This window comes from Stegostoma tigrinum, chromosome 31 (assembly GCF_030684315.1).
Source record: "Stegostoma tigrinum isolate sSteTig4 chromosome 31, sSteTig4.hap1, whole genome shotgun sequence".
Taxonomy (NCBI): Eukaryota; Metazoa; Chordata; class Chondrichthyes; order Orectolobiformes; family Stegostomatidae; genus Stegostoma; species Stegostoma tigrinum.
This window is the reverse complement of record NC_081384.1, coordinates 25,527,891-25,599,979: the sequence shown is the minus strand read 5'-3', so window position 1 is coordinate 25,599,979 and position 72,089 is coordinate 25,527,891. Positions and strand designations below refer to the sequence as shown.

The following is a 72,089-nucleotide window of genomic DNA, read 5'->3' as shown; positions in this document are numbered from 1 at the left end:
TCTGAGGAAAAAGGTTTCAAAGATTCTTGACCTTCTCAGAGAAATAAAAACTTCTCCTTGCCTTTATCTTATATGGGAGACAGCTTATTTTTAAACTGCGTCCCCTGTAATAGTCACGTCTCTGATCATTAGTACAGGCCCCTCATTCAGTAACATGGAAGGAGGTGCCATTTCATCTATGCGCTCATTGTACAACTTCCAACTTAAATTTATTTTAAAAAATCTGAAATAAGAACACTTGACAAAGACAATTCACCTTCAAAAGTTAAATTTTTGTCAGTTGCCCAAAGTTGGGTACATTGCAATTCACTAAATTAGGGTACATAAGGAACAGCGATTAGGACAGTGACTAAAACAATGTGGAGAATAACAGCATTGGACCGTCTCATTTGTGACAGCATTACCAATCACTGATCACAGTACAGTTCAAGATAATAAAATGTGAGGCTGGATGAACACAGCAGGCCCAGCAGCATCTCAGGAGCACAAAAGCTGACGTTTCGGGCCTAGACCCTTCATCAGAGAGGGGGATGGGGTGAGGGTTCTGGAATAAATAGGGAGAGAGGGGAAGGCGGACCGAAGATGGAGAGAAAAGAAGATAGGTGGAGAGAGTATAGGTGGGGAGGTAGGGAGGGGATAGGTCAGTCCAGGGAAGACGGACAGGTCAAGGAGGTGGGATGAGGTTAGTAGGTAGGAGATGGGGGTGCGGCTTGGGGTGGGAGGAAGGGATGGGTGAGAGGAAGAACAGGTTAGGGAGGCAGAGACAGGTTGGACTGGTTTTGGGATGCAGTGGGTGGAGGGGAAGAGCTGGGCTGGTTGTGTGGCGCAGTGGGGGGAGGGGGCGAACTGGGCTGGTTTAGGGATGCGGTGGGGGAAGGGGAGATTTTGAAACTGGTGAAGTCCACATTGATAACATTAGGCTGCAGGGTTCCCAGGCGGAATATGAGTTGCTGTTCCTGCAACCTTCAGGTGGCATCATTGTGGCACTGCAGGAGGCCCATGATGGACATGTCATCTAAAGAATGGGAGGGGGAGTGGAAATGGTTTGCGACTGGGAGGTGCAGTTGTTTGTTGCGAACTGAGCAGAGGTGTTCTGCAAAGCGGTCCCAAGCCTCCGCTTGGTTTCCCCAATGTAGAGGAAGCCACACCGGGTACAGTGGATGCAGTATACCACATTGGCAGATGTGCAGGTGAACCTCTGCTTAATGTGGAATGTCATCTTGGGGCCTGGGATAGGGGTGAGGGAGGAGGTGTGGGGGCAAGTGTAGCATTTCCTGCGGTTGCAGGGGAAGGTGCCGGGTGTGGTGGGGTTGGAGGGCGGTGTGGAGCGAACAAGTCACGGAGAGCGTGGTCTCTCCGGAAAGCAGACAGGGGTGGGGATGGAAAAATGTCTTGGCTGGTGGGGTCGGATTGTAGATGGCGTAAGTGTCCGAGGATGATGCGTTGTATCCGGAGGTTGGTGGGATGGTGTGTGAGAACGAGGGGGATCCTCTTTGGGCGGTTGTGGCGGGGGCGGGGTGTGAGGGATGTGTTGCGGGAAATGCGGGAGACGCGGTCAAGGGCGTTCTCGATCACTGTGGGGGGAAAGTTGCGGTCCTTGAAGTACTTGGACATCTGGGATGTGCGGGAGTGGAATGTCTTATCGTGGGAGCAGATGCGGCGGAGGCGGAGGAATTGGGAATAGGGGATGGAATTTTTGCAGGAGGGTGGGTGGGAGGAGGTGTATTCTAGGTAGCTGTGGGAGTCGGTGGGCTTGAAATGGACATCAGTTACAAGCATGATGCCACCCGAAGGTTGCAGGAACAGCAACTCATATTCCGCCTGGGAACCCTGCAGCCTAATGGTATCAATGTGGACTTCACCAGTTTCAAAATCTCCCCTTCCCCCACCGCATCCCTAAACCAGCCCAGTTCGTCCCCTCCCCCCACTGCACCACACAACCAGCCCAGCTCTTCCCCTCCACCCACTGCATCCCAAAACCAGTCCAACCTGTCTCTGCCTCCCTAACCTGTTCTTCCTCTCACCCATCCCTTCCTCCCACCCCAAGCCGCACCCCCATCTACCGACTAACCTCATCCCACCTCCTTGACCTGTCCGTCTTTCCTGGACTGACCTATCCCCTCCCTACCTCCCCACCTATACCCTCTCCACCTATCTTCTTTTCTCTCCATCTTCGGTCTGCCTCCCCCTCTCTCCCTATTTATCCCAGAACCCTCACCCCACCCCCCTCTCTGATGAAGGGTCTAGGCCCGAAACGTCAGCTTTTGTGCTCCCGAGATGCTGCTGGGCCTGCTGTGTTCATCCAGCCTCACATTTTATTATCTTGGATTCTCCAGCATCTGCAGTTCCCACTATCTCTGATACCACAGTACAGTTCAAGTTTATTCTACATCCAATCTGAACTCTATGCTCAAAGTAAGGTGAAAAATAAGCAGTTAAAGAGATACCAGTGTCAGCTTGACGTAGCAACAATATCCTTACTTCTGTGATACACAACTCCAGTCTGGCACTTGCGTGCAGCACTAAAGGATGATCTCATCATTGTAAATGCCATCTACTGAATGGGAGGCCTATGACTGCTCAGGTAGTGTATAAGTTCCTCTAGCACTTTTCAATGGAAAGGCAGGTAGTCCCTGCAGTGACACAACAAGGTTCCTCCTCAACCACCAAAAGAAAATTGATCATTTGTCTCATTTGCAAGACCTTGGTCAATGGAAATTTGTTCCATGTTTAAATACTAATCATCAGTGACTGTACTTTAACAATAATTCATTAGCTGCAAGGCATATTGGGATGTCCTGACAATACAATGCACTTCAACGAAACAGAACTATTGTTCTTGCTACCAGATTGACTTTATAGCCAGACATGAAATAATATGGAACAGCAATCTGGGTGATTTGCACATCTACATCTTCTTCCTCACTTTTCCAAGGAATATCTTCATTCTATCTTTCTTTGTACTCAAGCTGCTCTGGTTAAGATCAGGATATGGAGTATGAGGAAGCATTAGGAAAAGTGCACTCTACTATTTAATGACAACATTCGTGCAACAGTAGTGCACATTTTGATATATACAGGTTTATTTTAAAGATATAAACTTGGACTTACGTTTATATTCTCAATAAACATACAGTTAAAGGGTTAGTATCATCTCTCTTTCTTGGTTTCCTAATATTGGAATATATATATATATATAGATAGACACATAATGCTGTGCATTTCTCTAATGTCCTGAGTTCTAAATTTAAGCATAGAGAAAAAGAATACTTTGCACTCGAGATCAGCTTCAGCATAACTATGTGTAATCACAAAAGATACTTACAGAAAGGTCTGGGGACTGTTGCACAGGTGCAAAGGAGCATACCCTTCTTCAGAGATTGCATTGGGATTAGCACCAATATTGAGCAAAAGTTGGGAGCATTCAGTGTGTCCATTGGCACAGGCAGTATGCAAGGCAGTTGCTCCTCCAGGGGCAGCATTTACATCAGCACCATGTCCTAACAGGTGCTTCACACAAGCTGTGTGCCCTCGCTCTGCAGTGATATGAAGTGCAGACGTCTGCTTCTGTTTGGAGATGAGTGACCAAAGACCTGCAATACAAAAATAGATCATAGGTCAGTTAAAATGCTTTGCAAAACATATCTGGTGAGGTCTCAAAACAACCGTGGAACACAGCAACTTTATTTAATTGGCCATGAGTAAAAAATGTGTTTGACTAAGAGGTCTCCTGAATGTACACAGCAAACTTAAGTCTACATTAATTAGTAAAACTTCACAACATAAATTTATTCTAGGTTTAGTATGCTGACTACAAAGTGGAATTAAATTTGAAAAGGTCCTGCAAATGTAATTACAACAGGAATTCAATTTTAATGTTCTCAGGATTGTAAATATGGTAGAAATCATACAACTTATTGACTCTTTCTCTATTCTAGGGTGGCATTGGTCAAAAAATCCACTTTCCTGCACCTCAGAGTTTTTTTCTCTCAGTAATAAACTGAAACTTGATCTTCATTAGTAAGAACAGATGTTTTCTAAAAAAAACACCCACTCACTCAGCTTTTAACTCCAGTCAAATTCTGTGTGCAATCTAATCAGGTGAGAAAGAAGACTTATGTTAATAATGCACCTTCCACAACCATTGAACAACTTCTGAAATGTAGTCAGCTCTGTTAATGTAGGGAAACATGGCAACAAAAGTTGTTCATTCCAAGTTCCTGCATTGAGATAAATGACCAGTTAATCTGGTTTTTGTTTGGTTGAGGGACGTACGTTAGTGAATCTTAGAATAATCTAGCACAGAGGAATTTGTTGTTGCCCATCTTGTCTACACCAGCCCTTTCAAAGAGCAACATTTTTAAAACACCACTTTGTTATTCTTTCTCTGCAGTTTTCTCTTTCAGATATTTAACTAGCAATGAAAGTAGGAGAACTTCCTTTCTCTTCTTCAACTCATGAGAAGGCAGACAAAGCCAAAAAAGGCACAATCTCCAATACAATGCACTCAGGCAACAGTCTGTATTATTTGCACCAGTCCCCAAAGTAAGACATTATCTATGCCGTTGATTGTGGCATGGATGCTACAACTAAGCCAAGGTTGGCTATTATGGTTGCTGGCTTTGAAACTAAAACTCATTACATTATTAACTTTGTTATATTCCAGAAACCTAGCTTGGCAGGGACAGAACTCAAAACAATCTTCATAACCTCTTCAAAGCACTTATTTACAAAGTTCCACATTACAAACATCCACTTTCTATCTCAAACAATTGTAGTTTCAATTGGGTTATATCTACTGGGGTAAATGTGAATCCCCAATTAAAGCACCATTTGAGTGCAATTGAACACAATTAATATAAAACTAACATTTATCTCAATTACATGAAAGCCTAAAATAACATTTATCCTTGTTTCTTTTGTCCCAGACCTGTATCTATATGCATAATGCCCAATCATACAAAACTCCAGCAGTGGCATTCAACATTTGAACCCTTTAACTGCAGCAAAATGTGAAAAAAGTTTGAAATTATAAACCCAATCAAAGCCTCGATCTCGTCCTCCCGACATGACCATTCTTTTCTGCCAGCACATTGTCAAAAATAAGCATCCAGTACTTCCCATTTGAATATCTACTGTTCATTGATATGATTAATGTGAATGACACTATTGTCAGTAATAGCCAAGCAATTTTAATGAAAATTAGGAAGGTGCTCTTCATTACTTTCTAAAGTCTGTCTCCCTGCATTTACAATACACTCTTTCCCTTAACATGTTGAAAATTGTAAAAATATGGAAGAATAAATGTTTTTAAAAAAATACAATAAGGTAGGTAAGAAAAAGCTATTTCCCTCTGGCAGCGGGATTTCAGAAGAGTGGACATATCCTTAAATTAGACCCGTACCAATTAGCAGAGAAATTCTGAAGCCTTTGTTTGCACACAAAAACTATGGAAATCCAGAACTCATTTTCCTAATACCATATAGAACTATTCCCTTTCCAATAAGATAGATGCTGGGTCAATTAGAAATTTGAAAACTGATCATTTTTTAACAGGCATTTTTAGATGAGGATATTTCTTTTTGAACAAGCAAGGAGGATTTGATTCTGCGAACTGAAGTGGAAATGAAGTATCAGAGGGATAACATTTAGGAAACATTGATCATATTATCATAGGGGTTAGGTTAGGTATGAAAAAGAACAAGGAGGAATTCACAGTAAAAATAATTAGCAGAAAGCCAACTTCAAGTGGTCGGAGCAGATCCGGACCAGTTAATTTGGAATCAAATATTGGCAGGCAACTGAACAACAGGTTACCTTTAAGTTGGGTCCAGTCAACATACACTTCCATAGGGAGAAAGGTAGGGTAAACAAAGTGAAACTTATTTGGATAACAAAACAGAATGCAATTAAGCCAAAAAAATGCAAATGACCAATGAAAAGGAAGGAGGAAGAGCACATAGAGAAAATGAGAAGAGACTGGCATCAAATATAAAAAGGAATTCAAAAGTCTATCGTAGGCTTATGAATTGAAAAAGGGTGATAAAAGTAACAATAGATTCAATCAGGTTGTGAAAAGGGCTTTGTGCACAGAGGCAGTAAAGGTTCTAAGTAAGCATTTAAAGCTGCTTTTGCCAAGCAAGGAGATGTGAACAAAGTTGTAGTGAAAAGAACATAATTAAGTAACTGGAAGGGCCAAACAATGCTAAGAGGTGTTATCAGAAATATTTGATTGTGCCTAAAGCAGCAAAGACCTGCAAACTGGACTAGATTCATCCAAAGGTACCTCAGGAAGTAATGGTGGAAATTGCATTGTGACTGGCCACATTACACCAACCTCTTTGGAATTCAGAGGTAGTGACAGATAAATGACAATTGTAAATGTTACAACCCTGTTCAAGAATAATCTTAGCAATGATATAGCAGTCAATTTAATCTTTGATGGGAAGGGTATTTGAGGCAACAATCTAGAATAAAATTAATTTATCTACATTTGTCCGAATAATTTAAGGCAGAGCCGGCAAGGATTTGCAAAGGGAAAATTGTGTTTAAGTAATTTGGTTCAGGTTTTTGGTGTGGTAGCAGAGGATTTCTTAGGCTAATAAAGTTGATGTTACATAAAAGTGCTTCCAAAAGCCATTTGATAATTGCCACATCAGCAAAGATGAAGCCCATAAATAAAAGATAAGTGGATACAAAGTTAGTTCAGTGAAGGAAAACACAAGTGATGAATGGGTGTTTACCAGACTAGATGGTATACACTAGGATTCCTAGGGATCAGTATTGGAACCAATGCTTTTCTTGATCTATATTTATGAACATGACATGAGTGTGCAAGATAATAAAATGTGAGGCTGGATGAACACAGCAGGCCAAGCAGCATCCCAGGAGCACAAAAGCTGACGTTTCGGGCCTAGACCCTTCATCAGAGAGGACATTGATGACTGTATCGGCGCCGCCTCTTGCTCCCCAGAGGAGCTCGAACAGTTCATCCACTTCACCAACACCTTCCACCCCAACCTTCAGTTCACCTGGGCCATCTCCAGCACATCCCTCACCTTCCTGGACCTCTCAAAGCTCTCTGATGAAGGGTCTAGGCCCGAAACGTCAGCTTTTGTGCTCCTGGGATGCTGCTTGGCCTGCTGTGTTCATCCAGCTCCACACTTTGTTATCTTGGATTCTGCAGCATCTGCAGTTCCCATTATCACATGAGTGTGCAAGACAGGATTTCATAATTTGCAGGGGAAACAAAGCATGAAAGTTTTGTGAACAGTATTGAGGACAGTGATGGATTTCAAAACAAAAATTGTGCCTTTTTGTTTTTCTGTATTTTTGATTCTGGATAGAAGTGAGAAAAGAGATAACACGGTGTAGAGCTGGATGAACACAGCAGGAATTTCTGAAGAAGGGTCTAGACCAAAAATAATGAAATGTGAGGCTGGATGAACACAGCAGGCCCAGCAGCATCTCAGGAGCACAAAAGCTGACGTTTCGGGCCTAGACCCTTCATCAGAGAGGGGGATGGGGTGAGGGTTCTGGAATAAATAGGGAGAGAGGGGGAGGCGGACCGAAGATGGAAAGAAAAGAAGATAGGTGGAGAGGAGAGTATAGGTGGGGAGGTAGGGAGGGGATAGGTCAGTCCAGGGAAGACGGACAGATCAAGGAGGTAGGATGAGGTTAGTAGGTAGGAGATGGAGGTGCGGCTTGGGGTGGGAGGAAGGGATGGGTGAGAGGAAGAACAGGTTAGGGAGGTAGAGACAGGTTGGACTGGTTTTGGGATGCAGTGGCTGGAGGGGAAGAGCTGGGCTGCCTGTGTGGTGCAGTGGGGGGAGGGGACAAACTGGGCTGGTTTTGGGATGCAGTGGGAGAAGGGGAGATTTTGAAGCTGGTGAAGTCCACATTGATAACATTGGGCTGCAGGGTTCTCAAGCGGAATATGATTTGCTGTTCCTGCAACCTTCGGGTGGCATCATTGTGGCACTGCAGGAGGCCCATGATGGACATGTCATCTAAAGAATGGGAGGGGGAGTGGAAATGGTTCGCGACTGGGAGGTGCAGTTGTTTATTGCGAACCGAGCGGAGGTGTTCTGCAAAGCGGTCCCCAAGCCTCTGCTTGGTTTCCCCAATGTACAGGAAGCCACACGGGGTACAGTGGATACAGTATACCACATTGGCAGATGTGCAGGTGAACCTCTGCTTAATGTGGAAAGTCATCTTGGGGCCTGGGATAGGGGTGAGGGAGGAGGTGTGGGGGCAAGTGTAGCATTTCCTGCGGTTGCAGGGGAAGGTGCCGGGTGTGGTGGGGTTGGAGGGCGGTGTGGAGCAAACAAGGGAGTCACGGAGAGAGTGGTCACTCCAGAAAGCAGACAGGGGTGGGGATGGAAAAATGTCTTGGGTGGTGGGGTTGGATTGTAGATGGCGGAAGTGTCGGAGGATGATGCGTTGTATCCGGAGGTTGGTGGGGTGGTGTGTGAGAACGAGGAGGATCCTCTTTGGGCGGCTGTGGCGGGGACGGGGTGTGAGTGATGTGTTGCGGGAAATGCGGGAGACGCGGTCAAGGGCGTTCACGACCACTGTGGGGGGAAAGTTGCAGTCCTTGAAGAACTTGGACATCTGGGATGTGCGGGAGTGGAATGCCTCATCGTGGGAGCAGATGCAGCGGAGGTGGAGGAATTGGGAATAGGGGATGGAATTTTTGCAGGAGGGTGGGTGGGAGGAGGTGTATCCTAGGTAGCTGTGGGAGTCGGTGGGATTGAAATGGACATCAGTTACAAGCTGGTTGCCTGAGATGGAGACTGAGAGGTCCAGGAAGGTGCAGGATGTGCTGGAGATAGCCCAGGTGAACTGAAGGTTGGGGTGGAAGGTGTTGGTGAAGTGGATGAACTGTTCGAGCTCCTCTGGGGAGCAAGAGGCGGCGCCGATACAGTGATGAACTGTTGCAAGAATGTCAGCTTTACTGCTCCTCTGATGCTGCTTGGCCTGCTGTGTTCATCAAGCTTCACACCTCGTTATCTCAGATTCTCCAGCATCGGCAGTTCCTACAATCTCTGTAGAAATAGGATAAGGGCTATTTTATAAACCAAGGAATATTAAAGGAGAAAAAAAAGCAAGTAATCTGCCACTCATTGTAAATAATGTTTACATGGCTGCTTGTTAAGCTGTAGTGGAAGCCTCATCTGCAAACAAGTGAGAACCTAGGGTTGATTACAAATGGAGCTTTGGCTGGCAACAAGTAGCTGATTGTCCTGCAGATTAGTGACCAGTTATCGATAAAAGAGGCCTTATCTCTGCCACCAAGTATGTGACTGGCTGCCAGGTATTTGAACATCTTGAGGGTGTGAACAAATTAGTCAGAAACCATTGGATCTCTGGACAAGAATGAACTGGTTTTGCTCTGCAGTAAAAAGCATCTCAAGCCTGAAGATAGCCAGTTTATTTCCCTTTACCAGTTGCTATAAGCTGTAACTTCTAATTTATAAGTCAACAATCTTCATCACTGAGAACTAGTCATCTTGTGTGTTCTGCAAACAAGCAAAAATACCTACAGAAGGGCGGCTGGGAAGCAATCTTTTAAAATAAACTTTTAAAAATCTTTAACTTTTGTGATGACACCAGGAATAGTGGGGCTTGATTTTTAGACTTCTACACCAGTGAGCCTTAACAAGAAGTGTGAAGTGATACATTTTGTTCCGGATAAGAAAGTAAGAGAGTGGAAAATAAAAACATACAATTCTAAAGAGGTTCAGGACCAGAAGGATATGGGGTATATATGCAAAAATCACCAAAGGTTGTGAAAACAGTTAATATGATATAATTGATCATGGGCTTTATAAATAGAAGCATAATAGAGAGTGCAAAAACAAGGAAATTTTGTCAGACCTTTATAAACTCTGGTTTTGCCTTTGGAGCCTTGTGTCTAATTTTGGGCAACGCTCTTTGGGAAGAAAAGGAAATCATTAGAAATGGTGCAGAAAAGATCTAAAGGAGTGGGATAACAGACTTCAGACGTGACAATGGATTAGAAATGCTAGGCATTTCTCCTTAAAGAAGAAAGTGTGGGGACATTTGATTGCAATGTTCAGAATCATAAGGCATTTAGACAGTGTAGATTTGGAGAAACTGTTCCTATCAGTGGAAGAACCAAGAACCAAAGTCACTGCTTTTAAAGAAATAGGCAAAAGAACCAGAAGCAACAAGTGGAAAAGCTCATTTATGCAGCAAGTGGTTGAGATCTTTGAATGCATTTCCTGATGCTTGGGTGGAGAACAAGAGTTTCTTAAGTAGCAGATGATATTGTCACTTAAAAAAATGTGTAATGAGAGAGTAATGCAGTCAACTTTCATCAGTCATGCGCATAAATATTTTAGGGAGCTAATGAAATTGCAGTAGAAAGGGAAGCAAGAAAATTGACAAGAAGTGCAGGATCACCCAGAAGTCTGAAAGAAAATAAGCTAATTGACAAAAATGTTAACATCATCTTGCATATTAAAACCAACAGCTGAATTGTTTGCAGGCAGGTTAATTAGAGAAAGCAACATACTGCAGGGCAAGGCCTGTTTCTTAAACAAACAATAATAGAACTGGAGACAAAAAAATCTGCAGGTGCGAGAATCCAAGGTAGACAAACAAGAGCATGGAAGAACACAGCAGGCCAAGCATCTGGAAGAAAGGAGAAGTCAATGCTTTGGGTATTACTCTTCTTCAGGACTGATGTTGGAGTGGGGAGGGAGGCGGAGGGTAACAGAATGGTTGTGATAGGTGGACACCAGTAGTGGGTACAACCTGGTTAGTTGATGGGAGGAATGAATCTGATTGGTAGTTAGGAGGGAGCGTCATTTGGTAGAATGGGAAGGGGGAAGTGGGCCTGGAAAGTTGGCCTGGGGAATGGGTGGGAACATTATTTGAAATTAGAAAACTTAATGTTGAGTCCTCCAGACTACAGGGTGCCCAGGCGGAATATTTGAAATTAGAGAACTCAACATTGAGTCCTTCTGCACCTGTCAAGGCCTGTCCCTATCCTTTGAATGGACTCTATAATAAAAATAGTTCCAAAGAAACTTTTCTACAGTCCCAATATAGGAACAGGCTAACAGGAAACTAGAGATCTAATGAATACAATTTTCAATAATAGGCTATCTCAATATAATCTATTGTGGTAATAAATTAGTAAAAATGTAAACAGCAGTTGCTTGGTTATCTCTAGAGTAATTTATTTGTGCCTGGCACAACAATCATTCTAAGTGCCTGATGTCATTACCAGCACGGATTAACATTTCAAAGGTGTAAGAAACTAGATAGGAATAGTCTATCATTAAAGTATTAAAGTCAAATGATAGTCGGCTGCATTCTCAAGAAGCTAAAAAATTTCTTAGGAGCAGGAAAGCTGAAATGTCAGCCTTCCTACTGCTATGATGCTGCTTGGCCTGCTGTGTTCATCCAGCTCTACAGCTTGTTATCTCGGATTCTCCAGCATCTGCAGTTCCTATTATCTCTAAAAAATTTCTTGTGTTTTGTCTCCCTCTGTACCAATACCAAGACAAACGAACCTCATTTTTCTGCACCAGCTACTGGAAAATAAAACACTGAATTTAAAAGTTAGACTGAGAAATATAATGAACAGAAGTGCCTGCTGTTTGACACAGCTCTACTTCCATCCTATTCCTGCTTCATCAAAAGCAAATAATATTCCTGGTGGCAGAGTGAGAGGTTTTTTGATGTGGCATATATTAAGAGGGACCTGAGTTTGTACAAGTTCCTTTTTAACGAAGTGTTAGGTACAACTGCAACTTTTAGAACAAAATGCAAGTAGCGTATCCTTAATTCAATTACAATAATTGATAATTTAAAAAAATACAAATGGAGTGGTGAATAGTATATCCTCTGTCTATCTGAGTGGGAGGAACTTGGGAGCAAGGGAAAATAGCAGAAAAGGAAAAATAAACAGCTTCTGAAGCAACAAGAGGCACTGGACACAAGTACAGTGAAGAAAGATGGAGAGTGCGTTGTCCCAATCAGTGCAGAGTAGGGGCCAGAAAGTATAGGTTCAAGTCCTGATGAAGGATGTAAATCCGAAACGTCAACTTTCCAAGATAACAAGGTGTGGGGCTGGATGAACACGGCAGGCCAAGCAGCATCTTAGGAGCATGAAAGCTGACGGTTCAGGCTGAGACCCTTCATCAGAGATGGGGGAAGGGAAGAGGGTTCTGAAATAAATAGGGAGAGAGGGGGAGGCAGATCGAAGATGGATGGAGGAGAAAATAGGTAGACAGGAGACAGACAAGTTAAAGAGGTGGGGATGGAGCCAGTAGAGGTGAGTGTAAGTGGGGAGGTAGGGAGGAGATAGGTCAGTCCGGGGAGGGTGGAAACGTCAAGGTAATGGGATGAGGTTAGTAGTAGCAAATGGTAGTGCGGCTTGAGGTGGGAGGAAGGGATAGGTGAGAGGAAGAACAGGTTAGGGAGGCGGGAATGAGCTGGGCTGGTTTTGGGAATGCGGTGGGGGGAGGGGAGATTTTTGAAGCTTGTGAAATCCTGTTCCTCTGATGCTGCCCGATCTGCTGCGTTCCTCCACTTCCACACTATATTGACCTTGACTCTAGCATCTGCGGTCCTTGCTATCTCCAGATTCAAGTCCCACCTGCCCCACCTCAGAAATATGTCATAACATGTCTGAGTAATCAGTTAAAACTAATTTTTTAGAACATATCTCTCTTCTTAGTGGGAGGTTACGGGGAGGCAGCGGTTTATCACCAGACTATTAATCCAGCTAATATAACTATCCATAAACTAAAACTATTTTAATCCAGAAACTCAGCTAATGTTCTGGGTTCAAATCCTGCCATGGCAGTTGGTGGAATTTGATTTAAATAAAGAATCTGGAATTAAGGGTCTAACGCTGACCACGAATCCATTGCTGATTGTTGGCGAAAAACGCAGCTAGTTCACTGATACCCTTCGGGGAAGGAAATCTTACCCGGTCTGGTCTAGATGTGACTCCAGACCAACAGCAAGGTGGTTGACACAACTGCACTCTGGGCAATACACAGCCATAATCATTAATGGGAAAGAAGATTTTAATCCATCGCATAAAACTTTCCCACTGAGGTCAGGCTTGAACTATCTTACGCTGGCACCATCCAGGAATATTAGGGTAGAATCTGGATTCATACCTAGCTCAGCCGACCAGCTGAGCTCATGGCTGACTGTCTGTATAGTCGCGTTGGCCGCCTCTTTGCTCTTGAAGACGGCTCGGATCTTGTCCAGATCCCCATTGCACAAAGCGTCACGGACAGCAGAATCGCTGGAGAGCTGTGGCAACGTTCTCGATTCCCTGAATACACTTTGACTGAGAGCAGCAGTTTGCCTGTTTCTGGGAGACCTGTTCAAAGCTCTCCTTTCATTCTCCAACTCTCTCCGTAACCCTAACGAACGGAGTGTCGAAGGGGTGAAAGTAAATGTGTCCCTGAACATGGTGGACCATGCACTTGCCGTTAGAGTTTTTCTTTACTGAAGGTTGGAACAGATTCTGTGCAGCTGCTCCCGGGTTCGCTAAAACCGATATTGAGTCATGAGTTGAAATAATTTTCTAACAGGATCACAAGACCAAATATCCAGGGGCCGCTGAGGTGAGATATCTGGTAGTGTGTGCAGCTGGGATATAAACAGATCCAAGACCGAAGCTGTAAATATTAGAGCCAGTTCTTGCACTTAGCTTGGAATACAGTAATGTAGTTTGACTGAAATACAGGCATCAGGAAAGTAAGTGCTCCCATAGGAATGCCGACTTGTACACTACCAGCTAAAACGTTATTTACTCGAGGTTTAATGTGATAGTAATACCATTGAATGTCAGGGGTAATTTAATGGTAGATGTAAAAATATCCTTTGCTTTTAGCATTTCCAGCCATTTTCTGGCCTGAACCACACACACCACAAAAAGGAAACGTTTTGGTATTAATACAGTATGGTTTACAACCGCGAGTGTGAACTAAAAACAGAAGTACAAACCCCCTGATAATCTTCAGTCATATTCTCTAACAATCCCTCACTCGCAAATTCTCTGGGCAAAATGTTAGTAATGCTTGATTACATAGTGACTCACTGCAACACGATTTAATGTTAACAGTTATTTGGTGATGCTTACAACAGTATTGCCTTTTGCCAGACAAGAAAGCCCAATGTTAAAAAAATCATTTGGAGATATTGACTTTGCTGAACAGACCAGCATTCATTGTCCTCTTCAAGGTCTCTTTGGTTCATATACTGTTCATGAGCCAGAAAAATGCATGAAAAACCTTCACAAAGTACTGTCAGATTGCTAGTTGTTGAAAGGTAAATCCATCAATGGATTAGGATTTGTGTTACACATCATTACGCCAATGAAATGACAGCAGTGTTTTCTTTTCTTCACTCGTGGGAGGGGAACATGGTTAGCTGGCCAGCATTTATTACCTGTCGCTAGTTGTCCTTTGGAAAGTGGCAGTGAGCTGACTTCTTAAACCGCAGCAGGTTGACCCATAATGTCATTAGGACGGGAATTCCAGGATTTTGATTCAGCAACAGTGAAGGCTTGGAGGGAAATTTGCAGGTTGTAGTGTTCCTAATTATCTGCTACCCTTGTCCTTCCAGATGGAAGTGGTAGTGGGTTTGGAGGATGCTGTCTAAGGATCTTTGGTGAATTTCTACGAATTTCTGCAATCCTCATTGTCAATAGTAAAGACACCAGCGATTAGCATCAATGGTGGGGCGAGTGGACACTTGTTGATACAGTGCTAGTTAAGTGGGCAGAGTGGTGTCCAGCTTCTTGGGCTTGTTAGAGCTGCACTCAACCTGACAAGTGGGGAGTAATCCACCACACTCCTAAATTGTGCCTCGGAGATCGACAGGCTTTGGGGAGTCTAGTTGAGTCTCTGATCAATGGCAACGCCCAGGATGTTGGTAGTGGGGTTTTAGTGATAGTAATATCATTGAATGTCAGGGGTAGTCAGATTGTCTAGTATGTATGGCACAAATTTTACTGTAGGCATAAATAGCAATGCCCAGTACGAAAACAGCCAATTGTCAAGCGGAGCAATCACTTCTAAGTATTATTTCTGTGGTTTGATTACTGCGTTGTACTATTCTGGTGTTAATCTGGGGTTGATGATGTCAGCCTTCATGATCAAAAGATTATTAAACTCTTGAATCTGAAATTGATGACAGTGAAACAGCAACTGACTACTCCTTCAGGCCCTCCCAGTTCACACAGCAAAATGAAAAATCCAAGCATGAAACTAGGAATCTTTCGGATTCCTAGCCCAATAGATGGAACTTCTATCTTGAAAATAGGATGGGCCATAGGGGAAAAAAAAACAAAAATTCAGTGGTACTGGAAAAATCAATATCAAGAAGAACATTATTCAGATCTCTTTGAAATGACGTGCAATTCACCATTGTTTTTAAGATTCCCCAGTGTGATGACAGTCCAAACCCTTGGTATTACACTTGCTTCAGTTAGAGACAACACATCCCACTGTTATGAGAGCAAGTAATATTATATTTAGTTCTGACCTACTGCCTGCAGTAAACCTCCAAGCAATATCATTTAATAGGACAGAAACCTTAGAAACATTTCTCCCTCCCCCCCCACCCCACAGTTTAGAGGATGAACAAGGGTGCACATTTGTTTTTCTGGCATCATTGTTTACTAATCGTCACAGCTATAGGGCCTTACTGCAGTATCTATTCAGAGAAGCATCCCAAGCCTAGTCATCTTTACCTCCATTTCAGTAAAGGTTTTCCTTTATTGTAAGACCTGACAATACTCATCTCAATTCATAACTTCTCAGATAATAAGGAACTCAAATTACCAGGTAATAGCAGGATCCAGCCTTGTGTTAACAAATAAAGTGCAACATGTGTACTACAGAAGAGGGAGATAATGACAGTCCCCAACAAGAGGAAAACCAGTCATGCTTTCACTAATGCAACTACCATTTCTGAGTTCCTCATAGTCAACATACTGAGAGGCACCAGAAACCCAAACGGGACTAGTTATAATCAATACTATGGTTGTAATAATAGGGAAAATATTGCACAGGCTACTATCAGTGGTTCACAGTAGATCAGTGATCCTCATTGTTAGAGACTGAGATGACTAGATGTTAAGTCTCACTGTTATTCTGGCCAGGTGGTGATTATGGCAGTGCTCAATATAAACCCTTTCAGATCCAAATAGGACAAAGTTAATTATTTGTTTCTAAACCAATATATTGGGAATCCTTATCTCAGGGCATGGTGGGAGCACCTGTGTTATAAAGATTACGAGGGCTACTCCTCATGGGAATCAAGGATTGCACTAAACTTTGTCTACATCATCAGAAGTGTTTGCTGTAATTTGAAAATAATTGCACAGTAAAATTCAGATGTTACCTTTTGAAGGCTTGAAGTGACCAATTGTTGTGTGGCAGAAAACAAAAGCCAAACAAAGAAAGTAAGTCTCTATGTGTGAAATAACAAATATGGCAACTCTCAACCAAAAGCCAACCATCAGAAGGTTGCTAATGTAAATTTTATTTTCACTCAAAAATATAATGAATTAGATTTTGATTCAGGCATGTTTATAAAAGGATATTGTTATAGTAGAGGGAGTTGAGAGGAAAAATTACACTTAGATTTTTCAAAATAAATGTGCTTTCTCTGGAAGGAAAATATGATTGAGATAAATAGCACAAAAGAACAAGTCTGGGTTATATAGTAGCTTTCACAAATACTGGATACTCCAAAGCATTTTACAGCCATTGTAAGGACTTACGAAGTGGTGACATTGTTGTAAAGTGAGAAGTGCAGCAGTCAATTTGTGTACAACATGATCTCACAAACAGCATTATGATTAATGACAGGATAGATAAATATTATCCTAGACGCTAAAAACGCCCTTCTTCAAATAGTTATATAGATCTTTTACATCAAGCTGAGAAGGCAGATGCAGCCTCAGTTTAATGCCTGAAGCAGCACTTCCAACAATGGAGCACCGTCTCAGCATTTGGCTAGATTATGTGCTTAAGTCAAGAGGCTTCTGACTCAGAAACAAGTGCTACCATTGAGTCAAGACTGGCATTTTAATAATTAGTCAGAGATAGCAAGAACTGCAGACACTGAAGTCAGAGATAACTTACACAACCATGGCAATATAAGACACTGTTTAGAGCTGGAGGAACACAGCAGGGCAGGTAGCATCAGAGAAACAGGAAAGTTGATGTTTCAGGTCAGGACCCTTCTTCAGAAATGCTCCTCTGATGCTGCCTGGCCTGCTTTGTTCCTCCAGAATTAGCATGTCTTATATTGCAATGGTTGTAGACTTTATAAAAACCAACTCAATGTTAGTGAGCAGTAAATAGATAATATCTAAAAAAACTTAGTTAAAAAAAAAGTTAGTTCAAACACATCTGAGATACGCGATTTCACATGAGACATCAGGGTCAGTGTCAAAGCAAGTTCACATTACTACTACTGAAATATTCTTGCATAGAATTGGTAACAAACAGGAATAGTCAGTTCCTTCCAGGAACTCTCCTTAACATTTTGGTGGGTGCAGCTTTTCATTGTCAGTTAACTCTTTTCAACCACATTGTTTTATACAACATCTTCCTCTTAGGCAGACTTTGGGGAATGGTGATGACTTGCTGCCATTCCAGTTCAAAGGGCTTGGCATTAGCTTAGTTGAAAGCACAATTTGTAGAGTCTGCTACATATAGGGTAACTGAAGGACTGAATGGATGATTTGTTTGGCGTTTTCCTAGATATTTCGAATTTGCCTTTTCATGTTCCCAACAGTATATTGATGTGCTAGGCACCTTTTCAAAGAAGCCTTCTCCATTTTAGGTGGTTACAAGCTAGGATATCTGATGCATCATCATTAGTGGTATTTCTCTATACATATTAAGGTATCCAAGTCTTAGAAGGACATAGGAGCTCACGATCATCACTGCATTGTAAACCACAATCTTAGACTTAGCTTCAGGTTTGAGAATGTGTCCCTCAAAGGCTGAGCTAGCAAATTTAAGGCACTAACAACACTGATCATTCATTCAAGGTTTTTGCAAAGATTTGTACCTCAGGTTGTTGACTTGCTCACTGAGGTGGCTTGTTTTTGTTCAGATGTTTCATCACCAAGCTAGATAACATCATCAGTGAGGCCTCCGATGAAGTAATGCTGTTCTACTTTGCTTGGAATTTACACTGTGTAGTCTGTTATGGCAAGTTGTGTCATTTCCAGTTCTGTTCTGTATGGGTTTGTATATATGAGGTCCACTTCTATATGTTCGTTGATTGCATTGTGGGTTGAGAACCATACCTCTAGGAATTCCCATGCATGTTTATGATTAGTTGGGCTACTATGGTTACAGTGTCCCAGTTAAACTGATGGTCTTCATTGTCCTAGTATACTGATATTAGGGAAAGCTTGTCATGTCATTTTGCTGCTAGCTGACGTTCATGGATTCTGATGGCTAGTTTGCTTCCTGTCTGTCTGATGTAATGTTTGTGGCAGTCATTACATGATATTTTATAAACTACATTGGTTCTACATGTCATGGGTATGGGGTTTTTAAATTCATGAGTGCTTGTTGTAGCATGGCTGGGGCTTGTATGCCACCATGATTCCTAGTGGTCTTAGGAGGGTGGCCACACTGCTCATGTGTTAGGGCATACTGTGTCATTTGTTGTGGTCTATTTAGTAGACACCTGCGGATGAAGTTGCGGAGATATCTGTTCATGGTGAAGATCTTCCTCTTTCTTGTGTAAGTCTGGCATATTGCAGTGAATGGTGGCCCATTTAACTCGTGTCCCAATACAGCTTTGTTTGTGGTCATTGGGGCCGTTGCTGTGGAAGTTGAGGATCTGGGTTGCTTTCCTGTATACCGAGGTTTGGAACTCCCTGTTGGTCATATGTTCAACTCGGACATCCAGAAACGGAAGTTGATTGTTGTTTTCTTATTCTCTCATGAATTTAACCCCCGCAAATATGTTGATAAGGTGGTCGGTGCATTTAAATGATTACAATGTGTCATCCATGTACCAGAACCACAGTTTAGTTGGAATGAGGGGAGGATAGTGTGGTCTAGTCTTTGCATAACTGCCTCTGCCATGAGTCCTGAGAGAGGTGACCCCAGGGGTGTGCCATTGAACTCTGTCTTTAATGGTCAAGTATACAAAGTGTGTGGTCAATGGAGACCATCAGTTTAATTGGGACACCTTAACCATAGTAGCACAAGCCAGAGAGACACGCATGGAAAATCCTAGAGGCATGGTTCTCAATGCATAATGCAATCAAAAAATATATAGAAGTGGATCCCATATACAAATCCAGACAGAACAAAATCAGAAATGACAACTCACCACAACAGACCAGACAGTATAAATTCCAAGTGGAGTAGAACAACATCGCTTTATCAGTGGCCTCACTAATTATGTTACCTAGCATAGTGACAAAATGTCTGAACAAAAACAAGCCAGCTCAGGTGAGCAAATCAACAACCTCACTGATCATCCATATCCACCTTTATCTCGAGGCAGCTCCCAAAATATGAAAAATTATTCACATTTTTCCAATATATCTTTGGCCTTAATTGATCGAGGAGAGGTGCTATGGGAATTAGTTGGAAGAGGATTTCAGTTTTCAGAATATTTAGTTAAAGACTTATTTTCTTATAAATATTATTACTGAGGTTAGAGTGATTTCCATTTTGAATTGAATGTGGCATAGATTGACAGTTATAGATAATCTCCAGGTCTGTGGGCAACTTGCTGGAGGAAAGGTACATTGGAAGTGGATAGTATAGTGGTAACATCACTGAACTGAGTGATCCAGAGGCCGCTGTTAATACTGTGAAGACATATTTGAACACATCAGCTGATGGAATTTAAACTCAATAAAATCAAAAATAAGGTTAGTCGCTGTGAAAACTATCATGATTTTTGTAAAACCCCATCTGGTTCACTAATATCCTTTATGGAAGTAAGTCTATTACCCTTACCCAGAGATGCAGCAATGTGGGTTGACATTTGGCTACCCTCTGCAACGGCCTGCCAAGTCATTCAGTTCAAGGATGGCCAATACTTACTTGCTTTTGCTGACATTGCTCACAACCCAAAGAATATCAAAGATACATTGAAGAAAATAGAGAAGGGAATTTGTGCAATGGCAGCCTTGTTTGACCCTGGACTTGACTGGATAGAAATGTGAACAATAAGACCATAAAATATAGCAGCAGAAGTAGGCTATTCAGTCTATTAAGTCTGCTCTGCTATCCAATATGATGTGGAGAGTGGTGGGCGTGTGGAGTGCACTGCTGGCAGAGTCAGATACATTAGAGATTTTTAAGCAACTCTTGAATAGGCACATGTATGATAGTAAAATGTGGAGTATGCAAGGTAGATTGATCGTAGTAAGATAACAGGTCAGCCCAACATCTTGGGCCGAAGGGTCTGGACTGTGCTGTACTGTTCTATGTTCCTCAACTCCTGCCTCCCCCTTCCCCATAAGATTTGATTCCCTTGCTGATTAAAAGTCTACCTATCTCAGCCATAAACATAGTTAACAATCCAGCCTTCACAGCCCTCTGTGGTAAAGAATTCTATACATTCATTGTTCAAAAAAATGCCTCCTCAGCTCTGTATAAAATATTTGACATGTTATTGAGGTTATACCCTTTTGTCCTGGACTTGCCCAGAATGGGATGCAATCTTTTTGCACCTACCCTGTCAAGGCCCCAAACAATATTGGACATTTCAGTTTCAGTAAGTCAACTCTCATATTCTTTTAAAATCTATTGAGTAAAGACCTGCTCCTCAGAAGACTATCCCTCTGTACCCAATATCAGCCTGGTGAATTTCTCCAGACTGTTAACAAAAGTAGTAAACAGGCCTGAAACATTACTTCAAAATTACTTTTGCCCATGGATCAATAGTTATGTTGTTGAGAGCTACACCACTCCACACCTCCCCCACCCAACCCAGAAATAGTTAATGATTTTTGTTGCAAGGTTAAAATGCCCATCTTTGCACTGGGTGACTTGCTAGGCCAATACAGAGGGGAAAGTTAAGGGACTCACACATTGCTATGCACCTGGAGTAAAAAAACAGATTTCCTTTCCTAAAGGACATTAGCAAACCAGATCACTTTTTAATCGATCTGTTTAAGAAACTGACTGAAGGTTAAGGATTTGCACACATGATGAAACTTTACATTTGAAAAGTGATTCTTCATATCCTACTGAGATAATGGAAAAAAATCCTCTTTGGATTATACCTGGAACTGAATAGCACTAACATTAAACTTCAGGAATTTAGCGGAAATACCTTTAGAAGATCAGACAGAAATTTACAAGAACATATTTGTCTTAGAATCTTTCAGTTTACCATCAAAAGATGGACTGGATTAGGGCTGCGCAGGAAAAGAATACGTTGGAAGGGTTTTCATAATCTATACTCTCATTCATTGGAATACATCATTAAACAGCACAATTTTAGAACTGAAAATTGCATCAACTCCTCTGCAGTTAGGATGAAGGAACAGAAAAGTGGAAAATAAAAGCTCATGATGCTGATTTTAGACACCAAAAGTCAGGTCTATGGAAGAGATTAGTTTGAACTCAAACAAACAATCAGAAACCAGTAACAGATAGCAAACATACAAATCTTAAAAAGGAGATGATTCTGTGAATGAAAACCAACTATACATCAGAGATAATGGGAACTGCAGATGCTGGAGAATCCCAGATAACAAGATTGTGGAGCTGGATGAACACAGCAGGCGAAGCAGCATCTCAGGAGCAGGAAAGCTGACGTTTCAGGCCTCGACCCTTCTTCAGAAGTGGGGGAGGGGAAGGGGGCTCTGAAATAAATAGGTGGGGGATGGGGGGAGAAGATGGATAGTGGTTGAAAACTCCCTCAACTGCATCTCTTGTGTCTCCTGCATCTCATCCCTCACACCCCCTCCCCGCAATAACAATCAAAACAGAATTCCCCCATGTCCTCACATACCATCCCACCAACCTCCGGATCCAACGCATCATCCTCTGACACTTCCGCCATCTGCAATCTGACCCCACCACCAAAGACATTTTTCCCTCCCCACCCTTATCTGCTTTCCAGAGGGATCACCCTCTCTGTGACTCCCTTGTCCGCTCCACACTCCCCTTCAGCCCCACCACTCCCGGCACTTTTCCCTGCAACTGCAGGAAGTGCTACACCTGCCCCCAAACCTGCCCCCAAACCTCCCCCCTCACCGCCATCCCAGGCCCCAAGACAACTTTCCAAATCAAACAAATGTTCACCTGCACATCTGCTAACGTGGTACATTGTAGCGGAGGCCACAATGGGAACAGCGGATACATCAGGGAAACCAAGCAGAGGCTTGGGGAACACTTGACGGAACACCTACGCTTGGTTCGCACTAAACAACTGCACCTCCCAGTCACAAATCATTTCGATTTCCCCTCCCATTCCTCTGACAACATGTCCATCCTGGGCTTCCTGCAGTGCCACAACGATGTCACCCGAAGGTTGCAGGAACAGCGCCTTATATTTTGCTCGGGAACCCTACAGGCGAATGGTATCAACATGGGCCTCACAAGCTTCAAAAATCTCCCCTTCCCCTGCCACATCTCAAAACCAGCCCAGCTCGTCCCCGCCTCCCTAACCTGTCCTTCCTCCCACCTCAAGCCCCACCGCCTCTCCTCCATATGTGGCCTCATGCCGTCCCCCCCGACCTGTCTGTCCTCCCTGGACTGACCTATCCCCCAACTCCCCACTTATACTCGTCTTTACTGGCTCCATCCCCGCCTCTTTTACCTGTCTCCTCTCCACCTATCTTCTCCTCTATCCATCTTCGATCCGCCTCCCCCTCTCTTCCTATTTATTTCAGGACCCCCTTCCCCTCCCCCATTTCTGAAGAAGGGTCCAGGCCCAAAATGTCAGCTGTCCTGGTCCTCTGATGCTGCTTGGTCTGCTGTGTTCATCCAGCTCTACACCTCGTTATCACAACTATACATCATAACAAGATAATAAAATGTGAGGCTGGATGAAGACAGCAGGCCAAGCAGCATCTCAGGAGCACAAAAGCTGACGTTTCGGGCTAGGCCCGAAACGTCAGCTTTTGTGCTCCTGAGATGCTGCTTGGCCTGCTGTCTTCATCCAGCCTCACATTTTATTATCTTGGAATTCTCCAGCATCTGCAGTTCCCATTATCTCTTATACATCATAACAGTTTTGTAACAGGTGTGACAGAACGTTTACTATGTTTCAGATTCCCACCGTATGGCTGTATAATGTTTGCCTCATGGATACCGAACACCTTTGTTGCGTTGGATTACATCTGCCGATACCATTTATAAATCCAGGCCACAGAATCCCAAAATAGAATCACACTTCACTCCAAAAACAACTTAGAAGCTTGCACTCAAACAATATCTAGGGATGAGGTTGAATGCACAATTTTCTGAACATATGGTTACCAATGCCTTACTTATATCAACATCACAAACTCTAAAACAGATTTAAATACAGATAAAAATGTTTGTCGATTAATATCAGTGCATTTAAATAGATTAGTTAAATTATGCTCATAAAATAGATCTTTAGCTACCATGGATTTGCCACATAGGGAAAAGGACTTCACCTGCAACATATGCATAAAGTCTGTCTTGTTTTAAAGCCACCATGGCACCTCATTACAGAGAATTGCTGCCCACTGTGTTGAAGAGAATTGAAAATATTGAAGAGCTTGCTCTGCAAAAACAAAACACATTTTGATGTCTTATGACTAGAGAATGTCCCAAAGCACTTTACAGATAACGAAAAACTTCTCACGTGTGTGAACATTCTCCTTTGAACAGCAATCTGCCCATGCTTTTAAAACACAAGTCATATTGATGGAGGGGTTAATATTGACAATCATCCACACACTGGACTGATGGGGCAGAAGGCAGCAGGAGCAACTCTGAGGCTCAGAAAAATAGCACTGACCTCAAGCTGCTGAGCAGTAAGACTGCATTTGTGAGAAGCAAACAAACGTAAGCCCCTGCTCTGTGAACAGGGTTAGATAAAGCAGGGTAGGCAGACAATTGTGTGAGATATGAACACTGACACTGATTACTGAAACAAAGTCAAAATACTGTGGTTACTGTAATTCTGAAACAAAATAAAAGTACTGGAGAAGCTAAAAAAAACCAAAGAACTGTAGGATGCAGTAAATGTGAAACAAACAGAAATTGTTGGAGAAACGCAACAGCCTGGCTTTTTGTTACTGGGGAAACCCACCATTATAAATTACTTGGCATGTTTCTGCGTATTCTGCATGTGGTTTACATGTTATGTGGTGAACCAAAATAGTGAAATAACCAATCTTTACAAAAACAGAAAATGGCACCTTTCAATGGTGCCAAATTGTTAGCAGTTAAACCTAGAATCGTGTCATGCAAGTTATCACACTTTGACAAAGTGTTCACTCGTTAACGTTTGCTAATTTTAGTAGACTTTTAATGGGCAAATACAAAAGCGTACTGGCAAGGATGAACAGCTGACTGATAAAATTTGATGGTCCAAGTCTGCCTGAAATCAGGTAGGGTAGAACTTATTAAACTGCCTAAGACAGACACAACAGTACAAATAAAAGGTGAAGTCACCATACCAAACCACATTCACTGTGGTGGCTCTCTCTCTCTCTCTCTCTCTCTCTCTCTCTCGAGATGACCAGTGGTGATTTACCCGAAGGTTTCACAACACCTTGGGTGAGTGGTGACGTTGAGGAGGAGAATCCTTCATGGTAACCTTAGCCAGTGCAAAAATTGAACCCACGCTTTTGTTATCACTGTGTTGTAAACCAGCTATTCAGCCAAAACAGCTGGCCAATCCCTTTCTTTGTCATCAAATTCTATGGAAATCGCACACTATTATCGCCCATTGTTTCAGGTCAATTACTTTTCATCAGAACTATGAAAAATTAGAAATGGAATAGTTTTTAAGTAATTGCATGGTGGGAAGAGGATGGAAAAAGAAACAAGTCTGAAAGGAGAAACACAGGTTAAATTAAAAGATTAAAGGTTGGTGGTGCAAGCCCAAAGGGAGTGGTAAGTAAACAAAGGCTAGTGGAGATGTGAATGAGAGAATGGTGAACAGTTGCCATCTGCAAATAAAACTGAGGGAGAAAAAGATTTAAAACCAAAATCTGCAAAATAAAATGGAAACAAAATAGAGGTATAGAACACGTTATAAAAAGGGAGTAGATGACTGTATAGTCCATTGGGTCAGCTCTGCCATTCAATGTAAAGATGGCTGAACTTGATCTTCAACTTGTTTCTCATGTACTTTCCATATCCTTCACTTCATCAAGACAACAAAAAAAATCTGCTATCCCAGTCTTGATTATATTCAACAATGAAGGATCCATACCTCTCTGAGGTATGCACAGCAAAGATTCATCTTCTTGCGAGTGAAGTAATTTCTCTTAGTCTTAGTCGTAAGTGATCAGAACCTTATCCTGAGACCATGCCTGTGTTTTTGTTGGTCAGGGTATCTAAAACAAGCTCTACATATTTACATTATCAAATCACTTCAGAACCCTGTATGTTTCAGTGAGATCGCTCCAAACAACAAAGGCCCAGTTTACACAGGCTGACATTTTTTTAGATCAACCTCCTCTTCACTGACTGGTTCAGTTTATATTAGTGAAAGAATAGTCTTTAGCAAGTGAAAGCTCCCAGGCCTTGATGCAGATATAAAGAAGATTAGTCTGAGTGTTCACATTTTGATGTGACAAGAGCAAAGGACAGGCTCTGCAGGATAGATAAGGTGAAAGGTAGCAGTTGCCAAATGAGCAGCAGGAAACAGATGGCAAGATAGAAGAAGAAGCCAGCCAATTAGGTCAGAGAACAGTGGTGATGATCAGATCATAGAAGTGTAAAGCAAACAAATTAGGCCAGTCAATTTTTGCAAGATTGATATTGAGTATGGTATACAAAATAAGAGTCAGGAGGAGGAACAATTTTATGAATTTGTAATTCATCAATTGGATCCAAAAGTAATTGTGAAAGGTTGATCATCTCTGAAATCCACAAATTGACAGTTTCTTTGAAGTGCATTCATCAGGTTACAAGCACATTCAGAAATATGGAATTTACAAGCCAGATATTATGATATTATTTACAAATTATTCACTTTAATATTTCAGCATGTCTGATAAAAAAAGCTAGACAGGGCAGATCTTGGGTCCAACCCCAGGTAATGGAAATTAGAATTGCTCCAAGTTAAAACAAAATATATACCCTATGACCCATTATCTCTGATATCTCCAGCATCTGCAGTTCCCATTATCTCTGATAGCTTTTGTGCTCCTGAGATGCTGCTTGGCCTGCTGTGTTCATCCAGCCTCACATTTTATCATCTTGGAATCTCCAGCATCTGCAGTTCCCATTATCTCTCATATACCCTATGACCACTAGCTGGTGCTATTGCCCTTAACGTTACTGCACAGCAGTGCAAAAGCTTGGCAGCCATTCAATGGTCTCAAAAATCACCACATGGTTTTGAGCTCAAGACACAGACATAAAACAAAATCTTTAAACTCAAAAAAGGAGTTAATGGAACCAAGCACACGATTCTTAAAACCCATATATACAGGTTAAGTTTTTGTTTATGATTATACACCCCTCTGTAAATCTCAAACATGCACGATAGTTTAAGTGACAAACAGAAGCACTGGGAAGTTGATACAGCTTATTTCCTTGTGACTCAATGGGAATATCCTGAAGAACATTTCAATTAAGAAAGCTTCAGTTCACCTTGTCTAAAGGCAACTAATGGATCTCTAGCTCAATGAATGCAGAATAATACCGGAATCCAGCAGAAACCACAGAATAAGGAATATGGAGGAAGAATTTTAAAGAAGCACACTTTAAAATGGGGATTAACCAAATTTTCATCTACTTTTACTTCAGAACTTAATCCAGCATTAGAGTACATCTTCCAGCACGCAAGGCACAAAACCTGAGCATAAATCCATTTTAATGAATTTCCAAAAATTAGCATTCTTTTTACATTCAGTACGCAGCAAGAATCAACCCAAAAACCTCAGGCTTAAACAGAATCATTAAAAATTAGAAAGTCGATTCAGTTCACTTTAAATGCACCAAAAATATATTTTACGATAATGTATACACAAGCAGTGTCTTAAACCCCAAGTCCGATGCTTAATCCAGGAGGAAATGTCCCCTCCTTAATGAAAGAAAGTAAGGTCCTAATTGAAGCAATTGTGTAGTCTCATGTTAATAAAATTCTTATGGGATACAGACACAGACTTACAGCTTACAAATATCAGTTTCAACCAAAACAAAATAAATAATGGGCTCTGTTGTATTCAATTCCAAGCTCCACAGGGACATCAATTAGGCTCTAAAAATGGGGTGAACAGTTCATCTGGCAGTTCAGCCATCAGGCAGTCAAGACCATCTGCAAAAGAAAGTAGTGAGATTACAGACAAATAGATTATTTTAATTGCAGTTTAAAAACCCATTCACAGGAATGAAGTTACAATTCATACATTCTTGCAACTGATAGCACACAATAAACATTTTTCCCATGGCATGTTAAGCAAGAACAATGAAATTAAAGGCATACAGAGATGCAAATTGAGAGTCAAGTATTTTACTGTTGCACTATGTTCACAGGTTACTTTCACTGGTACAACTTTCAGCCTTTTTTGTAAGGATGATTTGTATTGAAGTGACAAACAGCTAAGGAGGGGGCATTAAGCACAAACAAGATGCCAATTCCCTCGAGTACCTTATGGCAATGAGAAGTCTGCAATTAGAAATAAACAGATCATTAATTAGCTGCTTTGTAGCGTAACAAAAGTCTAAGAGGGAAAGCCTAGATAGAGTGTGAGTCCACAAGAACTGAATGAGTAAATTACTGAATTACTATCTGAACTATTTCCCAAAAGGTTGATAAAAAAAACATACAACTGAATTAGCATCTACTTTACATTAGCGTAAAAGTGCTTGCTATAAGGATACAAAAGGATTTCTGCACAGGAGACCAAATGAGACTCTGCACCGATGCTCATTTCTCCCACTAGAGTTTATTGCTGTTTGACTCAAACTTTTGTGTCAATGTGAAAAAAGGTCAAATTGTTGCATCCTAACAGCAACTTTCACCAACAACTAGCATTCATATAGCATTGTTAACATATATAGAACATCAAGGTATTTATTTCAGAGTCATAGCAATAGCAGGGTGTTAATCAAAACGGGAGGAAATAATGATGACAACCTAGAGCATGGCCGGGAAGGTCGGGGGGGGGGGGGGGGGGGGGGGGGAGCACGTGTGAGGCTAAGGGGTTACACATTAAAAAAAAAATCACTTTACATTATTCTTTTCCAAACTGGACCAATTTATGATTCTCTGCTTTGAGCAGTGTCTGCAGATACCTGTGTACTAATTCCCTCCTGCATTGCTTCTCAGTTTGTGTGGAATCTAATTTGGTATGTTGGAATGATGTATCTTGTACCCATTATCTAAACTATTTATATAAAAATGGAATACACAGAAATTACAACAAAAAACCCTGGTGCACAACATTACCTACATCCCTAGCTAAATAAAATTCATTACCTTACTTTCGCTTTTCATCTTTTAGGCATCTCCCTATTGATTAATACAGTCACAAACTACCATTTAAAATAAAATTACTCATGGAACATGGGCATTGACGACTGGACCAGTGCTTACTGACCATCCCTAGTTCCCCATAAGACAGTAAAGTGAACTTCTTGAACAGCTGCAGTCTATTTGTTGTAGGTAAACCCACAGGCCTTATTGGGAAGCATTTCCAGGATATTGATCTGGTGAGTGATATAGCTCCAAGTTAGGATGATGCGTGGCTTAGACGGAAACTTGCTGGTGGTGGAGTTCCAATGTACCTGCTGCCCTTGTCCCGACTTCCATTTTTGAACACATATGCAATGTGGTACAGAATCAAATATCGTGCTCAAAAATGATTCACTGCAATGGTAGATGAGCAATGCATTTCTTCTCTTAACTTGAGAAAAAGCAGATGGACTGAAGCCAAATCTACATTGTCTCTGCGATATTTGTTTCCACTTGGAACACTTGCACAAAGATGCAAAACTCTTCACCAACCTAAAATTTAAATGAAACAAAGGCTCTCAAAAGACAATGGGATTCTTTAGAAGGGAAGTTAAGAGAGAGATAATGAACTGTTATGGGAGGCATTCACAGGGAGTGTCTGAAGATCTCCCCATATCCCATATGGCACAAACAGCTGGTAGGATTTTAAATAAATTAGAATCAAATGACAAGTAGGCAATTGAATTCCAAAGGCAATATTTTCAATTCCAAATGTTTTGAAATTCATGACCTGGAAAAGAAAATCAGACCACTCAAATGCCAAATGACAGCATATGTTTCATTCTTAAATTATTTATTTTAATACAAGGTTAAACACACACGGAGAACTGAAATCTTCAACATGGTAGTATCAACACAAGATATCTTTTCCAGGAGAGAACCCAGTCAGATTTACTTCCCACTGACAGCAGGGGATGCTCTTCCTCCATTACAGTTAATATAGAGAGAAAGAAAACACATTAAGTAATGCTCAAATGTTTTTTTCGAATGGATCTACCAACAATGAATTAATTACATTATTGCAGTACCTTGTATTTTATTTCAAAATACAAATCAGGATAGCAATATGGGGGCTTTTACGCAGCTAACCTTTTAATATTTTGACCAAGCATCACAAGTTTGGCGATCTCCTTTGCACATAGGGAGATCAACATGTACAAACACGCAGTGTGAATTTAACAAGAGTTAATCTAGATAATTAAATGCCCAGTGGGAGTAACCCCAGCATATTCACTGTACACAGATGCACAAACCAATTGCAATAAATTATCCTAATGCTTTTGTGGACAGTGCAGATTCAGGTAATATCAGGGTATAGTTATGGCTCTTAATAAGGCCATGAAGGCAGCATGACAGCCACTAGAAATATTCCACAAGTTTATTCCAGCCTATTTATTAAATAGATTCTCTTTTATGCTGGCTATGTAATGGAGGGTGTATGGAGCAAACAGAAAGCAATTCAATCTTTCGAAGAAAGGATAAATTCTTCATTCAGCAAGAAGCTATTAATAAAATTGCAACAGAATCTGAGGAATTAGTTGAATATCTTTTAATTTTTAATGAGAGGGCTTTAAGCAATTTTCAGAGCTTTGTCGTGAAGAGTTAGTAAATTAATATAAAAATAGTAACGAATATTCATGCCATTAAAACAAATGTGACCAACAATTAACTGAAATTTATTTTTCCAGTTAAACATTACCAACCCAGATTGAACTATTGATCTGCAGAAATTACTCAGCTGATTTTATTTTGTAAGAGTTGTTACAATTACTCCAGATTAGGGTCCGTTATGGGATTTGTGTTTTAAAAATAAAAGCACTTCATTTTCGATTGCTGTCCTCTCTGCATTTGTCATGCTTTCTGAGATGGATTTTTAGAAAAATTCCCATAGTCTGATACATATAGTAAACCACATCAGGATTTCTATTAACCTTGCCATTTTCAGAATGTCTTTGCTTAGGAAATTTATCCAATTTCCTTTGAAGACGTTCACCTAAACATTCTCATGTCCACTTTCCTGCATGTTCCCCATAACCTTTGATTAATAATCGATCTCCGCTTTAAATGTACACAAGGACTCTGCACATGCAGAATTCTGTGGCAAAGATGTTCTAAACACACTTAACCCTCAGAGATTCCTTCTAATCATCTCAATCTTAAATTGGAGCCCTTTTATTCTGAGACTATGCCCTCTAGTCCTATACTCTGCTATAATAGGAAACATCCCCATAGCATTTACCTTGTAAATCCATATGTCTCAATGAGATCACTTCTCATTTTTCTAAAGCACAATGACTTGAGTCTCAATGATATCTTTCCTTAAATAAGGAAATAATAAGTATAACTGTCACAGTCCTCTGGACATGGTCTCACATGGTCTCTTTGTACAGTTGCAGTAAACTTTTCCTACTCTTGTGCTCCAATCCCATTGAAATAAGGGCCATCATTTCAATAGCATTCCTGATTACCTGCTACACTTGTGTGCTAGCTTTCTGTGCTTCAAGCACAAGCACCTCCAAGTCCCTTTGTATTACAGCTTATTTGTTTGCAATATTCAAACCAACAAACAGGTACATTAGCAGAAAGTCATGACAAAAATCACCGTTATTCTTATAGCAAAGAAGAAAATGAGTGGGGACTGGAAGAAACTTGAATGCTATACAAGAACAGAAAAAGAAAGGTAAATCGGATCCTTAAAATGTATTGTATTTTTTCCATTTAAATATTCTGTTCTTTTCTTCTCCCTTCCAAAATTAACTTTCTATTTTCCCACATTATACTCTGCTGGATATTTTTGTCCACTTGCTTAACTTCTCAATATCTCCGTAAAACATTTGTATATCACTCTCGCATCCTGCCTTTCCACCTATTTTTGTCATCCGCAAATCTGGATACTGTACATACACTTCCTTCCTCTAAATCATTAAAGCAAGTTGTAAACAGTTGTGGTTCCAGCATAATCCCTGTTGAACTTATTGGTTACGGGAATGCCAACCTGATAAAGAACCCCTCATTCCCACTCACTGTTTCCTGCCCATTACCTTACTTTCTATCGGCGAAATTCTACCTCCAGCACCATGAGCTCTTGTTGTCATTTAACCTTTCATGAGGTACCTTATCGAGCTGTTATTCTTTATTTATTCATGGGATGATGGCACCTTTAGCTAAGCAGCATTTATTGTCCATCCCTAATTGTCCAAAGGGCAGTTAAGAGTCAACCACATTGCTGTGGGTTTGGAGTTACATGTAGGCCAGACCGGGTGAGGATAGGCAGTTTCCTTCCCTAAAGAACATTAGCGAATCAGATGGGTTTTTCCAACAAGCAGCATTGGATTCATGGTCATCATTAGACTCCCAATTCCAGATATTTTTTATTGAATTCAAATTTCACCATCTGCTATGGTACGATTTGAACCCAGGTCCCCAAAATGTTATTTGGGTCTCTGGATTAACTGTCCAGCAATAATACCACTAGGCCATTGCCTCTCCTGTGGCCTCTTCAGGAAGTCCAAAGACTCTACTGGTTCTCCTCTATCCACTCTGGTTGAGACTTTCTCAGAAAACTCTAAATTAGTCAGACGATTTTGCTTTCATGAAGCCATGCAGACAAATGTTCTGCTTTTACTTCTTTAATAATTGATTCCAATACTTTTCTGGCAGTAGATGTTAGGCTAAGCAGCCAATATTTACCAGCTTTCTGCCTCCCTCTCATTTTTAAGAGGGATGTCACATTTGTAGGTTTCCAATCCTCTGGTGCTTCTCCGGAATACAAGAATTTTTTGAAAATTACAACCAGTACATCCACTATCTCTTCACAGCCAGGGAATGTATTAGCCTTTAAATCCATTAGTTTGTCTAATACTGCCGCTCTAGTAATAGTGATGGTACCTAATTTCCCCTGCCATACTCTTTGGGATTAACGGGATGGTTGAAATGTTTTTCACCGTAATAACCGATGCACAATATCTGTTTAAGTCCGCTGTCATTCTCTTGTTCTACGTAACCATCTCCCAGAGTCATTTTACAATTAGAATTAGATTTTATTCTCACATACTCAAATACAGGAATACAGGGGTAGAGTGAAAAGTGTGCAATGTTACCACTCCCAGCACCATCTCAGTACAAAGTAGAAAAATAAAGAAATATAATTAAAAGTTCAACATTATTTCTTCATTTTTTCCACTTTATACTAAGAAGGATTTTAATTTTCTGAGGGCTTATGTTCACTTTGACCTCTATTTTCCTCTTCATTTATTTAAAAGAAGCTCTTATTGTCAGTTTTTATATTTCTCACCAGTTTGGCCTTCTTGTTTATTTTCTATCATCATTATCATTTGATGGATTCTGAATTTCTCTCAGTCTTTGGTGCTATCAGTGACTTCAGCTTCCTACATGCATTTCCTCTCAATTTTATACTCTTCTTAACCTCCTTGGTTAGCTACAGCTGATTTATCACTCTCGTAGAATCTTTCCTCCTTACCGGGATTCATGATAATCTATCCACCCAGTTTACTTTATTTTCATTTCATTGCAATTTCTTTCATTTAAGTTAATGAAAATTGTTTCTGATCCAATTTCCTCACTCTCAAACTGAATATTAAATTCATGTTGTGTTCATTACTTCTTAGAGGATATTTTATTCTGGGAAGTCATTTATTAAAGTTGCCTTATTAGCTCAATGCAAGATAGAGTCAACCAGGGAACAGGCTATGACATATAGCTCTGGAAAAATGCCCCTAATACATTCACTGAATTCATAGTGGTAGCTACCCTTTCCAAATTGATTGACCCAATCAACAGCAAAATTAAAGTCACCTATAATTATTGCTCTATTGTTTTTATATGCTCCTATTATTTGTCGATTTATAGCCTTTTTTTTAAAACAGACTGGCTACTGTTACCAATATCTTCTTTTTACCTCTGCCCAAATAGACTCTACAGCATGAGTCTATATCATCTCTCACAAATACCTTTATTATGAATCTTATTTGGAACGCTACCCAACCACCTTTTCCATTCCAACCGTCTCTCCAAAAGCATGAATGTTAAGTTTCCAGTTTTGATTTCATTATAACCACGTTTCTGTAAGGGACATCAGATCACAATTATTCATCTTTATTTGTACCATCAGTTTGCCTGTGTTATTCCAAATGCTTTTGCGTTATACAAAGCCTTTATGTTTGTTTGTTCAATTACCCAGTTTCCCAACACTTTTATGGTTTCTTGGTGCAACATGACATTCTGTCTCATCCTTTCATTTGCTGGTAATAATCAGCCCCAACTCTAAACTACAATCCTACATTTTCCTTTACTTCTGATCTTCTAATTTTACATGCAACTGAACCCACTCCCGCACTATTTAGTTAAAAATCCTATCTACGGCCCAAGTTATTCGATTCACCGGAACTCTCAGCATAGCCTGATTCGGGTGGTGGGATTAGTTTTATGGATTTTAGGAGATCCATTGCAGTTAAGTAAACAGTTTGTTTTAAGATTATCACAGGACAGTACACATTTCTGAAATTTACCCTGAACCATTAGCAAATATTTATATTATCTATATGCAAATTCTTTTAAAACATACTCGTCATGTACATTTCTCTTAATATCTCACTTACCTGCTTCCCAGTCTTCTGTACAACATTCTTGTAATGCGGTGCCTTTATATTCAGATGTTTCCATGCTTTCTCTCCTTGTACTAGAAGGTGGTGTCTGAGAAGCCCACGATGTAGAGTCAGTGCAGGAATTTCTCTCCACGATTGGTTTAGAGGGAGATCTGGCGAGTAAGTCAAAGGTGGGGTGTTGAAAGGCAACGTGGTTCTGAAAACAAGGAAAAATATTTAAAATCAGATTACATTTCACTCAAAAATTCATTTGGAAAAAAACTCCACTCACTGAGCATCCATATTTATGAAGCAGAAATAACGTTCGAGACAAAATAACTCTCAGGCAATTTGAGATTGTAACTTAGTAGAAAAAACGAAAATAAGTGGATGCATGTTGGATTTTCAAATATATTCAAATACTGTGCCACAGAAAACATTATCACACAAAATCAGGGCTCAAGGAATTGGTGGCAGGCGGTATTTAAATATTAACTGAGGATTAATGAGCAAAACGGAGTTATGAGTTAACAATTACGTTTGCTGGTCTGTCTGGTCCAATCTATTGTAGATTAAAAATCACCCATAATTATTATTGCATCTTTCTTACAAGACCCCTTTTTTAAAAATATCTACATTATGGTTACTGTTTGGGAGCCTATAAACAACTCCCATAAGTGACTTAGAGATAATGGGAACTGCAGATGCTGGAGATTCCAAGATAATAAAATGTGAGGCTGGATGAACACAGCAGGCCAAGCAGCATCTCAGGAGCACAAAAGCTGACGTTTCGGGCCTAGACCCTTCATCAGAGAGGGGGATGGGGGGAGGGAACTGGAATAAATAGGGAGAGAGGGGGAGGCGGACCGAAGATGGAGAGTAAAGAAGATAGGTGGAGAAGGTGTGGGTGGGGAGGTAGGGAGGGGATAGGTCAGTCCAGGGAAGACGGACAGGTCAAGGAGGTGGGATGAGGTTAGTAGGTAGCTGGGGGTGCGGCTTGGGGTGGGAGGAAGGGATGGGTGAGAGGAAGAACCGGTTAGGGAGGCAGAGACAGGTTGGACTGGTTTTGGGATGCAGTGGGTGGGGGGGAAGAGCTGGGCTGGTTGTGTGGTGCAGTGGGGGGAGGGGATGAACTGGGCTGGTTTAGGGATGCAGTGGGGGAAGGGGAGATTTTGAAACTGGTGAAGTCCACATTGATACCATATGGCTGCAGGGTTCCCAGGCGGAATATGAGTTGCTGTTCCTGCAACCTTCGGGTGGCATCATTGTGGCAGTGCAGGAGGCCCATGATGGACATGTCATCAAGAGAATGGGAGGGGGAGTGGAAATGGTTTGCGACTGGGAGGTGCAGTTGTTTGTTGCGAACTGAGCGGAGGTGTTCTGCAAAGCGGTCCCCAAGCCTCCGCTTGGTTTCCCCAATGTAGAGAAAGCCGCACCGGGTACAGTGGATGCAGTATACCACATTGGCAGATGTGCAGGTGAACCTCTGCTTAATGTGGAATGTCATCTTGGGGCCTGGGATGGGGGTGAGGGAGGAGGTGTGGGGACAAGTGTAGCATTTCCTGCGGTTGCAGGGGAAGGTGCCGGGTGTGGTGGGGTTGGAGGGCAGTGTGGAGCGAACAAGGGAGTCACGGAGAGAGTGGTCTCTCCGGAAAGCAGACAGGGGTGGGGATGGAAAAATGTCTTGGGTGGTGGGGTCGGATTGTAAATGGCGGAAGTGTCGGAGGATAATGCGTTGTATCCGGAGGTTGGTAGGGTGGTGTGTGAGAACGAGGGGGATCCTCTTGGGGCGGTTGTGGCGGGGGCGGGGTGTGAGGGATGTGTCGCGGGAAATGCGGGAGACGCGGTCAAGGGCGTTCTCAATCACCGTGGGGGGGAAGTTGCGGTCCTTAAAGAACTTGGACATCTGGGATGTGCGGGAGTGGAATGTCTTATCGTGGGAGCAGATGCGGCGGAGGCGGAGGAATTGGGAATAGGGGATGGAATTTTTGCAGGAGGGTGGGTGGGAGGAGGTGTATTCTAGGTAGCTGTGGGAGTCGGTGGGCTTGAAATGGACATCAGTTACAAGCTGGTTGCCTGAGATGGAGACTGAGAGGTCCAGGAAGGTGAGGGATGTGCTGGAGATGGCCCAGGTGAACTGAAGGTTGGGGTGGAAGGTGTTGGTGAAGTGGATGAACTGTTCGAGCTCCTCTGGGGAGCAAGAGGCGGCGCCGATACAGTCATCAATGTACCGGAGGAAGAGGTGGGGTTTGGGGCCTGTGTAGGTGCGGAAGATGGACTGTTCCACGTAACCTACAAAGAGGCAGGCATAGCTGGGGCCCATGCGGGTGCCCATGGCCACCCCCTTAGTCTGTAGGAAGTGGGAGGAGTCAAAAGAGAAGTTGTTGAGTGTGAGGACGAGTTCCGCTAGGCGGATGAGAGTGTCGGTGGAGGGGGCCTGGTCGGGCCTGCGGGACAGGAAGAAGCGGAGGGCCTTGAGGCCATCTCCATGCGGAATGCAGGTGTACAGGGACTGGACGTCCATGGTGAATATGAGGTGTTGGGGGCCAGGGAATTGGAAGTCCTGGAGGAGGTGGAGGGCGTGGGTGGTGTCACGGACATAGGTCCACAATCCACAAACCTGCCTGCCCTGGTCGACCCATCGTCTCAGCCTGCTCCTGCCCCACCGAACTCATCTCCACCTATCTGGACTCCATTTTCGCCCCCTTGGTCCAGGAACTCCCCACCTATGTCCGTGACACCACCCACGCCCTCCACCTCCTCCAGGACTTCCAATTCCCTGGCCCCCAACACCTCATATTCACCATGGACGTCCAGTCCCTGTACACCTGCATTCCGCATGGAGATGGCCTCAAGGCCCTCCGCTTCTTCCTGTCCCGCAGGCCCGACCAGGCCCCCTCCACCGACACTCTCATCCGCCTAGCGGAACTCGTCCTCACACTCAACAACTTCTCTTTTGACTCCTCCCACTTCCTACAGACTAAGGGGGTGGCCATGGGCACCCGCATGGGCCCCAGCTATGCCTGCCTCTTTGTAGGTTACGTGGAACAGTCCATCTTCCGCACCTACACAGGCCCCAAACCCCACCTCTTCCTCCGGTACATTGATGACTGTATCGGCGCCGCCTCTTGCTCCCCAGAGGAGCTCGAACAGTTCATCCACTTCACCAACACCTTCCACCCCAACCTTCAGTTCACCTGGGCCATCTCCAGCACATCCCTCACCTTCCTGGACCTCTCAGTCTCCATCTCAGGCAACCAGCTTGTAACTGATGTCCATTTCAAGCCCACCGACTCCCACAGCTACCTAGAATACACCTCCTCCCACCCACCCTCCTGCAAAAATTCCATCCCCTATTCCCAATTCCTCCGCCTCCGCCGCATCTGCTCCCACGATAAGACATTCCACTCCCGCACATCCCAGATGTCCAAGTTCTTTAAGGACCGCAACTTCCCCCCCACGGTGATTGAGAACGCCCTTGACCGCGTCTCCCGCATTTCCCGCGACACATCCCTCACACCCCGCCCCCGCCACAACCGCCCCAAGAGGATCCCCCTCGTTCTCACACACCACCCTACCAACCTCCGGATACAACGCATTATCCTCCGACACTTCCGCCATTTACAATCCGACCCCACCACCCAAGACATTTTTCCATCCCCACCCCTGTCTGCTTTCCGGAGAGACCACTCTCTCCGTGACTCCCTTGTTCGCTCCACACTGCCCTCCAACCCCACCACACCCGGCACCTTCCCCTGCAACCGCAGGAAATGCTACACTTGTCCCCACACCTCCTCCCTCACCCCCATCCCAGGCCCCAAGATGACATTCCACATTAAGCAGAGGTTCACCTGCACATCTGCCAATGTGGTATACTGCATCCACTGTACCCGGTGCGGCTTTCTCTACATTGGGGAAACCAAGCGGAGGCTTGGGGACCGCTTTGCAGAACACCTCCGCTCAGTTCGCAACAAACAACTGCACCTCCCAGTCGCAAACCATTTCCACTCCCCCTCCCATTCTCTTGATGACATGTCCATCATGGGCCTCCTGCACTGCCACAATGATGCCACCCGAAGGTTGCAGGAACAGCAACTCATATTCCGCCTGGGAACCCTGCAGCCATATGGTATCAATGTGGACTTCACCAGTTTCAAAATCTCCCCTTCCCCCACTGCATCCCTAAACCAGCCCAGTTCATCCCCTCCCCCCACTGCACCACACAACCAGCCCAGCTCTTCCCCCCCACCCACTGCATCCCAAAACCAGTCCAACCTGTCTCTGCCTCCCTAACCGGTTCTTCCTCTCACCCATCCCTTCCTCCCACCCCAAGCCGCACCCCCAGCTACCTACTAACCTCATCCCACCTCCTTGACCTGTCCGTCTTCCCTGGACTGACCTATCCCCTCCCTACCTCCCCACCCACACCTTCTCCACCTATCTTCTTTACTCTCCATCTTCGGTCCGCCTCCCCCTCTCTCCCTATTTATTCCAGTTCCCTCCCCCCATCCCCCTCTCTGATGAAGGGTCTAGGCCCGAAACGTCAGCTTTTGTGCTCCTGAGATGCTGCTTGGCCTGCTGTGTTCATCCAGCCTCACATTTTATTATCCCATAAGTGACTTCTTCCTTTTGCTACCTCTCATATGTATACGATGCGATTTGGTATGCTTATTTTGAGAACTAAAATCATTTTTATCACTAATACTTCTCATACATAGTTGATTCAATTGCATATCATTCATAATATTCTTGCCTCGGGACTCTGATCCAGCTGATTACAGATGCATTCACTGGCACCTTGTGGGTATATTCTTATCACATTGCTGGCTGTTATATTCAAATAATGATTTCTTAGTGATGGAGAAAACACACCAACCTAAAAGCAGAAGTGAAAATATGTTAGCACTGCGGAAATACAGATTTCTCTTTTAATAAAATTACATTCAGACTTATTAGAACCAATCAACCCCATAGAAAGACAAATGAATCAAAAACATTGGGTTGCATGATTCAGGTACAACATGTGTAAATATGTATCATTGTATTACACTCAGTAGATAGCTGAAAGCATCTAACAATTCTCAAGGTTCTATGGGCAATATTGCATGGTATGTATTACACCTCAACAACTAACATTAGCATCTACATAGATGGAAACCTTGTATGCTAGAGTAATTGCAAAAGTAGCATTACATGCTTTTTGATTATTGGAAAGACCCAAACATATCATGTAGCACTTTTATAGTTGGCTGTTTCCTTTTACTAATCCACACCACCAACTCAAACTCTTTCCACCAATCTGCCATGTTTTTGGAGCCATGGTAACAGCCAAACTATCCCTCCAAGCAAAATGATACTAAAGCAAACACAGGGTGGTGGATAAACCACCAGCAGATCTGGCAGACAGAAAAAGACTTGAATGTTTCAAGTCTGGTGTGTCATTTACTCAAAATTCATGTTTGGTTCTGATGAGTCATACTACTCTCAAAACATTCATATTATTTCTCTCCTCATAAATGCTGCCACACCTGCTCAGTTTCTCCAGTATGGTGTTTGTTTCAGATTTCCAGCATCCATAGTATTTTGCTTTTAAACGTTCCTAAAGTGTTGAGAGGTGGCATCGATCATGGTTCAAAATCCATTGGAAGGGCCACCATATGGACAAAGGGAAATTGAAGGGAAAGACATTTTCTTAAATAATTGGCTAAATTGCAATTTCTACTTTACTAATGTTAATCATTCACTTCTTGTGAAATTCACAACATATCTGGTATTATCTCCACCACCCACCTAACACATCCGAAGGTCATTCTACAAATTAGTGCTAGTTCAGAAGTAAAATAAATGATCCAAAAATTTCACTCTAATTATAATATCAGTGTATAGAGTTAACAACCTGTTTCAAGAGAAGTACTGTTCCAACCTTTAGATTGTTCAGTTGCTCAACTAGAAGCTGCCTGTGAATGGTGCCTTGCATTTCACCTATGCAAATAAACGAACAGAATTAGGTTTCAAGGAAACTAAGCTTCAGCAGCCATCAGCACCACACTTCCAAGTGAGGGACTTAAGAAACTCCATCATTTAGAATGCTGCATCTGCTCAAATGCCTGTCCACAGCCTTTAATCTGGTTCATTCTTGGCAGCGAGGGGTTGTTGGGAAGAAACCAAGATAATAGCTTCCCCAAGTACAAACATAACAATTAAACAGTGTTCATCAATCAAAAGGAAAAATAATTTGACTGATCCATTGCTAGCTGGATTCTATTAATGTGAACAGGGACCATCAGATTGTTTTCTTGCCCTGGATGCAAATCTTGGTGCTCAAATTAAAATACAAAAAATTTAGGATTAGCTCTGAATGAACTTTCAGCTTTGGTATCAAGACGCTTGGAATTGTTTGTTTTGGACACTTGGATTTCTCCACAGTTAGATTTAGAAATGATTAATTTGAAACTTGGCAAGGTGTATTCTCAAGTTGGAAAAGAAAAACTCGCAGGCAGAAGATGGTTAATATACGTTAACATCATATATGCTTCAGTATGATACATTACTAAACGAATAAAGCCAGGAGGATATATCTTGTGGATTTTTCAGAAAAAGGATTTTAAACTAAACATTATTTTGAGGCAGTTCTTTTAAACAGTCAAGATGCATAGGTTTAAAAAGGCTATACCAACATTAAACAAAAGTATCAAACAAAAGACATTAATGCTGCTACAAGGGGATAATTGGGGAGTTACATAGTTTCAGAGGCTCATAACCATTCACATAGCAGAAACTTTGAAACTAGTTCCATTTAAAGTTCAACAAAAGAAAAAGACAAATTGGCAGTTTTTTTTATTTAGAGTTTGTGGCCAACTTTCTAACAGTCGCAAGGTTCAGGAGCCTAGATCCAACTTGTGAGGACGGAAAGCTATTGAAAAAAGGATTTATATTTGCAGATTTCCTTTAACAAAGTATGACTGCTAAGTCTTTCGACAAGAACAAGCATGTTGGAAATGCTCAAGGATAGTTAATACATCTTGATTAAGTTAAGTAAGACAAAATACTGATGTGGGGAAGCAGGGCAACTGTACTGATTGCATGATATGAAATCTGATCATAATTGTTATTCTTTATTTTCCCTTGCTGCAAATTGAAGCTGTTCAACAATTGAAACTGTTGTTTTATATCTTTGGATGCTGTTACACAAGCAGATGTATGACAGGAGTCGTCAACTCTCATAGAAATGCATAGAGAGCTGACAGCAGGACTGACTAATACCAATAAAGCTGAGAACATTTGAAAAGCAATAACCAATTCATGTCCAGCAAGGCATCTCAAATAGCAACATAATAATCATCTAAAATCTGTCTTTAAAAGGTTGATTGGGTACGACATTGGGAGAACTGTAGCATTTTGCTTTTGAAAAGGGCCTTGGGATCCTTTGTATTTGTTTCTAATGGCAAAAGAAACCTAAAAATAATCTGAAAGTGATAATCAAGAAAAAAAAATGAAACGGTATTTTGTCTGTAATTTTAAATAACTTATCCCCTAAAAAAAGTAGGACCCTTCTAGTCTTTGCATGTTAGTTAAATTAGGAGTTGTGCCACAGAACAGATATCCTTCTATCAGGCAAAATGGAGATCAGTGAGAGTAGGTCCATATGTTGGATGATGCCAAGATTAGGTTTGCCTGCAATTATTATGCCAACTAGCCTGCTTACATTGATTATCCGAGTTCATACCTTTAGATTGGCCATTTCAGATTGCCTTGATGGATGAGGATTTATCCTGTAATTACTTGACTATACAGTTTTCAGATTGACCCTTGGTTAGTGCAGTTATTCTGTTTGTGAGCCAGTGGCAAGAATAGCGGGTATGAATGCTTATTCTAAGAAGGTGGAATGACTTAAGTTTCTTGATCACCCAGTGACCCCTGGTGGAAAACATACACTTTTACTGTCAACTAGAATGCTTTCTTCTACCAAATAGTGTGCAGACTCTACATGCCAGAGGCAATAATTACTACCAACTGGCAGAAGGGTGGCAGGCTGCCAAAATCCCTAGCTCAGGACTAAGTCACACAACCACAAAGAAAGAAGATTACGCATGTAAAAAATAAATAACAACCAAGATCGAAGCTTCCAAGGGAAAATGAGAGAAGAAATACTAAGCAACGTATGTTTGGATCAAGTAAAACAGTAATTAGCAACAAATTCTCAATAAAATCAAAAAACAGAATGTCCCCAACTAAATCATTATCTATCTCTATAAGACAGTACATACCCTATGGTCTCCATTCATTACAGAAGACAACAGCATACTGGACATAAGAGGATTCTGGGTAAACCAAGGTTAAAAAAAAATCATGGCTGGAAGAGCTACTCCTTTGAGGTGTTTTCAGTGTTGGAGCCGATTTCCCCCAATTCTAGGAGCAGTAATTACTGTTTTATAAGCTGTTGCATTTCTTTTTCCAAAGTTCCAAAGCAAAGATCAAAACAACACCACTTTAAAAAGGAGGATGACAGACAAAGGCAGTGACCATGTGGGAAGTTAAACAAGTGAAAAACATGGAGAAGTAAACCTGCACAGTTGACTGCCTCTGCTGTTTAATTTCAAGTATCTGGGGAATATCTGAGCTCATCTACAAAATTAAACAGCAAAATTCACAGCTGACATTGGAGCAGCTAAACGGCTAGTTTTAAAGCATAACCTTACTGTGACTTTTTTTGTAAATCTACAATAGTGCTTAGAGTGAGTTATTTTCTGATTATACGTTTTTAATTCAAATCTGACTTATAAATAAACTTGATAAAAATAATACATAGCTACTAATTTAGCGTGGAGCAGAGTTCTTAGTGCAGTAAGACTAGGCTGTTTTCTGGATTTGTAGATTAAGGTGCAAAGATGGCCTTTAGTAGACGGATGTGTTCCTCGAGTCGGATGGGGGAGATTAGGAAGAGTTTCCATGTTACTGATGATTATGTCTGCAGGAAGTGTATTGGTTGCAAATCTTTTGGATTGCATGAATTGGTTGGAGCTGCAGTTAGAGACAATGAGGAATTGACAGGTTTGGGGGTGTGATGGATGGCAGTTTCAAGGAGGGTGATAAACTGCAAATATAGTCAGGTAGATGGGTGACCTCCAGGATAGGTGGGAAAGAGAGGCAGGTAGTGCAAGAATATCCTGTGGCTATCCTCATCTCAAACAAGCGTGCCATTTTGGAAAAGATCATGGGGTGGGGGTGGGGTGGGATGGCAAATTGCAGATGCCACCAGAATTCTCAAAGGGGAGAGGACCTGCAGGAGGTTTTTGTGATCATTGGAACTAATGGCATAGGAAGAGACAAGGATGAGATTCTGAGGAGAGAAGATAGGAAGTTAGACGTCCTCAAGGGTAGTAATATCTGGATTACTCCCAGTGCCACAATTTAGTGAGGGTAGGAATAGGAGAATAGAGCAGATGAATGCAAGGTGAGGAGCTGATGCAAGTTCACATTTTTGGATCGTTGGAATCTCTTCTGGTGTAGAAGTGACTTGTACAAGAAGAACGAACTGCACCTGAAAGTGGAAGGGGACTAATATATGGACAAGGAGATTTGCTAGAGCTGCTCAGAAGGATTTAAGTGCGGTGGATTCGTAAGTTGGTCAGATATTGAAGAAAGAGATCAGCCTTAGACTGGTGCAGTTGGGAAAAGGACTTGTTGGGCAGGAGGGCAAAAAGGGAACATGAGAGAGCTTTGACAAATAGGGTTAAGGAGAATCCAAAGAGATTTTACAAATACATTAACAACAAAAGAGAAACTAGGGAGAGAATAGAGCTCCTTAAAGACCAACAAGGCTGCCTACATGTGGTACTGCAGGAGAATGGGAGATACTAAAGAAGTATTTTGCATCAGTGTTTACTGTGAAGAAAGACTCTAGAGAACGTGAGGAAATAAATAGTGATATCTTGAAAAATGTCCATATTACAGAGGTGGTGGTGTTGGATGTCTTAAAATACGTAAGTGTGGATAAATCCCCAGGACCTGATCAGGTGAACCCCAGAGCTCTGTGGGAAGCTTGACGAGTGATTGCTGCGCTCCTTGTTGACACATTTATACCATTGATAGCCACAGGTGAGGTGCTGGAAGACTAGAGGTTAGCTAACGTGGTTCCTATATTTAAGGAAGGTGGTAAGGAAAAGCCAGGGAAACACCGACTAGTGAGCCTGGCATGGGTGTCAGGCAAGTTGTTGGAGGGAATCCTGAGAGACAGGATGGAGACGTAGTTGGAAAGGCAAAGAGTGATTAGGGACAGTCAACATGGCTTTGTGCATGGGAAATTGTGTCTCATTAACTTGATTAAGTTTTTTAAAGAAGTAACAAGGAGGATCAAGGAGGGCACAGGATGTAATCTATATGGTCTTCTGTAAGGCGTTCGACAAATTTCCTTATGGTAGACTGGTTAGCAAAGTTAGATCGCATGTAATACAGGGGGATCTAGTCATTTGGATACAGAACTGGTTTGAAGGTAGAAACAGGGGGTAGTGGTGGAGGGCTGCTTTTCAGACTGGAGGCCCGTGACCAGTGGTATGTCACAAGGATCAGTGCTGGCTCCATTGCATTTTGCCATTTATATAAATGATTTGGACATGAACATAGCGGGAATGGTTACTAGGTTTGCAGATGCCACCAAAATTGGACTTGTAGCGGACAGCAAAGGAACTTACCTCAGATTACAACAGGATCTTGATGAGATGGGCCAGTGACTGATCGGGTTGAATTTAGATAAATGTGGTTTGCTGCATTTTGGAAAGGCACATCAGGGCAAGGCTTCTACACTTAACAGTAAGGTCCTGGAGAGCGCTGCTGAACAAAGAACTTGGAATGCAAGTTCATTATCCCTTGAAAGAGAGCTGCAGGTGGACAGGATGGTGAACGCAGCATTTGGTACACTTGCTATTATTGGTCAGTGCATTCAGTATAGGAGTTGCGAAGTCACGTTGTTACTGTCTAGGACATTGGTCGGATATTTTAGGAATAATGCATACAATTCTGGTGTCCCTGCTAAAGGAAGGATGTTGTGAAACTTGAAAGTATTCAGAAAAGATTTAGAAGGATGATGCCAGAGTTGGAGAATCTGAGCTATGGGGAGAAGCTAAATAGGCTGGAGCTATTTTCCCTGGAGTGTCAGAGGGTAAGAGGTGACCTTATGGAGGTTTATCAAATCATGAGGGGCACAGATAGGGTGAATAGACAAGGTCTTTTCTCTGGGGTGCAGGAGTCCAAAACTAGAGGGCATAGGTTAGGGTGAGAGGGGTATGATTTAAAAAAGGACCTAAGGAGCAACTTTTTCACACAGAGGGTGGTGCGTCCAGAAGAAGTGGTGGAGACTGGTACCATGACAAATATTTAAAAGGTATCTGGATCGGTACATAGGAAGAGTTTACAGGAATAGGGGCCAAATTCAGGAAAATGAGACTAATTTATTTAGTATATCTGGTTGGCATGGATGAATCAGACTGAAGGGTCCGTTTCCATGCTGTACATCTCGATGACTCTGATAGCATGGAGATGAAGCTGGCTAGAGAAGATTGTTAAATGGAGTTCCTAATCCATATTGCTAACCCTATTGAAATAACTGAAAAGGAGAACAATTTTTCTAAACCCATATCCAGATCAATAAAGATAGCACTCCTGTGGAGGAAGGAAAGCTCTACCTGATGGATCTTTAAAAACAGCACTGGCATCTGTATTTGTGCGTATCAGTGACTTTACAAGAACTGCCATTTTTGGCACCTTGCCTTTTGGCAGCTGCTTTAAGGCCGCCTGTAGAAATAATGAAGAGTTGGTTAAAACATTTGAAATAAAAATCATTTTTATTTGAACAAGTTTGTTCAATAAAACAAAAACGAATTCTTTAAAACTAACAAATGCATTCAAAACTTGATCTGCTCCATTTAGTTTTGAAAGAAAAATAACTTATCACACAACCCTTCTGATAACATCAAGATGATCCAAAGTACTTTACAACAAATGAAGTACATTTCTAATTATGATCACTTTTGTAATGTAGGAATCACAGCAGCTAATTTGCACATAGTTATCTCAGTCAAACAGCCACAGATAATGACTGGATAATCTGTTTAATGATGCTAGCTACACTCAGATATGGATCAGACTCCGTAAAGACTTCTTCCCTGAAGAATACTTGCAAACCATTACAGCTATTAATTAAAGTGATCTGGAATAAAAACTACCTCCGGTCTACCACTAGAAGCACAAGTTACCAGTGTTCTCCCTAATTTTCTTGCTGGCTGTAAGAGTCTCCAATGCTCATGCATGGCAGCATCGTACAGAACCAGGAGTCAACTGCAGAATATCAGAGTGGGCACGTACAGCTTAGAGAGAACGTTGGTTAAGTGTGATGCAATACAATCCCGTAACAGTGAGTGCAGTTTCTAAGTGCAAGAAGCTGAATATCAGTCAAGCAGGCTGTTTTGTTCTCAAATTCCCTTCACTAAGCACAGTACAGCTGCATGTATACTGACACACTGCAGCAACTCACCAAGTCTTCTCCAACAGCATTTTTCAAACCCACAACCTCTATTACTTAGAACAAGGGCATTTGATGCATGTAAACATGACCACCTGCAAGTTCCTCTCCAAACTACATTATCCTAATTTGGAACTCTATTGCCATTCCTTCACTGTCACTGGGTCAAATTCCTGGAGATCCATGGCAAAGTCCCAGCTATAAACTGCAGTAGTTTAAGGCAGCAACTCAACACCACCTTTTATGAGCAATGAATAATGACCCTGTTCAGAACACCTCATGAACAAATCAAAGAAAGAATTCAAATTTATAAACTGCCACAGTGGGATCTGAACTCACCTCAGTATAGTTAGTTCTTCCCTCAAGATTACCATATTGATAGCATTGTCGCTATGTAATTGCATTATGCCTGAGAATATTACACAGAATGAGCTGTAAACCAAAGACTAGACATGAGATCATGAATATAAGTATTTTTGTAAGCCATACCTTTCGTAGAACCATGACAATGCTATAACTTCGAAGGAAACAGTCAGCATCTTCCTCATCTAACCTTAACTCTGCTTTCATGGTAGCCCACGGACCTCTCCCAAAGTCATCTTCAACAGATTGTTGAGAACTAGGAACCTCCTTAATGTGAGATTGAAAAATTATGCACAGCTAAACAAAGTAGGTAAATATTAATAAGCATTTTTCAAATTCAAGTTATTACTCTACAGTACCAAAAAAAATCAAAAAAGCTTTCCAATTCCCATTTGTGCTGCCAGCAATCCTGCACAGCTTCTTTTGTACTCCTTTGTTGGCTCATCAATCTTTAATATTACAGCAAAAATTCACACACTGAATTTGTAAAATATATATTCACCTCAAGGGAAGCATGTAGTTAAGAGAAGGAAGGATGAATGAAAATAAATCAATAATAAAGAATACAGCTTCTCACCCAACCAAGTAGTGTGTAGCTTTTCAAAAAAAAGGCAAAACACTCTGACTGATTTGCTGTAAAGTAGCACTCTTTTACTGGGAAATGATTTAAGCATTATGAAAGATTTATTCGTTGAAAGATTTATTCTCTCACTTTTGTTGTATGCTGCAACCTTTACCGACACCAACTTTGCCGTTGCAGTGACCAAGAAGCTATCTGCAGCCACCCACTGAACATGCCTAAAGTATTGAAAATGTTTTTCTAAATCCTGTTGATGAGGCGATTCCAGCATTAAGTCAGTTACCAGATGCTCGACTAGTAGTTACCACTGCAGCCTGCAAGTAGAAGATTACAAAACTAAGAATCTATCATCTTCACCATTTTGCTCAGGTGGCATACTGCTGTAAAAGGAAGCAGTGGGGTGTAAAGATACTGATAAAGCTGGTCTTCACTTGCATTGTTACTGTTTTGACTTACCTGAGGAGAGAGTCAGAAGCTGGAGTTGATGTGGGCACACTCAATTTTGAAAAAAAAAATATTAAGTAAGATTGAATGTTATTTGGCTGGTGAGAATTGTAGCTTTCCTTTCCCTGCTTATCTTTGGAGTGAGTCAGACTAAAGAGTGAGAAAAAATTTTTACTTTCTTTAAAGTTTGAAATTAAGGGTTAAGTAAAACATTGAGTTAGCTTCTCGAAAATTAAGGTGATGTCAACAGAAGGCAAGTCTCTTATTTTTGAGAGAGAGAGTAGCAATGTTTATTATCTAATAGACTAGAGGGCAGCTCTGATCCCAGGAATGTATACGCCTGCATGTTTTCCACGTCCTGGATAGAAACACATGCTACAATTATAGTCAGTTGCAACCACTTAAGCTCTGTGTTTTGGAACTCAGGCAGCCTCTGGAAGAACTATGGTGCATCCCTGAGGTTGAGAGTTTTGTGGATAACACATTCACGGCTGTGATCATCTACAGCCAAAAAGTATGCAAGGAGCGGGTGCCAAGATTCACTGGGGTGGCATGCTGGAATTAAGCTTCACTATTGTTTGAATTGTCACAAAAGCTAAACATTCCAAAAGTACAGAGAGTTCCCCAATTTACCTGTCTTTTATGCCCAGTTTGCCAGAAAGCACAGATCAGGCTTCTGCTTGACAAAAAAAAATTACTACCTATAACAAGTAATTAGCCTATAATCATAAACCACTGGCACATAACTGTCTTAATTAAAAAGTAATCCCTTTATAAACTCTCTCTCTTACACACAAAAAATGGGTTATGGAGAGAGGGATAAACTGGGAAAGTGTTCAATGGTTTCTTTGCCCAAGCGTTGCTGAGATGATTCTTGTGCTGGGCAGAATGCTGCCTTTTCAGTCATCCTTATCAGGATGTTTCCAATGGTTTACAACAGCCACAGGGTGGCTGACAAACCCAGAAAATATCTCTTGCTTATTAATTAAAAATAAAAAACACAGCTAACAGCAGCTGCTAAAATACAATGAATTAGTTTTCTTCAGGCTTAAAGTGACTTTTTGTAGTCAACAGAAAAAGAGCTCCTAAGTTGATGGTGGTCCAAAAAATTGCTGTCTTGTTCACAGCTCCAAGGTGTTCAACAATTTGAGAACCGCTCACATAATTGTTGGCAGGCAGTTGAATTTTGTCATTGGTCACTAGCCCACAAACCAACCCATTAATTGTTGCCAAAGCTCCAATTGGACACAACCCTTCGGCTTCAGTTTATTTACAATCACTGCTGTCATCCAAAACTGTGCAAACAGAGTCCACAATGAATACCAAGTTACTTTAAGTAATACAGCATTCCTTGCAATCCCTAGTTTTGTAAACAGTTTTTTTCTCACTTCAGCCCACAATTAAAGAACAGAAATAGAAAGGCCCAGTCCTTACAAAACAGAATGGGTGATATATAGAGAGTCAGGCAGAAAAAAACCCATCAGGCACATAATGCAGGAGTCCCCCGAGAGACATTCCATTATTTCCTGCCGCTGCACTGACCTCTGAAGTGTGGTAGCAGATTATGGAAACAAAAAGTAACTTCATCCACATACTGCTCGAGTGCTCGGACCATCTGAGAAGCTGCACTGCTTGGTGGTGACACTGCCTCGCTTTTCAAGTGGTATTGAATTCAATGTACTGAGGGAAGAAATTGCTAAACTGGGAAGTGCAACCATAGCCAAGTCCATAGCTCTACAATTGGTTCACCTTTTCTGATGAGCAAGACACATACAGAGTGAGAGAGAGAAGGTCTGAAATGAGCAAATTGGGCATTAACAGTAGTAATTTGAAGATTACTCCTGGTACCAAGTGAATACAAAAATGGGAGGTTAAAACAAGTGAATATGGGACTGAATAGTGCTAGACGGAGGACTATAGATTCTTGGGACATTGGAAACATTGCTTGGAGTGATGGAACCTCCACAGATAGTGAAGCAGCCGCCAATGTCCAAATGTAGCAAGATCTGGACCACATTCAGGTTTGGGCTGATAGGTGACAAGTGACAACTTGTCACACAGTGACAAGTGTCAAGAAATGACCACCTCCAAAAGGACAGAAGCTTACTATCACCACATGACATTCCATAGCATCACCACCATTGAATTCCCACCCCCCACTAACATCCTAATGACCAGAAACAGAGGACTAGTCATACAAGTACTGTGGCTACAACAGCAGGTCAGAGGCTAGGAATTCTGCAGCAAGCAACTCACCTCCTAACTTCCCAAAGCCTGTCAAGTCAATAGTGTGATGGAATACTCCTCATTTGCCTGAATGGCTGCATCTCCAACAATATTCCACATGATTGGCACCCCTAGATACTACCTTCAACATTCACTCCCTCCATCACATTTGCATTGTGGTAACAGTGTGTACCATATTGAAAATGCACTGCAGTAATTCACCAAGCTTCCTTTGGCAGCACCTTCCAGACATGGAACTTCTGCTGCCTAAAAACACATGGGCAGCAAACCCTTGGCAACACTATCATCTGCAGGTTCCAGTCAAAGCCCACAGGCTAATGAATTCAAAATAGCATTTGCTGTTCCTTTGCTATCACTGTGCCAAAATCCTGCAATTCCCTTCATAACAGCATAGTGAATGCAGCTCCAACACACGGACTGTGACATTTCCAGACAATAGTTGATCACAACCTTCTGAGGGACAAGTAGTAATAGGCGTACATTGATCTTATATTTCACGGAATGTGCATGAAAATATTCCATGCAACAGGAAGCTACATTATAATATTTCTAGAAGCTGTGCAGATCTGCCTGCAGGCTTACCTGAGGCCTTAGCTTTGGCACTGCACCATGTGTTGGTGTCTGTGGATCTGAAATTAAGACATCATCCAGGTTTTTCCCAAGATGCTGGAAAACAAGCAGAGTAGCAGTCAATTACTGGACAGCACGCTTTAAAAAGAAAGAGCTATTTATAATTTCAGCATCAGTTTCAATTGCACTTGTCCTTGTTGCATCAGCTAAATCTTACTTTTTTCATCCCTACATATTATATTTGGAATTCAGGTCCATTTATTGTTACAGAATACATGCCGAATGAATTGGTATGGTTCCTCATTATTAGTAGACATTTTAAGGATACGTATTGGAATATCTAGATACAAACCTTATAACTACATCTTTAAAACATTCAATATTGTTAATTATTTTATTTGAAAACACACAATTACTACAAAAACCGAAAGAAAAAGCTGGACCATAAGGCATGGAAGCAGAAGTACACCAGTCTCCTCTGTAATTCATGAGACCACGTCTTATCTGATAAGCCTAAACTCCACTTTATTTCTTTTCTCCATAATCCTCAATTCCCTTACTAGTTACAAATCTGTCTATTTCAGCCTTGACTCTGCTTACTGTCCTAGTGTCAATAGCCCTCTGTGATAAAGAATTTCACGGACACACTACTCTCAAAAGAAGTTCCTCTTCACCTCTGTCATAAATGGGCGACCCCATAATAAGTTTTTGCCCTCTATCTTGCAAGAGACAATAACTTCTCCACATCTACCATAATAATCCTGTTAAGAATACAACCATAAGAAATGGAACAGGAATACACCATTTGACCCCTTGAGTTTGCTCCTCCATTCAGAAGGATCACGACTGATCTGACAATCCTCAGCATCTTTAAAAGCGCAGGATGCAGTAATATCCTAGAAGGTGTGACAGCCTTTAGACACATTAGTCTCACTGGAACTATTTCTCTGGTGATAATTAGTGTATTTATTTCTTACCACCTTCTTGATAATACAAGAATTTAGAATGTTATTAGTATATTTACTGTGAAGACTAATGCAAAATATTCGTACAACTTCTCTGCCATTTCCTAGTTTCCCATTATTTTCCAAGCTTCGTGCTCTAAAAGACCTGTGTTCACTTTAGCTTCTCCTTTCTTTTTTATACATTTAAAAGGAACTCTTATTGTCTGTTTGAAACATCACCTGCTAGTTTGCCTCCATAGTTTATTTTCTCCATCCTTACTGTCTTTTGGTTGTATTTTGTTAGCTTTAAAAAGTACGCTCCCAATCTTCTGGTTTATCAACATCTTTGCTACACTTGATGTTTTCTTTCCTTTCAATTTGATACAATTCTTAGCCATGTTTTTGCCGTTCCTAGGATCCCTCTTCCTCATCAGGATATATCTTTAATATAAATCATGACTTCCATTGTTTCTATTAAACTACTTTTACAGACCATTCCAACCAACACTGCCTTCATTCTTTTATAAGTTATTTAAGTTTAGTACAGCTGTTTCTGACCCTCAAATTGAATACTATTTTCTCCCTGCCTCATCACACATTACCAGATCCAAAAAGGCCTGAGCTCTGGTTGGATCCAGAACATGTTGTCTTAGGAATCTGTCTAAATACACAATGAACCCTTGTGAATACCTTTAATAATTTACCCAATCTTCACACAGATTAAAGTCAGCTACGATAATTGCACTACCTTTTGTTTTGAACTATATCTTCATTATCTTCTGACTGTCCTTAAGAACTGCATATGGATTACTCCCACCACTATCATCTTCCTCTTGTTACTTCTTCCCTCCACCCTTATGGATTTTGCATTATCCAATCACAGATCATTTCCTCTCTCATATGTTATAGTCAGTCAATAACATCTTAATGTCAAGTTTATCACAAACATAGCAATGGAATATCGGTATTATCAATGATACAACTAAAACATTCAAGGAAATGCAACCTGTGCTAATCTCAAATCATCTTATGTCTGATCAGTCAAATACTCCTCCTTCCATACACATTGGAAAACACACACTCTTTCAAGAGTCTACTAATGATTCAAAAAAATTGAACATCTTATCAGGTCTGCCAGCTTAGCCTTTTACAAACTACACCAAGCATTTAACAAAAGATCCCCTAAGTCAATAAATGTCCTATTGTACAAACTAGCTGTTGTTACCTCACCACTATTTGGAAGCAAGACCTGGACAGCAACTCAACCGTATTATTGAGATTATACCAGCCATGCCTCTGCTGAATTCTCAGGGTGTAACGAAAGGACCTGTGACGAAATATTATCATCTTCCTCGAGGGCAGTTCCACAAGCATTCTGACAAAGTTGCAAAATCAACTACAGCGCACTGCTATAGTCTGAATGGCTGAAAAATACCTATGGTAAGCATTCCAGGAGAAAAAAGAAAATACTACAACACCTGAAGCTCTTTTTGAATCACAGCAACATTGATAACTAAGAGAAGTTTGATCCCAATCATTCAAAATAGCAGTAACGCATCGTCAAGTTACATCATGTTTCAAGTCCAAATGCCTTAACGAGACAGAGCAGCTGCACAGAAGGAAACAAATCCTGAATAAAAAGCAAAAGAACTGTGGTTGCTATAAATCAGGGACAAAATGCAGAAGTTGCTGGAAAAGCTCAGCAGGTCTCGGAGCACCTGTGAAGAAAAAAAATCAGAGTTAACGTTTCTGGTTCAATGACCCTTCTTAAGTTCTTCCTCACTATCCCCATCTCCCAAATGACTTTAATATCTTGAAATCTATCAGTCTCTGTCTTGATCATACACAATTATGAGAGGCCTGCAGAGGCCTAGCCAATAAAATTAACGAGTAAAGTCACCATTGTCCTATCACGATCTAAGCTGCTTTTGAAGGGGGAGGTGATCAAGAATTGGTGGGGGGGGGGGCGCGAAAGAGACAGTGGAGGGGGTGTGAGTGAAAGAAACGGGGAAGAGACAACTGGTGGGGCTTTAACCTGAGGGGGACCACTCCTCAGGTTACAGCACAAGTTGAAAAGGGCAGACTTTCATGATAACCTCAACAGTGCAGAATGAAATCCATGCTGTTGGCGTCACTCTGCATTTCAAACTGGCTTTCCAGCTCAAATAAGCTAGCCAATGCCTCTAGGTAGAGAGTTGCAAACAGCACTGATTTATCAGGTGGAGGGGGTGACAACCAGCAGGTTTGTTCCCCATATTGTGTCTTATGTGCCATGACATCATGGGATTCCGATTCAATGTCGAATCCTATTAAGGCCATTCCCCCACATCTGCCACATCAATAGAACAAGAACTGTACAGGGTTAGATTGTTACTTTTCTGGGGTCTCTGTGTATTGTGAGTCATATCAAATACAGACTAGACCAGGTAAGAATGACCAAAAGAACTGTGGATGTTGTCAATCAGGAACAAAAACAAAGTTGCTGGAAAAGCTCAGCAGGAGTGGCAGCATCTTTGAAGGAAAAAAAAACAGTTAACGGTTTGGGTCTGGTGACGCTTCCTGAGAACAGTTCTGAGGATGGATCACCAGCTCAGTGCGATGCGGCACCACACGCATACTCTCAACCTGTCTCTACAACAGCATTGTAATGCACTGGCTCTGGAGTTCCACTTCATCCTCCAGCTCATTCGTCATGCTAACAAGAAACATTTTCTTTTCCTTTCAGGCATCAAGGCCCACAAGATGCAACAACTCAAAAATACCCACAGCCCTCTGGAACCTTCCTCTCCTCCCCTTTGCCCTGACTCCGTTCCTTCTCCCAACTCCACCTCCTGTCCAATATTCACCATTCCCCCCCAGCCTTCCACTCTCTGATGATGAATGCTCCGTATTCAGCAAAGGCCTCAGCTTTATTCCCATGTCCCCACCGTAAAGTTTGGGCATGATGACGTTGAACTCTTCTTCCGCTGTCTTTGCCTCCGTACTCATTTCTTTGGACAAGAGTTCTCTTCGCATCCCACAGAGCCCTTTGCCCAACTTCAACACTCTCCCTCCGGCCTTTTACCTGTATTCAATCTTTTCATCGAGAACTGTCAACGTGACATTAGTCGCCTCCATTTTGCTGCCCCTTTCTCTAAATCCAACCTATCTCCCTCCAAACTGACTGCACTCCATGCACTCAGATCACCCCTGACTGTGTCATTAAGCCTGCCGATAAAGGTAGTGCTGTTGTAGTCTGGCGTACTGACCTCTACTTTGCAGAGGCTAAGTGCCAACTCTCAGATACCTCCTTCTACCTTCCCCTGAACCATGACCCCACCATGGAACATCAGGCCATTGTATCCACTATAGTTACTGATCTAATTTCACCTGGTGATTTCCTCCACTCCACTTCCAAGCTAATAGTCTCCCAACCCGACACAGCTCATTTCTACCTCCTGCTAAAAATCCACAAATAAGACTGTCTGGGCAGACCCGTTGTTTCAGCCTGCTTGTGCCCCACAAAACTCATCTCGCAGTTCTGAGGAAGGGTCACCAGACCCAAAACATTAACTCTATTTTTTCCTTCACAGATGCTGCCAGACCTGCTGAACTTTTCCAGCAACTTTGTTTTTGTTTCAGGTAAGGACATTAGCGAATCAGTTGGATTTTAAATTACAGCCTTGTAAATGCTCTTAATTGTCAAGAACAACTTTTTATTTCAGATTTGTTTAAGTGAAACAGAATTGAAAAGGTTTGCCGTGGTGGGATTTGAGGTAATAGCTCTAAAGGTCTAAATGAGGCCTCTGGATTACTAGTCCATTAACATTATGATTATAGCACAATTGTTCCCTCGAGTAACTACTTAAAAAAGATAAACTAAGGACATTTTATTGCTTTCTTCTTTTATTTAATGGCAGTATTCACAAATACAATACTGCACAACAATTTTGATTTGGTGACGAACTAGATAGAACAATCAAAATAACTGGTTCATCCTTAATGCAGTGTCTGCTGCCATACCTGTTGAGGAAGAATTCCAGCAGGTCCAGGAAAGCGTCGTTTCGGTCGGGGCCTGTCTGACCTCACAGCTTCTGGTGTCCGATTAGCAGCCGATACCAACTGAATCAAGTGATTGGTAACAGGGGTCCCCACACAACCTGCATTTGTTGCCTGTGAATACTGAGCTCCTTTAGCAGCTGATGGGCTTTCAATAGCGCACATTAATGTTCGAGGCTCAATACTGGACATAACTGCTCTTTTGACATCTCCAGTGAAGTGTTTAGGGAACGAAGAGTTCTGAAGAGGTAGCCTTGGTCTGAACAGCAGTGGATTTGAACAGTTCTGAGTGGCAGTAGAACTTACTTGCTGTGGTCTAGATTGAGTCTGCAGTTTTGAAGACAAAGGTTTACATGAGCTATTGGCATTCCCTCGTATGTTTTTTCCTAAATTATTTTGTGGCACTGTTGTTAATAATTCTTTTGCTGATCTAATATTGTCAGATGGAATAGGGCTACATAACTCTGTTCTTGGCACAACATTTGACAGTGCAGCAGAATGGCCGTGGCTTTCAATTATCTCAGAGGAACTTTTGGCTCCTTGCTTTCTAACGCCACCAGAATTGGAGTTGCTCAAAGTGGTTGGACACTGGTTAAATTCCAATGACGGGTGACTGAACAACTTCAAATCTTGGCATGCGGTCTCAGAATAATTTATCTGAATCATTTCTTGACTATACTTGCAAGGAACAGCCAGTTTGCAACTTTCACTCTTGCCAGTGTCTGCTTTTGTATGTCGTGACAATGTTGCTGGTAGTATAGCAGGATCATTTTGACATTTTGGAGAGGGAACAATTCCAGGGGTTACAACTGTCTTCTCGAAAAATCTCAGACTACTGGTCTTCCTCAATGTTGTATCTGGCACATTACCATCCTCCTCCAATTCCTCACAGTCAGACCAAAATAAATCATCAACTTCAGTGGAGCTCTGCTTCAAGTCAGGTGTTGAGTTCTGCTTGTTATTCCAGTTATTTGATTTTGAAGAAGAAGAATCTACTGATGCAGCCATTGCATTTTTTGTAGGATCCTCATTGGTCATATTTTTTGAAGTACAACCATACTCCAACTGGCAATACTTCTGACCCAAGCTGCCATGTAGCAAGTTCTTGGGCTCATAATTCGAATTAGTAGGTGTCCTGAGAACTGAAGCAATGGGCCTTAACCCAACACACGGATTTGCTCCAGATGAGCTGGTAGTTGTCTTTTCAACATCCAACACAGCCAATAATAAATCCTGTCCACAGTGGATTAAAGAAAAAAGACAATTAGCTATACGTCACTGGAGATCATAACTGATGAATGTTAACTCAAAAATTTAAGAACTTGATTTTGATTTTAAAAGATTTGCTTAAGTTAAACTCTAACAATTTAAGTTGCAAGGCAATTATGTAATAACTTATTTTATTGACCTTGAAAAAAATGTTACACTTAATTCAGAATGATTTAGCATCTGGACCGACGATAATTTAGAGGACTTTAATTAAAGCAAATCTGATTATTGATGCTGATGAGCTACACTGAAAATAAAAATCCAACTATCAAAGTAAAACAGTGCTCAATGGAAAATAAGCCTATTGAAATACCCTATCACTTAGAGTATTTTTGAAATAAATCATAAAATATGACTACATTTTTCAATCAGAGGGCTTTCCAATCAAGAGTTCATTGCAAATTAATGCTTTTGAAACATTAAAAAAAATACGCATATCACAACTGAAAATAAGTAAAAAGCTTCAGATATCTTCAATCTTCTTGCTACACGAATAAAGAACAAGAGTAGGCCAGTCAGCCCTTTGATGCTGCTGTGCCATTCACATATATCATGGCTGATTTGATTTTAAATTTCCATTTAACTTAATTTCCATTTTGCATTCTTCCATAACCTGAAAATTATTGATTATTATTAAAGGGATATAGAATTTATCTCCCTCTGCTTTTAAGATACTTAAAGATTCTGCATCTACTGCCTTTTGAGGAAGGACATTCTAAAGACTCTCAGCCCTCAGCAGAAAGGAATTTCCTCATCTCCTCATCCAAGTGGATGTCCCCTTATTTTTAACTATGACCCCTAGTTTTAGATTCTACCACAAGAAGTAACTTCCTTCAACATCCACTTGGTCAGATTTCCTCAGGATCTTATAAATTTCGATTAAGTTGCCTCTGGCTCGTTTAAACTGCAGAAGATACATGCCTAGCCTGCCTAGCTTTTCCTAATAAGGTAATCTGCTCATTCCAGGGAGCAGTCTAATAAACTTTCTCTAAGATGTTTCCAACCCATTAATATCCCTCCCTAAGTACAGTGACCAGTAATATACACAGTATTCGAGATGCAGGCTCACCAACATCTTATATCCTGCATAACCTCACAAGTCTTACATGCAATTCTCCTTACAATAGATCATAACCTTCTATTAGCTGTCCCGATTACTTTTTATGACTGCATACTAACCTTCTTTAAATCATGTACGAGGACGCCCAAATCTCTCTCTGCATCTCAGAGCTCTGCAACCTTGCTCCATTTAGATAATACATATATTTATACTTTTTGCCAAAAAAAGGACAATTTCACACTTTGCCACATTTATAATCCATTTGTCAGATCTTTACCCATGTACTCAATTTATCAATACCTTTTGAAGGCTCCTGCTGTCCTCTTCACAAAATATTTTTCTATCTATCTTTATGTCTTCAGCAAATTTAGCTACATACCTTCAATCCTTTCATCCAAAATAATTCATACAAACTGTAAAGAGTTGAGATCCCAACACCTTCCTCTTTGGCGCACTACTGGTGACATCCTGCCAGCTTGAAAAAGACACACTTATTCCTTCTTTCTGCATCCTGTCACTCCGGTTAATCTTCTATCCAATGTGTTACCCCTCATACAATGATCTTTTATCTGTGGCACCATACCAAATGCATTCTGGAAATTGAAAGACAATGCATCCGCTGGTTGTCCTTTATCTATCGCAAATTACTTCTTCAAAGAATTCCAATAATCTGTACTCTTTCTGGTGAGAATCAAAGCAAAATATCTGTTCAGTTCATCTGCCATCTCTTCATCCTTCATTACTAATTCCCCAGATTTATTTTCTATAGGACCAACACTTACTTTGATAACTCTTAAGTATCTAAAGAAACTTTTCCTATTTGTTTTCTATATTTTTAGATTACTTCCTCTTGTACTGATTTTTCCTTCCTGATTAATCTTTTCGTACTTCTTTGTAGTTTTTAAAAAAAATATTCTGTCCAATCTCCTGACCTGCCATCTACCTAGATGCTAGAAGCATATGTCTTTTCTTTGAGTTTGATTTCTTAAAAGAACTTTTTCATGATTCACAGATAGTAGATCTAAGCCTTATAATTTTTCTTATTTGTAGTAATTTAACTATTCTGCATTTTCTGGAATGTCCCCTTCTATATGTTTGCCACTACAACACTACTGACCTATCCCTTAACCTAAATTGCCAGTTCACATCTGCTAGCTCTATTTTCATGCCTTCATTGTTGCCTTTGTTTCAAATCAAACTAGTCTTGAACCCACATTTCTCCTCTTTAAAATATTTGCAAAATTCAATCATATTATGGTCTTTATTTCCCATGCTCTCATGATTAAGTTAGTAATTAATGTCATCTCATTGGTCAAAACCTGGTCTAGTATAAGCTGCTCTCTGATTAGCAACATAACATGCTGGTCTAAGAAACCATCCAGAGCATATTCAATGAAATCCTCCTCTAGACTATTTTCTTCCCCATCTGATTTTTCTAATCTACACATACATTAATACCTGTCATGATAATTGTCTTTATTGACCTTTATCAATACTTTCAATGACATGTATCTATACACCTAGACCACTGTTCCACTACAACTTACTGACTTAGTGTATGTGACCTTATTCTTACCAAAATATACTCCCTTACACGTATCTATATTGATGTTGGTTACCATACCCCGAATTTGCAAGTTCATTGAATTTCTTCCAGGATTTTACAGCAGTCTTGCTTTGTATTAAAAGGAAGATTAAATTTGATTTGATTTGCAATCACTGATTCTTTGCTTCAGTAAGTGGTGAACAATGGTCTTAACATTAATCATTTTTGATACCAGTTTCCATTTTTTGCCTAACTCCTCTAATCCCAACTTTTTTCCACTTTATAACAAACTCCCTATTTATTTTGCAACTTGCCCCAGTCATGTCCTGATTTTCAGTCATGAGTTCTACTCTGCACTACTTGGTAAACACATGCAAGTTGTTCCAAGGAGCCAAATTTCAGCCAGATTTGACCAGCCACCATTGTTAGTGGCTAAAGTAAATGAATCCATGCTAACCAATGGATCACAAATTGAACAGTCACCACTTCAAAACTGCAAATACTCCCTTATATTTTAAAGATTTTGCTGGTACTATACTCCTCTGTAACATTTCCAGTACACAGCTGTGCAGTAATGCATAGAATCTGCTCAGCTATGGAATTAATCAAAACACCCATGCACTCCATAACAAAATTTGAGGATACATTGCTCCATTGTATTTTGGCCCAAGTGACAATTATGCTTCAGATCCAGTGAGATTTTAATTACTTATCTTGCAATAATTTATTTAATGTTACTGAAAGGAAATTATTGCACATCACTGTCTTTCAACTGTTATTTTTGTCTGATTTTTTAAAATATCAAATGCAAAACTGAATGAGTTTATCAGTTGGTTTTCTTCAATTTCATTTGGGACAAGTACACAATTGTTGCAGGCCAAAATATCAAAATGTTGATTCAAAAACAGCATCTCGTTTTTCTCATAACATTTTGACATTGATTTAGTCAGAGGACAGTTTCTCTCAACAGAGAAATCAATACCTAAATATGCAGGTTTATTCATATTTTAGAAATTTTCATTTATGTTACCAATAGGAAAAAAGTTTTTTCTTCTGAAATGGAACCCATATCCAAATTTTGGTTCATATCAAGCTTGTGAATAATCAGTGGAGTCCATTTTGAAATTCATCTTGCATGTCCTGATGCAAGAGACCTCCAAATTACCCAAATATTTGATAAAAGTCCAACAGTCCATTATGCAAAACCAAATCAATGCATCAGTGCACAGGTTAAGGGATAGGTCAATAGTGATGGAGTGGCAAACATATAAGGGATTATACCAGAAAATGTAGAATTGGTAAATTACAACAAATAAGGAAAATGGTAATGCATTACAGCAGAGTTAAATAAGTAATAAGTTTTAAAATATGTATTTGGCAGTTAATATCTCACCGATTAAGCACATTTGATGCTTAGAAACTACACGTTCAGTGTACACTGCTGGCTGAAAAAGTTATTTTGAAAATAGCAGATGATCATATTTTCTTCTAGTGTAGCATTTGAATAATGAATTTCAAAACATTGAATCTTTTCAATGAATTTTATTTAATTCACTCATGGGATGAGGGTATTGCTGGCCAGGTCAGCATTTATTGCCCATCCATAATTGTCCGCAGGTCAGTTAAGAGTCAACTACATGGCTGTGGATCCGAGTCTCACGTAGTCCAGAGTAGGTAAGGCCAACATTAATAAACCAGATGGGTTTTTCTGACAATCAACAGTGGATTCACGGACTCTTAATTCCAGACTTTTTCGGTAATTTTTAAAAATTGAATTCACAATCTAATACCACTAGGCCATTGTCTCCCCTAACATCAACTATATAGAAAATTACTTACATCATCATCATCAAACTCTTCATCAACAGAAAATAGCTTCTGGAAACTGCAAGCCTTGGAGAGAGAACCGGAAAATTTAAAAACGTTAATAACGCAACTTAGAAATAAACTGTGGTCACAAAATAATCTGCATTGAAACTCCTTTATTTTCTCATCCATCTTGTATAATACCTGAAAATTCATTTCTTTCAGAAGAAATAAATTTCAAATAAAAGAGTTTCTGAACAAATTTACAAAAGGGTATTTTAAGGGAGGTGTGGTTTCATTTATTGGTCTAATGACCATAAAGGTCAAGAAACTAAGACTGGCACTTTCAATTGACAATCTCAATTAAATTACTCATTACTCTCGAAATTTTCACAACCAAAATTTAATTCAGTACCTTTAACTTGAAACTAAATTGATGTTATTAGGTAGACATCAACAATTCATGATTTACCATATTCATAAACCCCTAGAAACTTCATCACATCATATAAACTAAGTTTAGACAGGGCCAGAAAATAAAAAATCATTCATTGTCTTGGTTTTACTTGGAACCCCATGTGAAAAATGTTCGTGGATGGATGTATTGGCAGGTGAAAAACACCTATCAAAATAACAGTAAAATGTATTGATCAGCAGAATTTTGAAATTGGAGTTTTTGAAGTAACAAAGTCATGCAGATTGGAGGTTTATTCTGAAGTTAACTCGAGCTAACGAAACAAGTGTTATAGCAGAACTAGCCGTAGTGACATCATGACTAGTAATGCCCCAAGGGGAGTAATGAATTGTAATGTTTCCTTTACACCTGGGACTTTTGGTTTGGTACATATGGAACGCAACAAAGTTGCTCCAGAATAAAAAAAAATTGACAGCAGACTCATACCTGATGTTTTTGCTCAGTTACCTTTATAGATGAAAATTTCACCTCTCAAATGAACTGTGGATAAACTACTGACACCAAACAACCTGTATGTGCCAATTAAGGCATGAGATATTATTGCTGGGGAACAGTACATTCTCCACTTAAGGTAGCTCCAGGTCAAATACGTAGTTACATACAAAATAAAAAACAGTTTCTATACTCTACCCTACTGTATTTTTAAAAACAGCTCTCTGAAACACCCCTAACATTCTTGCCATTTCCTACACCACTCAATGTGATCTCTCTGGATGAAAGTGGTCATCTCAAAAATGTATTATCAGCCAATGTTACACAGTACCAAGGCCAGAGATTTTCTTCCTTCTCGGTAGGATTTGAAACTAGATCACAGAAGTACAACAACAGTCTAATCAAGCCTCAATTAGATGCCTCCCTCTTTTTTCTGAAGTGTCACACTGGACTGGAAACATTAACTCGATCTCTCTCCAGAGATTATGCCAGACCTGCTGAGTTTCTTCAGCGTTTTGTGTACTTGTTCCGTCCCTCTTTGTTTGAATGCTAATTATTTGATTTAGATACTGAGGCAAGCAACCAATTTATTCAATATTACCTGGCTCCATTTGAAACCAATCCCAAATGTTGGAGGCTCATTGGAATAAATTAAAAATTGCACTGACTTTAGTACAGAGATGCTCCCTCTTCCCTGTTTTCAGAGATTTTAAACTGCACTTCTTTGGCTTTGACTGCCTATTCCCAATATACTCAAATTCATTTCGATAACTTCTGCAATTGAAAAACATTCCTTTACATTTACTCGGGGTATTGCTGGCAGACCTCAGGACAACAATTACTTTACTGCCCAGCTAGTCAATTTTAGTAAACCATCCTGATGTGGCAAGGGCATTGGCAGTTTTAAACTTCTTTGACTTTATTCATATTTACAAAACCTCCAACCCCTAGTCATTTTCAAGGAACCCCCATTACTGAAATGCTACCCTTCAATTCTTTCACTAGTCTGCATCAATATTTAATATTCTAGATTGCATTTATCAATATTTCATTAAAACTGTACAGTTCTTGCAGCTATTATAAAAAATGAATTAATACCTTTCAAAAACATGTGGGAAAGTGAATCTGACATTTGGTCTACTCTAGCTGAATACTAAAATCAGTATATTTATTAGTACAATCATCTAAACTCTAGAGAAATACATTATCGTTAGAGATTAGATAATAAGAGATTGGTATCCAAATATTAACTGCTCACTTAAGTAGGCAAAGTTATACCATAAAATCATAACATTTAAAAAGTATCAGGTTGGGTATATGAATAAGAATAGTCTCGAGGAACACAGGCCAAATGCTGGCAAATGGGATTAGGTCCGATTGGGATGGCTGGTTAGTGCAGAATAGTTGGATAAAAAGGTCTACTTCTGTGCTGAGATAATAAAATGTGAGGCTGGATGAACACAGCAGGCCAAGCAGCATCTCAGGAGCACAAAAGCTGACTTTTCGGGCCTAGACCCTTCATCAGAGAGGGGGATGGGGAGAGGGAACTGGAATAAATAGGGAGAGAGGGGGAGGCGGACCGAAGATGGAGAGTAAAGAAGATAGGTGGAGAGAGTGTAGGTGGGGAGGTAGGGAGGGGATAGGTCAGTCCAGGGAAGACGGACAGGTCAAGGAGGTGGGATGAGGTTAGTAGGTAGCGGGGGGTGCGGCTTGGGGTGGGAGGAAGGGATGGGTGAGAGGAAGAACAGGTTAGGGAGGCAGAGACAGGTTGGACTGGTTTTGGGATGCAGTGGGTGGGGGGGAAGAGCTGGGCTGGTTGTGTGGTGCATTGGGGGGAGGGGGCGAACTGGGCTGGTTTAGGGATGCAGTAGGGGAAGGGGAGATTTTGAAACTGGTGAAGTCCACATTGATACCATATGGCTGCAGGGTTCCCAGGCGGAATATGAGTTGCTGTTCCTGCAACCTTCGGGTGGCATCATTGTGGCAGTGCAGGAGGCCCATGATGGACATGTCATCAAGAGAATGGGAGGGGGAGTGGAAATGGTTTGCGACTGGGAGGTGCAGTTGTTTGTTGCGAACTGAGCGGAGGTGTTCTGCAAAGCGGTCCCCAAGCCTCCGCTTGGTTTCCCCAATGTAGAGGTGGCCGCACTGGGTACAGTGGATGCAGTATACCACATTGGCAGATGTGCAGGTGAACCTCTGCTTGATGTGGAATGTCATCTTGGGGCCTGGGATGGGGGTGAGGGAGGAGGTGTGGGGACAAGTGTAGCATTTCCTGCGGTTGCAGGGGAAGGTGCCGGGTGTGGTGGGGTTGGAGGGCAGTGTGGAGCGAACAAGGGAGTCACGGAGAGAGTGGTCTCTCCGGAAAGCAGACAGGGGAGGGGATGGAAAAATGTCTTGGGTGGTGGGGTCGGATTGTAAATGGCAGAGCTGTGGGAGTCGGTGGGCTTGAAATGGACATCAGTTACAAGCTGGTTGCCTGAGATGGAGACTGAGAGGTCCAGGAAGGTGAGGTATGTGCTGGAGATGGCCCAGGTGAACTGAAGGTTGGGGTGGAAGGTGTTGGTGAAGTGGATGAACTGTTCGAGCTCCTCTGGGGAGCAAGAGGCGGCGCCGATACAGTCATCAACCCCCAATGCACCACACAACCAGCCCAGCTCTTCCCCCCCACCCACTGCATCCCAAAACCAGTCCAACCTGTCTCTGCCTCCCTAACCGGTTCTTCCTCTCACCCATCCCTTCCTCCCACCCCAAGCCACCTACTAACCTCATCCCACCTCCTTGACCTGTCCGTCTTCCCTGGACTGACCTATCCCCTCCCTACCTCCCCACCTACACTCTCTCCACCTATCTTCTTTACTCTCCATCTTCGGTCCGCCTCCCCCTCTCTCCCTATTTATTCCAGTTCCCTCCCCCCATCCCCCTCTCTGATGAAGGGTCTAGGCCCGAAACGTCAGCTTTTGTGCTCCTGAGATGCTGCTTGGCCTGCTGTGTTCATCCAGCCTCACATTTTATTATCTTGGAATCTCCAGCATCTGCAGTTCCCATTATCTCTGCTACTTCTGTGCTGTGTGAGTCTATGACTATAAAAACTGAACTCAGATGGGATTGAAGCTCCACAAAGTAGAAGACATTAGAAATAGGTAAACCATTAACATTTTCAAAACTTGATAACAATAAGCATTATCCAACTTCAAACAAAACATTTTGATTTTAATTTGACATTGCACTTCAAGCTATAAAAAAGTTCACATTGAAGCCTTCGAACACTGAAGACATCAATGAGGTATAGGTGCCCCTTTTTTGTTTAATATAATTTATTTAAAGCTGGTAAACTCAGATTTGCATTTGAATGATTGTATAATCTAAACAATGTGCAATATTTAGCACTAACGATCTCAAAACAATGCAATATTTGATAATAAAATTCCAGTATACATTTGTTAGTTTTTATTTTATCAAAACATAATCAACCCACCTACAAACAATTTATCATTCATTAATCTTTGTGCAACTTAAAAATACACTCACAACTGCTAAGTAGGCCATTAATGCATATCTTAGGCACATTCCTCACAAAGGTAACTGGACATAAAATTATTTCAAACTTTTCTTCATTCAAAGCAATCCATGCAATGGCTTAGTGCAAGATAGTAAAATATAATTTAAAACTTCACCCTTGAGACAGAAAGTGGAAAAAAAGTGCAGAAAGGTGCCGAGAATATAACCTGACATATGATAACTTGGCATGATCAGGATGGAAATATTTGGGATGCAGCATCTACATGATATGATCCCCACTTTTAACAGGTGTACTTTGGGCACAATGGACTACTAAGCATTCAGGTCTGATGGTATTCGCCAGCACCAAAGCAAATTTTTCTGCTGTATCACACAGCAGCACCCAGTGCCAACTTTGGCAAAAGCACAGGGTAAAAGAACAGCAGATCTAGTACTGGATTAAGAATACAAGTTAAAACATTTCTTTTCAGGTTAAGATGTTCAGGGCATTCCTTCAAGTTCTAAAATCAAACCTGTTCCCTATCATGGCAAACTCTTCCTCCCTTGACTTTGATCGTGTCTGGCTGCAACATCTAGCCCCACTCCAATCAACTCAACAGATTGTTTGGAAACACTTCCATGGCAACTGTGCTGCCTCCCCTGACCTACTTCTACTCTCTGGCCTCAGGCTTTGCAAGATTAAATGGGAGTTGGGCCTGACTTTGATAATAACACCTGAGAACTAAAAATATCAACATCAGGAAGCAACAGCCTTCTACGTGCTCATCTGGTTCTGTATCGACCTTTGAAGATTACCATTATTAAAAACAATATGGCTGTCAAATCAAACCCAAAATGTACTGTGTAAAACATTTCTCAGCTAAAGCAGATTGATTATTTTGGGATGTGATGTGAAATTATGACTACCATGGCTCTGTACTGTCACCACTAAGAAATCGTGAGGCTCCTGCAATGCATTACATTACATCCATTGAAAGTTTTCAGTTCTCCTCATCTCCAAGTTTATCAAGTCAGGCAATTCTCTAAAAACAAATTGTCTCTTGGATTCTGAGCTTTTGTGCAGTCCAGTTTTGTTGACTCAACACTGGTGACTGTGACCTCAGCTGTCAAGATGCCTCCCTGCCTTCTTCTCAAGCCACTCCTTAAAATCTATCTTTTAAAACCAAGCTTTCTGGCAATTCCAATCTTTAACTCAGTTCACATCAGTTTTTGTCTCACAATGCTCCGGTGAAGCACTTTGGGACTTTTTTGGCTACCTTTTAGGTGCTTTATTAATGCAAATTGCCATTCTTAAGATATGGTGGAACAGTTCCCAATTCCAGAATTTCACAACAAGGTAGCACACAGCAAAATGAAGTATTGTATGCACTGTACTTATTTAATCAACATTTCAAAAATGATACACTGAACGTTTAAATAAGGTTGTCACTTTAAAATTTCAATGAGTATGGGCCCAATCTCCTCAGCCTCTTCTCAAAGAAATCTCTCCATACCCAGATCAACCTTACAAAATTCATCGGGACTGCCTCTAATGCAAATATATCTTGCCTCAGATTAAAGGGACCAAAACTGTTCACAGTTTTGCCGGCATCCTGATCAATATATATTCCCGCAGACAACATCACGAACATTAACTGGTCATTATCACACTGCAATTTAACTTTGTGCGTAGAAGTTGTTTTTCCTACACTACAGCAGTGACGATTTACAGAATACAGGTGATTAGCTTTAAAGCACTTCAAGATGGCTGGTGATCGTGAAAGGCACTACACAAATGCAAACCTTTGGTCAGTAAGTCCCAGGTGCACAACTCGTTGCAAAAGAAAGAAAACAAACAAGTTTGGTGGGTCCCACTGCGAGTGCACACTCTGCAGCCCCTGTGTAAAGTTATGCAGCCTCCTCATGCTCCTTTGGAACATAGCCATTCCCCATACTACTCTCCCCTTCCCTGGGTTTAACTGGTTAAAATCACACAGGCCGCCAGGTGAGCTCCCCCTGCCAACTCATCTGAACTCCACACTCCCACCCTAATGTTTACAAACCAGACAGTTACTAACCATTCCAAAGTGGGCACGCTTTTCTCTGTCTCTCGGAACCTAAAGACGCTAAACTCAAAACAACCTCTTCTTGCTCAAAAATTACCGCCGCCCGGCTGACGTCTCCTTATTTCCCACAATCCACCACCGGCCGGGATCGCCATAGCAACCCGTTCTTGCACCGCCCATAACCGCTCGCTTCTCGCCCCGCCCACAGACGCACGTTCTCGCTCCGCCCTTGACAACCGACTTGTTCTGTGTGGTGATGGTGTGAGTTTTCTCATTTTTTGAGTGTTTGGGGAAAAGAAATCAGAAGCTATAGGTCGACTACAATATCTTAACTCTAATCCAAGCACTTTTATATTCTTCATGATCATTCCTCGATGCTGATAATGCATGTGCTTATGGGTTTCGAAAGAAACTTTCACGATTATCTTGGAGTTGGGAGGAGCAGCACCAAAAACTGGCCATTGACCTGCCCTTTTACATTTGATCAGTTGCCTTGCTGGAACTGTTGGAAGCTGGCTCAATGTTTCTGAGGCCCACATAAAGGAACAAAGATTGGAGAAAACGGTTTCTATGCTGCAAGAAGCCCAATTATTTTGCACAATTGTTTGGCCGGAAGGAAGTGATATCGGCTAAAGATTCATAACAAATCACTCCACACCATTCAATCTGTTAATTCAGTCAGGTCGATAAGTTTTGCGCTTCATGAAAATGAGAGTGATGACTGCAGAAGGAGAACATCAAATTAACTGAACGTGTCATGGAGCCACTGATGCATCATGCAATGTCAGTGATGTTCACGTGCCTGAAGTATCTCAACTTGGTGATCCGAAAATAAAACCCTCCAAAGTAAGGTTGAGGCTTTAAGATGGCACCACACATGTAGCAGGGGGACAAATTTCCCTGAGTTTCCGATTGAAGACAAGAACAAGGATCTGGAGTTACCAACCATAAATAGCAAGCAAGTGCCACTCATCTCAGCCAGAGCAAATTGGGCTCAGACTAGTAACCCTCCCTGAGAATCTGAGCTGAAAATGCAATTGTTTACAATATATGTTAACAATTTGGAGAATGGAAGTGAATGCACTGTAGCCAGGTTTGCAGATGATACAAAAATAGGTGGAAAGGCAAGTTACGAGAGGGATACTAGCAGTTTACAAAGGGAACCACAAATTCAACTCGAAACATTGTTTCAAATTGTTGTCCACTGAAAAAGAAGGGTCCTGACCCGAAACATCAACTTTTTTGCTCATCTGATGCTGCCTGGCCTGCTGTGTTCCTCCAGCTCCACACTGTGTTATCTCTGACTCCAGCGTCTGCAGTTCTTACTATCTCAAACTAAGAGCAAACCTTTCTGATCAAGTGGATGTAAAGAAACTTATATACCTAAAAGTCATAGAGGTGTACAGCATGGAAATAGACCCTTCGGTCCAACTCATCCATGCCGACCAGATATTCTAAATTAATCTTGTCCCTTTTGCCAGCACTAGAACATTAAATATAAAATGTAGAAGGAGTATTTTTACAAAGAAAGTGATGTGGAACTCAGTAAGTGGAGTTGGTTCTTCTGGTTGGATTTCTTCTAGAAGGTTTTATTGCACTTTCCCTCCAAATGCCCCATTCAATGTGAAAGTGACTGGGTACTTGACATATCTATCCATCCTTGAGGCATCATCTTCCCTTACTAATTGGGAATTGAACAGATGGTTATCTTATTCATGTTTCAAACATATTTTTCTGCCAGTTCCCATATTTGTGTAAAGAAATTCATAAATGAAAGTATTGAGAAAAAATGAAAATTTTCACAATTTTTAATGACTCTCATTTATTTCCTCATTGTTATGACCAGTGAGGAGGCAAGAATTGGTCCTTACCTTTTCAACCCCTTTGGTTAGCTACAACAAAGATTTACATTCTTATCAGCATGAAGATATAACTCTCTCTAATAAGTCTGTAGTTATGCAATGTCTTCCGTATCAGTAAGGAGCCAACTGCATGACTATATTGAGTGAAACAAAGCGCAATTTCATTATCTGTTCATCTTCAGCAAGTATAATAATGATGCAAAGTCTAGTCTAGCACTCTGATACAAAGGTAAAAAGAGAAAGGGTGCATCACAAAGGAAGATGAAAGGCATATGCAGTTTAAGGTCCTTCAGGTTTTGAGGTTTTAACTTGTGTCAATGGTTATTTAATTGCTGTCTTGTATTCTCTTTGTCTGGACAAACCTCTCCAGTTTGTATTGTCACTTGGTACTTTGTTCTTTGAGAAGCAGAGAGAGAGAAAGAGAGTGAGAGAGAGCTTTCTATAGTTATACAGTGATAAATACATCTCCTCTGCTCTACCAAGAGTAGTTCTCCAAAATACAAACTGGTTCATGTATTTCTGTGCTTGAGTTAATTGTGTCACTGTGATTATTGCAAGGGTTATAGTTCATCCCCAATACATAGAAGTAAAACACATTTTCCCCTCTCCTCCATTGTCAGCATTCCACAAGGACTGTTCATTCCATGATACCTGGTCCACATCTCCATCACTCCTAATCCTTTCCTTATTCACCTATGGCACCTCCCCATGCAATTGCAGAAGGTAAACACCTGTCCATTCACGTCTTCCCCCTTCAAGGCCACAAGCACACCTTCCAAGTGAAACAGTATTTTACTTGTGTTTCTTTTGATCTAGTCTACTATCTTGGCTGCTTACAATGTGGTCTTCTTTACATAGGCAAGACCAAAAGTAGACTGGGTCACTGCTTTGCACAATAACTCTGCTCTGCCCATAGGAATGAGTCTAACCTACAAATTCTTTGTCATTTCAATAAATCACCTTGCTCTCAAGCTAACATTTCTGTCCTGGGTCTGCTGCAATGTTTGAATGATGAACAACACAAGCTCAAAGAACAACATCTCATTTTCTGCTTAGGCACTTCAAAATCACAATACTGAATTTCATAGTTTCAGAAACTCGCCAGAGCTTCTCTGTTCTCCATAGTTCTTATCTTGCTTCCTGCGGCCCAGCTTTGGCTTGTCTGTGTCGTGTTTACTTTGTTCTCAGTAGAAATGCTAACACTGTTTCTCTCTCCACAAATACTGTCAGACCTACTTAGGTTCTCAGGCATTTTCTTTGTCTGTGAAAATTATCATCCTTGTATAAATTAATGTAGGAGATGAGGGCCTTTCACTCCTGGCTAAGTTAAATGCTAATTTCAGTTCCAATGATTTTGTTCTTTGCATACTGATTTCATAAAGTGCGGTTAACCTGTGGTCAGCTGATTTAAAAAAGAAAGAACTGTGGATACTATAAATCAGAAACAAAAACAGAAATTGCTGGAAAAGCTCAGCAGGTCTGGCAACATCTGAGGAAGGGTCACTGGACCTGAAATGTTAACTCTGACCTTTTCTTCACAGAATTGTAAATCACTGTTTCTCGTTTTTAAAACCATTTTATTCCATAAAAGTGCAAGGTATTAAAATCAAATCGTGGAATTTGAAAATTACCACTCCATATTTTGTTATTGTTATGTAAATTACTTTCAGTACTAACCTTGAGGTAATTCTCTAATTTTGAGAGACTCCAGATCAGTGTGGAGTGTTTGACAACCCTAGTATCAATACACCCCTTTTTAGGACACTAGAGGATGAATTAAATGACGGCACACAAAGGCAGAGTGGGATGAATTAATCAAAACAGGAGGAGGTTGAAATGGAGTAGAAACACCAGCCTACACCAGCTGAGCCAAATTGTCTATTCTTGTGTTTTTAAAAATTTTATGCAGAAAGCACTTTAAGACTCAACTAAGTGCTAAAGGCTTGAGATGCAGCCAAATTGACAGGAGTTCAATGATTGATGTAGTAACTTCGGATTGACACAAAGCCTAACTGTTTAAGTATTATTCATTGGCAATAAAACCTCTCAGTTTCATCTAATATGTAACCCACTTAGATGTATG

The 72,089-nt window shown here is 41.2% G+C and overlaps 2 protein-coding genes across 5 annotated transcripts in view; both read right to left on the bottom strand.

Moving 5' to 3' along the window:
- The window catches only part of asb16 (ankyrin repeat and SOCS box containing 16), a 25,336-nt gene extending 11,842 nt beyond the window's left edge, over window positions 1-13,494 (bottom strand). Inside the window, exons 1-2 of the mRNA XM_048560788.1 lie at window positions 13,167-13,494; window positions 3,326-3,593 (exon numbers count right to left, since the gene is read on the bottom strand). Of these exons, the coding sequence (XP_048416745.1) occupies window positions 3,326-3,593; window positions 13,167-13,467 (569 nt within the window). The 5' untranslated portion in view covers window positions 13,468-13,494. The remainder of the gene's footprint in view (window positions 1-3,325; window positions 3,594-13,166) is intronic.
- Window positions 13,495-27,022: 13,528 nt separating this feature from the next.
- hrob (homologous recombination factor with OB-fold) lies at window positions 27,023-68,263 on the bottom strand. Of its 4 annotated transcripts, none has more exons than XM_048560737.1 (10): window positions 68,157-68,263; window positions 61,704-61,757; window positions 55,954-57,222; window positions 51,020-51,103; window positions 47,293-47,433; window positions 45,968-46,076; window positions 40,183-40,268; window positions 39,040-39,162; window positions 34,302-34,503; window positions 27,023-27,483 (listed from the first exon to the last, which is right to left on the bottom strand). In XM_048560737.1, exons 1-10 carry the CDS (start codon window positions 68,157-68,159, stop codon window positions 27,416-27,418), a joined length of 2,139 nt encoding a protein of 712 aa, XP_048416694.1. In that variant the 5' UTR covers window positions 68,160-68,263; the 3' UTR covers window positions 27,023-27,415. The 4 variants fall into 4 exon arrangements, with proteins under 4 accessions (XP_048416694.1, XP_048416696.1, XP_048416695.1 ...); XM_048560739.1 differs by having other exon boundaries at window positions 40,210-40,268; XM_048560738.1 differs by having other exon boundaries at window positions 47,293-47,430.
- Between the last annotated feature and the right edge of the window lie 3,826 nt (window positions 68,264-72,089).

Bases quoted from the DNA above. Each gene is read 5' to 3' on its own strand.
- hrob (XM_048560737.1), bottom strand. The intron at 51,104-55,953 runs GTATGGCAGCAG...CTTGTTTTCCAG, and splicing joins CTGGAATTCTTCCTCAACAG to CATCTTGGGAAAAACCTGGA. The intron at 47,434-51,019 runs GTAAGCCTGCAG...TCTCACATTAAG, and splicing joins TGCCAAAGCTAAGGCCTCAG to GAGGTTCCTAGTTCTCAACA.